Raw genomic sequence first — 72,089 nt, 5'->3', positions numbered from 1 at the left:
TACAGGTCACAGGACATTGTCACAGGTGTCTATCAAGTATCTACCAAGATTACCCATCATTCACCTGCACAGCAAGTGACAATAACTGGATTTCCCATCAGCCATCTTTGCAGGAAGTGACATCACTGGATTCCCCGTCAACCCACTGCACAGGAAGTAACATCACTGGATTTCCCATAATCCACCTGCACATGAAGTGATACCACTGGATTTACCATCATCTATATGCACAGGAAAGTGACATCGCTGGATTTCCGATCATCGAGCTGCACAGGTAGTGACATCACTGGTTTACTTCCACAACCATCTTTAAAAGAAATAGCCAAGCAAGAGGACTAATTTCCATTACCCATCTGCACAGGAAGTGACATAACTAGATTGCCACATCATCCATCTGCACAGGAAGTAATATCACTGGTTTCCTGTCAAAACTGTGTTTAAAAGAAGAAGCCACTCAAGAGGACTCACATCCCATCATTCATTTGTGAAGGAGGTGACATCACCAAATTTCCCATCATCCATTTGCAAAGGAAGTGACGTCACTGGTTTCCCCCCAAAACTGTCTTGGCTTAATGGAGGCTGAAAGCCTGTCCACACCCATCCCTTCCTGGACCCATGGTACTCCTTCCACCTACCTCCCCCGTCACTACAACAACATGACTCACGACACCATGAGTCGCTGTCTCATCTTCTAGCGCTCCTGCCACACGTTGATGCCTGAAAGTGTGTTCTCCTGTGCCACCATCCATTTTGAGTGCCACCAGCCATTACACATGTACCTTCTCATTCTCTCCTCACTGCCCCATGCACATCCCACACTGACGCACACGACCACACACACAGACTGCCTCTACACCACACCCCTCCCTGTCCTTTATATTCCTTAACACTTACTTCCTCGCTTAACACACCACTGAAATGAGGGATCCGCTCTTCTTAATCAAAAACTGCCTGACTCCCTTGACAGACATCATCATCGCCACAGCAATTCCCCACGGTTACAAGATTGCATTACAGGACAAAAGACCTGTGGACAGAATCACAATCATCTTCAAAGAATATATCCAATGCTCCACCACCTCGGAAGGTTCCACCAGCAACATGAAACACTTGACCTTCAAACTCCTCATCACCACCAGCCCCACCCTGACCATCACCATCATCTGCCGCCCTTCCAGACAATGCACCAGCTTCATCAGCATCATCTTGAACTTCTTCACCCTCCCTTATCCTCTACTCTAGCACTTTCATCCTCTTCGGTGACCTCACATAACATCTGGAGGACCTCACTAATCCTAACACAACCAACTTCCTTCACCAGTTTCAGCAACATCACAGTAGACAGTCCCACAATGATTACCTGGCCCGACAATACCCTCATCATCTTCAGAATACCCAAACCACACCACCACAGAAACACCATTACCAAATCTTCACAACATGACTGTAAGAAGATCACAGAAGAATCCTGGTCTATGAATCCTAAACCACCAGCCTTGACACAACAGCAACCTCCTCAAATCCATCTCCAACCCTGTATCACCTCCTGCTCAGACACCCTTTCTCCTCTCAATGCCAACAATGCCATGAGGACCAGACTGCAAGCAAGCTGTTACATGGAAGAGCTCAGGACCACCGAACGCCAGTGCAACCAACATGAAAGCAGAAGGAGACAAAGTCCGAAAAAACTTGCAAGAGCACATACAAATCTACCCTCAGACCAGTAGCGGCTGCTACTAAACGGGGGTGGGAGGGTACAGGGGTAGCAGAAGGAAAAAAAAAACACTTATCTGGATATGCCACCTCTCCTCCGTCCTCTTCTCCTCTCACAGGCAGCAGGAACCAGGAAGCACACAGCCTCTCAGACTCCCCTGATCAATCACAACGCTGCCTTACAGCAACTTGTGATTGGTCTGAGCGCTGTGGTTCAGTGCTCAGACAGGGGCAGGGAGGCTGTGTATGTTCTCCACCCAGGCTGTAATGCAGCATGGGTAGAGGACATGCAAAGTGGGCATGACTGTTTGGCCGGCCACAATGTCATGCACACTTAGGAAGTGCCTACCACTCCTCCTTTAGCTCTAAACAGGCAAGCTCCACCAGCATAACCCCCACTCAGGACCTATGTACACAGCTGTCCCTATTCTTCAGCCACAAGATCACTAGCATCTATGAAAACTTCATGCCTCAAATGGACCCTTCCATTCTCGCAGCCCTCCTACCTATCTCTACCAACATTCATTGGACCAACCTGACCACCTGACTCACCATCACCACTCAAGAAACTGCAACAACCATGCATTCTATACATTCTGGAATACCCTTGGACCCTTGCCCTCACCACATCTTCATCAAAGGAGTGGACTCCATCAGTGCAGCCCTCACCCTGATAATGAATGACTCAATGATCACTGATACCTACTCAGACACCAGGACAAATGTCACAGTAGCCCACCTCCTTAAGAAACCCTGAGCAGAATTGGAGACATAACCCAACTACCAGCCAATATCCCTGCTACCGTACCTGGTATAAGTCATTCAAAAGAATATAAATGCCTAGCCACCCACCTCACTGACAACTACCTCCTCAACACCGCTCAGTTCAGATTCAGGCCCAACCACAGTACAAAGACAGCCATCATGACTGCCATAGACGACATCCATATGAACTTGAAAAGAGGTGACACCACATCCCTCATCCTACTGGATTTTTCCTACAGCCATCAATACTATCTCCCACCCCATCCTTATACAATGACTCCACAAAGTCAACATCCATTGACCGGCACTTAGCTGGAATTACTACTTCCTGACAGGCCGCACACAGTCGTCAGCCTGGCCCCCTTCACCTCAGACACCATTAACCTCATCTGCAGAGATCCACATGGATCCTCTCTCAGCCCCACTTTGCTCAGTGCCTATGTGACTCTACTTGCCAGCCTTATCTGCGCCCATCAAAACAATATCATCTCCAATCCTGACCACGTTCCTCAGATCATATTCTCCCGCTCTGGCAAGACGGCAAACACCCAGACCACTTCCTCCGCCTGCATTACCAAAGCTGAAAGATTGATGAAAAACAACTGCCTCAACACAGACAAGACGGAAATTAGGAAAATCGTCAGCAAAGACACCTCGCTCTGGGATTCCACCTGGTGGCCTGCTGAACTTGGATCCACACCACTCCCTTCAAACCATGCAAAGAACCTGAGAATAGTAAGCGACAACCAACTCACCAGGACAGGCCAAGTGAATGCAGTCTCAGCCCCTGCTTACACACACTTATGATTAGTGGAGTGCAACTAAGCGGAGGTCCACATATTTAACGAAAAAATCTGTGGAACTCCTCTCCGCCACCGGCCTCCACCCCCCCCTAATAAAATAATACTTACAAAGTAATTTAAAATCAATAAAGTCGCATACCTGTATTGCGGGTCCCCGGGCTGCCCTCCTCCTCCTCGCCGTACATCTTGCAAGAACTGCGCAAGAACTGCGCATGCGCATTTCTCACAAGACATCTTGTGAGAAATGCACGCACGCGCATGTGTAGTTCTCGCAAGATGTACGGCGAGGAGGAGGGCAGCTCCGGGATGCCGCAATACAGGTAAGTGACTTTATTTCTTTTAAATTATCTTATACATATTTTTTATTAGGGTGGTGGAGGCGGGGAGCCAATTATGCGGGGGAGGGGCTGGCTAACTCTGCTCTGCTCCGCTCCACTGCGGAGTCAGAGTTTTGCCCTTTACTCTGCGTTCTCAGCAGAGTGCGGAGTGAGGAAATCTCTGCACACTCCGCAGGCAGAGCAGAGTTCTCCGCCGGCCTTTAATTACGATGCTCACAAAGATCTTCAAATGGCTCCACATCAACACTTGTAGATCCATCTCCCAAGCCCTCTTCACCAACAAGCTGGACTACAGCAACGCACTCTATGCAAAAATTCCTGACCATACAAAACTCAGCGGCCAGTCTCACCCTCAACCTCCCACCCCTCCCTCACATCTCCCCGCAAATGAGCACTCTCCAAACTCCTCACACACACAAAACCTTACACAACCTGGTCCCCACATACCTCAACAACCACAAATTTCCATAAACCTACCAGATGCCTCGGCTCAGCTGGACTCCTACTCGCACACACTTACCACATACGCAAACCAAATCCGGCAATCATGTCTTCTCCTAGCGCACTACTAAAGCCTGGAATGACTTGCCCCTGCACATCAGAGCCTTCTCCTCAGTTCTTGAATTCCACATACAACTGAAGATCTGCCTCTTCACCTAGCACTGACCCTGGCTTGGTCCATATAGCTCCAGCTTCAATACTAGAATAACCTATGGATGAGTTGTGCTCTATACAAATAGACATGTTTCTGTATCAAGAAAAGGTATTTCCATCAATAGGGAATATAGGTGGTGTAGATACAGAGGTCATTTACACACATAAGCAAGGGAAATAATAGTGGCGCAGTCGCAGCTGTGGTAAGCAATGCACCCATTGAAAATGTCAGTGACGGTTTATTGATTGTGGGACAAAAGGCAAACTAAAGGCAGAGATTAGTATAGCTGGTAGTGAGATATGGTGTTCACTGGTTATAACTCCAAATTTGTAGAGAGGTTTGCAGATAAAACAGAGTACCTAAAGCTCACCCTGAAGCAAGAATCTAGTTTCAAGTGGGAGGACGAACAACAGAGATGCTTCAATATGATTAAATATAAAATTTGTAATGCAAGAATCCTTTTTGTTAATTTGATGCAGGGCTGAAGACTATCCTCACAGTTGCCACTGTTGCCACAGGAATAGGTGCTATCCTTTCCCAATTACACATAGTAGAACTAAAACAATGGTGGCCTTTCTTTTAGGTCCTTGACACGTTTAGAACAGAACTATTCTGTTATTAAACGTGTAGCTCTGGCAGCAGGCTGGGGTACAGAGGAGTATTATACCTCCTTATGGAAGATGCACTTCATACTCTATATGGACCATCAGCCTCTGGTCAAAGTGTTGTTGTCTGGTGGTGATGGGAAAGGTTCAGCAAGGCTTGCTAGATACGCTGCTAGGCTATAGGAGTACCGTGAAGTGGTAGAATATATCTAGGACTAACAAAGTTCTCAGGTCCATTGTCTTTTTTGCCTTTTTGTGGATTGGAATTTGGTGGATGGTGCAGCATTCATTACCAAGGAATGTGGGGGTGCTGTAGCTAGTGTGCAAGATGTTGTAGCATGGCGTGATGGTGTGTGAAAGCCAGAGGAGTGAGTATATGAAATGGATGAAGAAGTTGTATGTCTCATTTGACAAGGAGGGACAGTGCTGTTTCTCCTTCGGTGAGACTGTACATCAAATGAGATGACAGTGCGTGAAGACTAGTGGTGAGGGGAGCTCGATTTGTACCTCCTGGTGGTGTACACACCAAATTATTGAGCCTAGCACACAAGTAGTACTTGGGTTAGACTCTGACTAAAAGGCGAGTAAAATCGGAGTTTTGCTGGACTGGCTTATTTGATCAAGTAACCACTTGGGCTGAGCGGAGTATGGCATGTAAAGAGGGGGAGAAGAGGTGTGTGCATAGAACCTGGTGCTGGTCATATTGTTTTCATGGATTTTATTGGATCATTGGTTAGGTTTACAAATTGTGTAGGAAATCACCCTTGCTTTGCTGTGCATTTACTCAAAGTCACTTGTAATGATGCAATTAAGAAAACAACAGCTGACCAAGGTCAAGCACCTCAATTCCAATAATAGTGTATATCAAAAGTCAAGTGCAACAACTCCCCGCATCCGGTGTTGGGAGATGCCAATCAATGAATCAGTCCAAACAAAAAATGGAAGGTGCCCTCTAATGGAAGTCAAATAGGAAATATACTTGAAGTCCAAAACGATTCTTCTTTTATTTGCAGTTGTTTTACTAAAAACGGCACACAGCCAACGCGTTTCGTTCCCTAGTGCCACGGGAACTTCGTCAGGGCTTACTAAGAATATCAAAAACACGATTCGCGCCGTCCACAGTTATCAGGCTGTCTGATTTCCTTTACTGCTGACGAGAAAGCTGATAGTGGGATCTAATGGTTCTCTATCATTATTACCTGTGTGAAATTACTGCTCCTGCATTGGTGACTCATTTTGAACCGTATTCCCCCTTCATTAAGGAATACTTGGATTGGTTGAATCGAATTTTCCGTAGTAGTGTTTGCATACACTATAAGCACTGAACCTGAATCTTGATGCTCACTCTGAAAGTGTTTTTGATATTCTTAGTAAGCCCTGACGAAGTTCCCGTGGCACTAGGGAACGAAACGCATTGGCTTCTGTGCCGTTTTTAGTAAAACAACTGCGAATAAAAGAAGAATCGTTTTGGACTTCAAGTGTATTTCCTGTTTGACTTCCATTAGAGTGCACCTTCCATTTTTTGTTTGGACTGATTCACTTGTTATGATGTTCATGAAAGGGATTACCACTAGGTCAACCATTAGGAGTTTGGAACAGATATTTTGTATTTAATTATTACTGGTAAGGGTACGCAAAAGCAGTCAGGCTTAACTTAGAGGCACTGTGTTAAGTATGTTTGCCGTATAAAGTGAAAACACACCACAAGAAAAATCCCACACCAATTTTTAAAAATAGAGTAAATTTTAATCAATGAAATGATTCCAGAACATTAAAAATACAATTGGTAGAACCAAAGATTTTAAAGTTACTGGTAAGTGTAGCACCTTTAAGCACAAAGGGCCACTCATGGACACCTTGTTGTCCCAAATCAGGGGTAGTCACAAGTTCAGGCCGACAACGATGGAGTGTTAATTTTCTCCCAAACATTATGGCATTCAGCAATGTGTTGAAAATGTCCTTGTTCATCTAGTCGAGTGTAACTACTAACGTTCTGAATTCTATCGATTTCTAGGCCTAGATGTACAAAGCATTTTTGTGAATGCAAACGTTCTGATTCAGAGGTTGTGAACTCAAAATGTTTTTTTCACAGTACTAAACCCATCTTATGATTCTGTAACTTTTTACCGACTCCTAAAATAGGTTTAGAAAGTATAAGGAATTGCTTTTTGAAAAGGGCGTGTTTTAGACACTCCCTCCAAGTAGTGATTACTATCCAGATGCATCAATGGTTTAAGCCTACAATAGAGGATATAACCAATTCAAAATTTACTGACACCCATTCGCAAGAGGGTATCCCTTTTCCTCTGTAAATGTCCAAAGAAAAGTTTGCCTGGCAGTAGGCAGTGGTCCACAGAAAAACTGGCAGCCCTCAAACCTTTTAAAAATATATACTTTTCTTTTTAAATGTGGTCCTGTTTCCATTAGGAAAAATGGGCTGCATTTGAACATGTTACTTTATTAAAAGACAATCACAGCCATAGTGGTTTGCTGACCCAGTGATGGTCTCCAATCAGAGTGCCTCATACTTTTCAACCTACCTCAGAAAAAATCATGAGGTAGGTCGGATTGTGACCCATTCAGAATCCGAAATCTTCAAAAGGACCTATTTGTACCGAAAATAATTTACTGATTGCAAAAATACTGGTCACAAATTGAGAGCAGTATTTTGCGAGCAGTCAATAGTACTCTTAGCCCCTACTTCTGCTTGAGGTAACTGGGTTCCTTTGTACATTTTAAAAAACACTTCTTATTAGTGTCCTGGTTGGCAAGTTCTTATTCTGTGACATTTACTTTGCACAACGTATGCAACTACCTAATCAGAGAGGGTTTTTCGTGCAGGTAATGCATTGAAAAACTAGCTCTAGTTAAATTAAATCTGAAACCAATCCACCAATGCTTGTGTGTGCATCTTGTTGCATATGCACACATGTAATTAGAAAAAAGCATTGGCAAGGCTTATTGCTCAGCATTTAAGGTTTGGGACAAAATATTGGATTTGCTAATGCTTGTTTTTGCTTATCGATGGTTTGCTGAGTTATATTAAGTCTGGACCAAAGTTGGTCATCTTTGCTTTCTTATTTTTTTCTTAAACTTTTTATTGAGCAGAATTATACCTGAAGCCGTAAATAAGCCAAAAGAATCACAATAAATATAGCTGTTTATAACTTATAAAATTAAATATTTCTTCTTGGTTTATGCCAGAAATTAAACATTCCCCACAGCTTCATCCTATACAGTCACAAACCTACCGCCTATCTAAAATGCAGATAATAATGTGTAGTGCAGAGCAGCTTTGTCATGATCAGGCTATTAGATTCATCTTTCTACATAAAGACCAGTTTCTCTTATAAGAGCACAAACCTCACACCAATCCAAAATACGGATAATAAAGTGCAGTGTATAGCATCTTTTACATGATTAAACCATTTGTTTCATCATTATACATAAAGTCCAGAAAAGAACATTTTGATTCTTCTCTTCCTTAATAATCCATATATATTTTCCTCCTTTCCAAAGGCAGTGGACTATAGGAACAGAAGTTGACCATCCCGCCTCAGTCTAAGCTGCTATACATTTTACTTTCTGCTTTATTCATATATTTCCAAACTGCTGAGAATTTTTTAATAGCCCCTACCCTTTTTGCATAAGCCTCCTCAAATGTTTTGGTACGTAGCATTTTTTTATGCCAGTTTAAATAGTCTGGAACTTTAGTTGTCCTCCAAACCTGAAGGATCAAGGATCAAGGACCGTTCCATTAGAGAGGATATCGCTTTAAATGCTTATCTCATGGAGATTGGAATGTTTGGGCTCTGCCTTACAACCCCAAACAATGCTATCTAAGGCTCCGGTTTTAATTTTCTCTAAAAGCCCTCGTTGAGGGCAGAAAACACTTCCTACCAGAACTGGGTTGAAAGCGGACAAGTAAAAAAAAAATGGAGCCATCCCCCCTGACCCATTTGCTGGCAACGAAAGCACCTGTCTTCTACTTCTGGATGCATCTTATGTAAAACTCTTGGTGTATAGTAAGACATACAGCGGGATAGAAATGTCATTCTTTTAAAAATCTGCTGCTCTTAGTGCTTTATTGCAATGCAACGAAATCTCCTGCCACTCTAGTTCTGAAAAAGTACTGTGTGTTTCTTGGGAGATTTTTTTCTAGAAAGCCTATTACTATAGAGCTTTTCCTTTGGCTCTGCAAAAGTCTATACCAGTTTCCAACCCCCCTTAGCTTAGCTCTATAAAGGGCTGTTAATAGGGGCACCGGGGCAGAGCTTGATGGAGAGCAACATTTTTTCAAGAATTGGACAAACTGAGAGAACCCTAAAAAGAATGGCTTACAGCTTGTTCCACACCTAGCCTGGATCTCATGACATTTTAGACATCTCCCCCACTATAAAGTGACTGAGTGCCCCAAGATCATTACTTTTCCAAAATCTTATCTAGCTATTCTGCAAATACAGGCCTAAACTGTTTCATTCTGTAAGGTTTAAGAACTCATACCCTGCTGTCTTTGCCTTCAGAGAGTAGAATAACTGTATTCTAACCCCGAATTCCTGTAATGTCCTGTATCGAGTCTTCTTAGGGAGTTTAGTGGTTTTCATTAAAACTGGAATTTGAGATTCTGCTTCCTGCACCATTTTATCCAATAAAGAACTATCCAGTGATTCCTTGCCATCTAGCATACAAGCCATTATATCCAAAAAAGAAGATATATAATCTGAGGAGAAAAAGAGGTTAGCCATCTAATCAACCCACCATATGTTTTCTCATTGGACACTCAATTAACATTCATCAATATTATCCTTACTTTAAGATCCATTTCACTTCAAAAGTAAGCCCAATAACCATAACTAAGAAATCTTGTACACTCTAGTAGCATTCCTTCGAGTTATTCCTCTCATGATTACTCTTTCTTCTATAATTCTGCTCTTTCATCAAATTTGCTCCCTCAGCCCCACCTTCCCTATCCCTCCCTCCACCTTCCCTGCCTCCCACCAACACCCTCACCAACTCCCCATGCCTCTTCCCACCCCTGGCAGTTGGGGAATAGCCCACCATACCCCCTATCTCCCCACCCTCAATTGTCCCTAAGCCGGGTGCCATGGTATTGCACCCTGATGTGACCTATCGCCCCACCTGCCTAAAAGAATGACCCCCAATCATTTTGATGACAAAAAGAGAAAATGAAAGATATGCATCAGTCGTTTCTGACTCTCTACTTTTCCGTAGTAAGCTTCTGTAGTAGTTCCTGTGCTTTGTCAAGATTTGAGAACATGTGGAATTTCCCTTTCACCAAAACGCGCAGCTTCGATGGCTGAGCTATTGCCACCTGAGCCCCCTGTGCCTTGAACAGGTAAAGGAGCTTAACAAATTATTTCCGGCGATGAGCCGCTGCCGCTGATATATCGGAAAAAAAATGGCAGCTGGGAACTTCACGAGTTGATAATTGCTTTTTTTGAATAGCTCTAGTCAGTGTCCGTTCTTTGACCCAGAAATCCACGAAGTTGACTAGGATTGTTCGTGGTAGCTCGGATTTCAGAAATGGCTAAGCTGGGACTCTATGTGCTCTCGTGATTGTCAGACCTCTAGAGAATTTGGGCAGTATGTTATCCTTGATGAATGACTCGACCCATTGATGCATTTGTGACCCCTCACACCATTCTGGGACCCGACCAGCCGCAGGTTAGAGCGTCGAGAATGGTTTTTCAGCTCTTCCAGCTTAGTTTCCAATAGATTTTTCTGTTTTTATCCAAAGTAGCCTGATGCTGCATCGAGGTCATCTGATCTTCAAGATGGGATATCCTGGATTCAGCTTCTTGTAATCTTGCTGGATAAGTACCGACTGCTTCTTCGATTTTGGATAGGTGCGAATGTAATCCTGCAATCTCATTTGCTTGCGTTGCTTTCAGCTTACGTATCTCATCAAGAATGAGATTTAGCATGGTTTTGATGTCATATTGGATGCTGGTCCCGACCTCTAATAGCTGGTTTCCTAGGGGTTCTTCCGGCGCTAGCCGAGCCAGATCTTGCTGTGCTGCGTTTTTTATCAACCACGGAGGTTGAGGGCTGGCTATCCAGTGGCCTAAGAGGCGAAGTGAGAGTTTGGAGATCTAACGGTACGCCCACTTGTATTTCATCAAAAAGCTCTTGCTCTGGAGCTGGATTTTGTAGAGGCAATGGGGGCAATTTGGGTTTCAAAAATAGTGGATATTCCTTAGTCTTCCTTTGAGATGTACTGGAGAAGTCTTCCTTTGCGATCTCTTGGTTCGTCGTCTCTTCTAAATTCCCTGACGTCCGTCTAACTACACCAAGACTGACCCTTTAGTGACTGAGACAAGTTGGGCCAAGGTCAACCCTTCAGCGCCTAGTTCCACAGTCAACTTTTCCTGGTGGGGAGTTTCGGACATATCCTGATTTTGATCACCTTTAACCCCCATCCCAAGATCCAGGACATCATCTCCCGAGCTCAACGGGCTTGATGTTGGGGCTGACCCTCGACGAGCTTTCTGCAAGGGTACAGCTCTTGCATTTGCAGAGGCAATCTTCAACTGGGTTGTTCGAGTGTTTAACTTCATACCCACATTTGAGTCAACATGGGCCATTACTTTGGCAATCTTTAAATGTTTCCCCATCCTAACAGAGGGTCTAGGAAGCCAAAACCACAATTATTTTCTGACCTTTTGTATAGAAAAAAGCTATCCACTAACGACCAGATATACGTAATTGTATGTCGAGTACTCTGCCCAGTTTTTTAAGCCCTCTTCATATGCATGTAGATTGGGAATTTCATTAGTGCCTGCAGAGTGGCATTCTGTGCTGTGCTTTCAAGCTAATAATGGCTATCAGTGCTTAATTAATGCTTTTAGAGATTTTTTTGTAAGTTTCCTGCAATTTTCCCCTGTGCTAGGTCCAAGCAAATGCCAACCGGGGTTTGTAGGAATGTTTGAGCGGCAAATAGAGACCCCCCTCCAAGAAACAAACTGTGTCTGGATCTCTCACCTCGCTTGCAAACCCTTACAAATGAGAAGCTCCTTTGACCACTTGCCCCAGCGCCCTCAGTAGGCTTCTCCCAAATTCTTCTCTAACATGCCCCTCTGTAATCACCGAGGCCAGCATAAGTCCAGGCAATGCCCAAAATATGAAAATCCTCTCGCGAAGTATAGAGAAAAGAGCCTCCATGTTATCGGCTCCAAGCTCCGGGGGTCTCGGCGTCTCCTCGCCCGGCCGCCATCATCCGTTATTCCACTCTGTAACAGGGGGAGTGGTGATGTGGTCACTCGCGGCTACACTAGGCGGGATTCGCCGTAGCCATCATTTAAAAAACAAGGAACGTCGATCATCTTTGCTTTCGATATATCCAAAGTTGCTTATGGTTTCGATGCCCTCATTAAGATCTGTCAAGATCTAATGCAGTGCACTAAAGTGTTTCTTTTTAACGTAACCTAAAATATGTGTATAGAGGATAGATAAATTAGAGTTGTTCATTATACCACTTTGTAATGATGTGTGCCTCTCTTTGGGTACAGTTTTATTTAATTCATAATAACACAGAAACCTACTGAAGAACACATGTAGGTTCGGTTATTGTTGCTTCATTGTTTGAAACGTAGTGATATAGCCTTCACTTGATCCCCCCACTCGGTTTGATTAGATATGCCACAGCTTTCTCAAGGCTGTTGATGACAATACTAAAAATAACAATACTATTGTAGAGTCCGCAAAGAAAAAGACAAACAAAAATGTGCAGGTAATTTGGTGGTTCCTGAATGATAAATCAAAATGTGATACAATCCATGTATGAGGTGAAAAATTAAATGTGACAAAAAAGTGCGATAGTTGAATGAATTTTTTAAATGTAAAAGAGCATCTCATGCATTGCAAAGCAAGCACTCCATGGCAGGCAGCACGATAAAACAGTAAAAAGCATGACACAGAGGGAGAATTACTCCTTTTGGGCTGTTCTAAAACGCTAATGACAATGTCTCATGCCCATATCATAAGAAGGCTGATCCAAATAAGCCAACTGTTGACGCACACTAACACAAAGCCCACTTTATGTGTATTATAAACAATAAATATGCAGTCTGCAGTGTGGCTACCTCACCCCTAAACAAGTGTCTATAGGAGTGTGTGAACAAAATTAGCAACTATCCACTAAATCCAGGGGCACAACATTTCTATCAATCCCACACAGGGAACCAAAACTTCTTTCATTTTTTAGAGACTTAAGAGTAAAATCGCACCTAAAGGTGGTGACCTTCAAAGAAAAATACATAAAAAAGAAGTAAAGGTAATTATTAGCTAGGAAACAAAATGTCCCAGTGGCTACAAATGGCGAGAGAATACCATCGATTCAATGAGTTGTGATCGATATGGCATTAGTCTGAAATATTTTGTGATGAAGCTATGAACTAATTGGGAAGAAAATAATGATGAGGTGAATATCTATTACAGTTTGTTTTAATTGACTCTGTAGTTGCTTTTTTGGCATTTTCTACCTTTATGTTTACTGTTTGAAATCTCTTTATTTAATACTAGTGCCAAAAGGGCATCCCAGGCAACGCACTGGAGCTTCAGTAGTAAATCAGTCAGGGTTGTCCAATTGTGATGAGCTGAAAATCCAAGTCTGAGGCCCACCTTGTGAAGTCTTCAGCGGTATTCAAAACCATCAATGGATTAATATATGCTAGGACATACGAGTAAATCTGTCCAGACCTTATTGAACACGTAGTCGGGCGCCACCCGCCTCGAGAATAGCCTTCTGCCAAGTTCAGCTTTGAACTATGCTATCTTGGATAGCAAGGTATGTTGTTGTGTTCATTGTGGTATTCATTACCAGTGTTTGACTTATGAAGCTACACTGATAAGAAAAATTGTAAATTCATTTTTGCTTCTAAGCAGTCACGGACCACTCTTTTTCATTACCGTATTGTGCCCAGGTCCAATGGTGATTATTGGGCTACCCCATTATTTTGTAATGTTCCATAGGTGTGTGAGTATTTCCGCGAGTACTAGAACACCAACTAGTGTGCAAATATGCATCAGGAACAATAACGAATAAGGGGCCGATTACGATGTCGGTCGGAAAGGCTCCGAACGGCATCTGGTTTGTCCAAATCTGTTTCGGAACCAGCGTTTCTGACCGACTAGGAAATATTTTTGACCGACCGATTACGATGTTAGGTAACTGTACGGCCCTTCCGACTCAGTTCCGATCGACATTCAGAGGAAGTCGTTTGGAGCCAACTCGTACGGCTCCATGGACCGTGTTTCCACCGATAGATTACGATGTCGGATTCGGTCAGCCGTTCCGAGTCGGTTTTTCTGACACGGATTGGCTGTCAGAAAGTGACTTTGGGGGCACGTAGCAGGCTCCCCCCTTCACCCGAAGGCCTCCGGTTGGGGCCTTGGGGGTACCCATGGGTCCCATCTTTCCAATCATGCATGGTGTGGCAGGCCCCATACATGCTCAACAAAATGTTACATGCAAATAGACCATCAGACATGCACCTTTTAGGATACATATGCATGCCATGTACCCTTGCACAACAGCCTTAGAGTGGCATTTTAGTTATGATGAGTGTGCCCCCTAAATATTCATTTTGAATTACCCTGAATGTGTCCAACACACCCACAATTGTAGACACCCCGCCACATGACAGCCACATATCTAGAATTCATCTCTTTGGGTTGCCATAGCAATCCAGGAAGCCAGGCATTAGGAGGGTCCTCCGGAAGTCAGGCGTGAGTCAGGTGACAGGGACCTGCACGCCCCGGAGACCCTGCAAAACCTTTGCAACCTTTTTAGCCTTGCGGAGTAGTATAGGCACTCCGCCACCACACGTGTGACTGGTTTTAACAGAAAGTGTGTTTTGGCAAGGTTGAAATGTGATACACACGCATCCAGGAAGTCAGGCGTAGGCCAGGCAAACCAGCGGCATGCACACCCCCTCGTAACGTCATCACGCCACGACCGGCAACATTTTAAATCTAATGCCTAGTCCAGCCCGATAAAGAGGAGTCCTGGTGGCACGCGATTTATGGCGTACTTCAAAAGAGCAGTTCCCTGACAGTATTAAAGAGAAGTAGCCCCCTACACCCAGCCCCAGTCTCCCTGCTTAGATATACAGCGGCAGCATTCTCAAACAAGCATTTGCAATGCAATAGGTCTCGCATTATTAAAGTTTGAGCTATTGGCATTGCTAATAATAATGCAACACCAATAGCTCAAATATTCAGTAATGCGAGACCTATTGCATTGCAAATACTTGTAATAAACTAGTCCTTAGCAAGTTGTGCATAGTGAATAGACCGAACCCTCCTTTTAAAAAATTGACCGAACCCTCCTTTTAAAAAATTGATACCATAAGCAGTAGCCAAACTTGCTTATCAATAAACATGTGCAAATGGCCACGCAAGTCCGTTTCTTTAAACTAGGATAAAGGTTCCTCGTTCACATTAATTTTTATTTTAGAGCAGGTACCTTGCAAGGAAGGACTCTCTGATGTCATTTGCAAATACGTTTAAAAACCGCCCTCATTACTGTATTAAGAAGCACTGGCAAAGCCAGTAGGTTACGCCGTTACAAAATCTATTGGCTGTCAATTGTTTTAGATATTACACAGCACTAGAACTGCTGCGCAACATAGCTTATGGTAAAAAAAAAAAAGAGCTATGACGCAGTCAATGGTGCGGGCATCATAGCACTTTTTTTTTAATATTAAGCCATGTTTCACAGAAGCTCAACTGCTATGCCATATGTAAAAAAAAAAGAATTGCCAAACCCAATAGATTTCATATAGGCCAAACTATTGCCTTTTACCGATGCAGGTTGTTCAATTTGGCAGGTATGATGGCCTGAGTGAACTTGTTCTCCCTGTTCAGCAGGAAGTCACTATACCTGCGGAAGGGCTATAAGTGGAATGAAAAAACGTGTGGGGGCTCCCAGAGGGGCATGGTCGATGTAATGAAGGGCATGGCTTAAAAACCCAAACTGAAAATCCATGCCCGGCATAGTGTGTCGCCTCACTGGTATTTTGCTGCTTTGTCATTCCATCCATATACAAGTAACATTACATCTACTACAATTAGACTATTGTCTTTGTCAATGGTTGTTCATTGCATAAGATAAATATGCATCAGCGATGGCTTAGAAGCTTGAGAGGGGTGCTGCTAAGAGTGAGAGGGTGCTGCGAGGGGTGAGAAAACTGTAGCTGGTGTGAGAGCGGCGCTGCGTGGGTGTGATGGGCGCTGCGAGGGTCTGATGGGCGCTGCAAGGGTGTATTGGGTGCTGTGAGGGTGTATGGGGCGCTGCGGGGGTGAGAGGATGCTGTGAGGGGTGCTGCTTGGGATGAGAGTGGCACTACTAAGGGTGACAGGAGTGGTGAGAAAGAGCTCCAGGTGGTGTGAAAGCTGCACTGCTCGAGCGAGAGAGGGCCTGGTGGGGGTAACAGATGTGCTGAAGAGGGAGCGAAAGGACACTGTAGTAGACAAGCGGTACTTCGGGGTGAGGAGGGTACTAAGGGGTTTGGGGACGGAGGCTGCAGGGGGCAAGGGATGCCCTGCAAGGGGGAGAGAGGACATTGCTGGTGTGAGAAGGGCACTGACGTGTGCCTGGGAGCTCTGCACGAGAGGGGATCGCTGCAGACTTCATCGTGGGCTTTGAAGAGGGTGAGGCTGGAGGCACTACCAGAGTGAGGAGTGCCATGGCAGCGGCTAACAACAAAAGGATGGGGCTGATAGTATGATAAGTGTGTAAACGGGCGCTCCTCGGGTGTGAGATTGGATGCCCCATGGAGGGAGGCCAGGCATCGCGCGACTGGTTGAAGGTGTAACTCGGGGAGTGATCAGAGGTGCGCGTCTAGTAGTGAGCCGTCACAGTGAGATCTTGAAAGGAGTGAGTGTGTATGGGGGAAATCCCGGTCTACCAGGACTGTGTGTGCACGCGTGTGGCTGAGTTGTGAATAGGACTCACACTGCAAGAAGTCACTGTGGGGAGAGTGGATGTGTGCACGGGTGATAGTGAGTGTATGGAATCACCGTGTGAAGGTTGCATCCGTGCAGGTGGTGGGGCAGCAAGGAGAGGGTGAACCAGTGTTGTAATGACTGTGTGCTGGCGGGCTGTGTGCAGCGATGGGGGGCTGCTCGGTGAAGGTGGGTGCAGCGTGATTGTGAGGAGACAGTGAGTGCAGGTAGTGTCTGAGAACAACTGTCTGCCAGCAGTGCGTGATACGTCACCGGTGCCCTGAAAACACACTGGTGCAGTAACATAAGGAGCCATTGCACGTCACTGATATGCATGTGAAACACGACTGGGGAAAAAACAAAAGTTGCAAGTGCACCTTTGATGCTATCTACCTTACAATGAAGTAAGGGCTGACCAAGTTCACGCATAACTACTGAAAAAGGAAAGCATGGTATCATTCTAAGGGAACAATTCAAGCTCACCACAGTGAATATGCAACATTTGCAAAATACAGTCAGTATATACAAGAGCGCGCGCGAGCACCGAATTACTCCAGATTCACGATCCGTAAAATCATTGTGTCAGTTTGACAAAGTGCTGCAATAAATGCCAGACGGGGAAAGCAAAACCACACAAACGAGCATGTGGGTAGCTTTCTAAACCCTGTACAAGAGGTCTCACACTGCGCGAGCAGTCTACGCACTGCAACGCTAGGCGCGAGACCTAAAAACAAGTTAGGGCCACACGACAGGGCCGTGTTCATTTTTTTCATCTAGTTCCACTGCACGGGCTGAGCATGAGGGTCACACTAAGGACTGCATGATACAAATGCACTTAAATTGAGCACAAGAACCAGTCACCATTCGTTTTGACCAAGGCAGATATGGTCAGGTGACAGGGATCTGTACGCCCCGGACACCCTGCAAAACCTTTGCAACCTTTTTAGCCTTGCGGAGGAGTATAGGCACTCCGCCACCACACGTGTGACTAGTTTTAACAGAAAGTATGTTTTGTCTAGGTTGAAATGAGATACACACGCATCCAGGAAGTCAGGCGTAGGCCAGGCAAACCAGCGGCATGCACACCCCCTCGTGACATCATCACGCCACGACTGTCAACATTTTAAATCTACCACCTAGTCCAGCCCGATAAAGAGGAATCCTGGTGGAACACGATTTATGGCGTACTTCAAGAAAGCAGTTCCATGACGGCAGTAAGGCGAAGTAGCCCCCTACTCCGTCCCAGCCACAGCCTCCCTGCTCAGATATACGGCGGCAGCATTCTCAAAAAACAAGTTATGGCCACATGAGAGGGCCGTGATCATTTTTTTCATCTAGCTCTACTGCACGGGCTGAGCATGGGGTCACACTAAGGACTGCATGATACAAATGCACTTAAATTGAGCACAAGAGCCAGTCACCATCCGTTTTGACTAAGGCAGATATGTGATATATTCACACTAGGACTGCATGGTGCTAGTGCACTTCAACCAATCACAAGTACCTGTCACTATTCTCTTTGACCCACTCCCACAGGTTGGGGTAACACAAATTAGCACGTAGCCACACCATGCATGATACTAAATCAAAGACAATCATGATATGCATGACATTAAAAGTATGGCCTCAGCAGCCACTACATTCGTCCAGCATGTCACAAAGGAAAAATTAGAGAGTCATACCACTGCAGAAGCCACTTGTAACCTCCCTCCCCCCATTTCCCTTACAACTTCCAGATTTGAGGACCCTAGGGCATCATCAATTTGCCCCATAAGAAAGACACTCTTAATAAACAGGGTACCAACCAGGTCCATTGGAAAATGGCGAATCCATAATATTTGACCACCGGTATGTTGAATTCTTTTTCCCCTTTCTAGAACGTATAAATAGGTGAAAGTTTCCCCGCTTTAATATGGGTTTTTAATACATCCACAGTGTCCTTCCATGAACGCATACTGCCCTGAGGAAGACCTTCCTTTAACTCTACCTACAGGTCCAGAAGGTCGAAACGTGTTGGCACAACAAAAAAGGGGTCAAGCGCTGGCGCCCATAAGGAATCGGACCTTATAAAGGCACCATAAACCAATGTATAGACAGTGATACTTGGTTCACAAAATAAGTTAGCAATGTTCTGCCCTCAGTAGGTCCTTATCTCCAACATTGAGAACACATGAGGATACAAGGAAAATAGGTCCCAGAATGTAAACTAAGTTGGAAACTTGCACGCACCACACACACAATGTATAGTCAATGTTTGTAAATTATAATGTAAGGTTTTGTCATTGTACTTTATTCATTTCCGTCATTTTTGATCTTGTGATATTTGTAAAAGTTTTCAGTTTGCTTGTAAATATTCTTGTCATTTTTTGATATATTTGTATATATGTCACCACTTTCACTGAAAAAAACTGAAAATAAGTTTTGAATGAAAAAATGTATTTGAAACTTATAAAAATGAATTAAGTAAACGTCTTTAGTTGAATACCTGGCTCGTGTGTAGTAGATCGACGAACAGGTGGGTGGTTGGTAAAAAAGAATAGGAAATCTTGGGAAACCTCAGTCTCATTGTGAATGAATTTTTAATCATGTCTGCACATTAATTGTACTTTTGGACAAAATCACTGTGAATCCATGGTCTAGGAGGTACTCTTTTCCAGAAATGCCACAGGGTGCAGGGATTTCCGCAACCACCCCATTTTTCAATTGGAGCCTGTGCTGTCGGTCGGAACACATGCTCCCATTGGGAGTCTGACCGAACGGTGTTCGGAAACATCGTAATCGGTCGGTCGGACTCCCCGAATCCGATTTGGTCGGAAAAGCATTCGGACACAGAGTCACTCCGAATGCTTTCCGACCGACATCGTAATAAGGCCGTTAGTCATTTGAGGAACCCGTGTTTTAAAAAAGTCAACGCTGAGTGGATGCAGAGGCAATGGCAGTTCAGATGCAGTTCTGTGACATGCTGAGTCAACAGAGCAGATTTAGAAGTTGTTCAATAGACTTTCTTTGCAACAGGGCAACATGGGTAGTGCTGCAATTGTTCCATGATGATGAGCTGGAAGGGATTAGGAGACTGTCCACACATTAACTGCAATGCCACATAACCATTAAAGTCCATATTCATATGTGTAATCAGACTGCCAGTGAATACCGGGAAAGAACGAGCGCTGAAACTTTTGAGACACTCTCCCCCAGTCACAGATCTGGGTTGAATCCATCATTGTTCTTTAGCTCATTTCACCACCCCTGGCTTGGACCCAGCCATATGCAAATCAGTCTTGACCCTGTGACCGGTTTCAGGGTAACACCCCTCATCAGCCAGGCTGGCTTGAATCCAGTGGTAAAGTGAGCAAGGGACCCACGTCTGGGCATACCCTGCCAACTTAGGGCAAACAAAGCAAACACAAGGAGATGATGGACGGAAAGCTGAAACGTTTCAGACACTCACCCCCAGTCACAGATCTGGGTTGAATCCATCATCGTACTTTAGCTCACTTTGCCACCCTAGTTTTAACCCAGCCATATGCAAATCAGTCTTGACCCTGTGCTCATGGGAATAGTCCAACCGTTTCAGGGTGACACCTCATATCAGCCAGGCTAGCTTGAATCCAGTGGCAAACTGACCAAGGGACCCACGTCTGGGCATACCCAGCCAACTTAGGGCTAACAAAGCAAACACATCGAGACTAGGGGGGGGGGGGGTCATATTTTGCTACTCCACTGATTGGCTCTCCCTGGAGTGAAGGGTGGAAGTCCAACTCAGACATTCACTTTCAGAACTGAACTTTATCTTCCACTTGCGGAGTTTTCCGTGGCACCTACTGAAACATTTTTATGGAGAGAAAAAAAATACAAAAAGCATCCAACATGTTCACTCAAAGAAGGAAGCGCGGCCTGCTCTCATTCTTCTCTCTGTAGGCTCGCGATAACACACAGTGACGCCAGAGGTAACTCCTTTCTAGGGGTTTGTGCAGTTCAGATAATTTGTTTGCCTCCTGTGGGATAGATTTGGGACCCCGGGCAATCGCTTTAGTCTTTTCCCGGGCACGTCCGGGTGCGGGCGCAAGACACAAGCGATCTCCTCATCTCCGTTCCCCCGCCATCAGCAGTGGAAGTGACAGGCGGCCTCATTAGGCCCCACAAAGCGGCAGCGAGGAAGGCGGCACCGCAGCGATCTGAAGGAAGCAGCGCTGACCCCCGAGATGCGGGTGCCGCCCGCGGGCAGGACTGGTACTGCTTCATCTTCAGCGCATTACCGCCACTCAGCCGCATATTCATAACGCGCGGCCCCCGAACTACCCAGCGCGCGCACCGAGAACAAAACACAAAAATTCTGTCTCTTCTAATCAAAGAAGGCACTGGCAATTTTTCAGAGTCGCATTAAAAGCAAAGAGTAATTGAAAGAGTGCACTGCGTTTGCTGTTTTATAATATTACTCGGAGCTATGTCTTTGAACCGCCGCCATTTCTCTGTCAAGAAGGCGCACTCAAGAATTCCTCACAAGTTTTTTCTGCGCTCTCTGGCTTCCCTTCACGCGGCGAGCCCGCGTCTGCACGCGGCAAACAACATTTGCAGAACTTGCGGGTCCTTAAGCAATTATTAGCGATGAGAGTTTGACACAATTGAGGGCTGTCAACAAACTAGTTCAAACAAAGTGAGAGGAGAGCAGAGATAAACAGCGCTCTCAGCAAACGGAAGGGCCTGCAAATTAAAGAACCAAAGCAAATGTTTTCAAACACTACAACAAAACCTTGACTGGCAGAGAGACAGTTTTAACTAAACATATTCTTGCAATAAAATTATAGGAGATTTGCAAATCCATACGAAAGGAAGCCATTGGCTCTTTTCGTTGTTTATCCAAGTTCACTTAAACACTAAGCAAAGACAGTGGGGTATATTCACAAGGACTTATCTCCGATTTGTCTCCACCTTAATGCATCAAAAGTGGAGATAGATTTACCACCCCATTCACAAGCCGGTGCAAACTGCAGACATCACCAGTATTCCCGCGATAACTGCCCCAAAATTTATCTCCATGGTGGACACCACCAACTAACCCTTATGAGATCCAGAGTAGGCGTTCCCCTGCAAAAACACACCAAAAAACCACAACACCACTTTCACATCGACCTGCCAGACCTGCGATGCGAACCAAAAACAGGCGATGAGCCACGGTAGCAGCAGGGAATTGACACCTGCCTTTTGCTGGTGTTAAGCAGGACGACTACCTGCAGCATAAAAGGGAGCCCAGCCAAGAGCCACACCGGACGACCCACAGATGCCATGGAGACAATGATCATGCAACGCGGATACCCATGTGGGCCACAACACCCACCGCAACCACCCCCAGCCCCCTTCCGCCCCCACCCCCCGGATATATACATATCGTGCACGACACAAGAGCCACAAAAAGCGCATGATGACGCACATTGTCACACAGCACTGAAGTAAAAACCAAAAACTTTATTGAAATATAACACAAAACACCAATGCGGAAGACTCCTGTCAGGTCCGTCAGGGACAACTCGACGTCACAGCCTGGAAAATAAAGCACAAAATCAGGATGTGTGTCATGCGCACATCAAAGGAGCGAGATACAGAGAAACAGAGAAGGAAAGAAAGCCAGAGAGAGAAAGAAAGGGAAGGAAAGGAAGGGAGAGAGAGAAGGAAGGGAGAGAGAGAGAGACACCGCTGCCCCCGGGCACCCAGGCCCCACTGCTCACCTGCTGCCACCGGTGTGTCCATCAGTGGGCACACCACGTGCCCGTGCAAGCTCCAGGCCCCGGTCCCGCCACCATGGCCTGGTCCACATCATGCGGACCCGCCCCACGGCCCAGCAGGTCCCACATATGACGCTGAGTCCTGAGTCATCAATGGCGGAGACCACATCAAAAATGCACAGCCTGGAAGGGAGCTCTTTGCTACAAAGAGTCGCTGCTTCATTATAGCACTGAACTGAAGGTTTGCTGAGTGGGTGCCCTGCTTGTGAGACTTTTTTGTATTTAGAAAATAAACTCCCAACGTGTGTTTGTTTCTTCAATCAAAAAATAAGCAGGTTTAACAAGCAGAGAGTTTCTCTCTGTAAGTGGAACCCGTTATACATTTTCCCTCCCTGCATAGCGGAGAGGAAAAAACAAATGATGGTCATCCCGTCCTAAAAAGGGCGTGGCAGCTGTCATTAAAATCATATTGTACCAACGTTTCTGGGGAGAGTTGCGTACTAATATTATGAATATGACAATTGGAATTTGAATGTGGAATTGCTTTAAAGCATAATTGCTTAAAGACTCCCCGAAAACTGTCAGCACTATCTTTGCTAAATATTCACCTATCCCCAAACCATTGTTCTATTGTAAATAAAAGTATACATTTTTCTTTATTAGGCACCCTTGGTATTTTTTTTCTGAGAGGTAGATTTTCTGTAACATCTTGAAAAGCCTATTCCTGTTTTTATTTTGTGTATCATTTTGGATATAGTGCTGATGGGGTGCCACAAGATTTATTCAATGTATCTATTTTTATTGTAAAGATCTGTGTAGTTGAGCTATCATATATGTATTATAAATATATATGATAGATATGATATGCACAATATTTAGTTTTATATACACACACACACACACAAACACACAGAGCACAACCCCTAAAAACAAGCATTGGCATAGCCAGTAGGTCTCGCCTTTTCGACCTTAAAAGTAGGCCTGGGCGGTAAATTTCGTTCCGCTCGCGGAATTTGCGAAATTTGGGTAATTTCGCGTTCCGCGGAGAACGCGAAATTGCCCAAAAATCTGCTTTCCGCAACTTCGCGAAATTTTTTGCTTGTTCGCGTTCTCAAAATGCGTGTTTGCGAGATATTTCTCCCCGAGCACGCACTCAGCGATTGTGAACAGGAAAAAAGCATCGCGAACAAGCAATTCCGCGTGTTCGCGGAATTTCTGTGTGTTCGCGGAGATTTTTTACCGTTTCGCGGAGATTTGCGTAACGCGATTACGCAAATTCCGTCCACCCCTACTTAAAAGTGTTTAACCATGCAGCACATTGTACTGGGTGCTGTGCCGCCTTGCATTGAAGAGCTATACAATTACTATACACTGAGTCATGCAGTCTGATTTGGGAATACATGCTTGCCTACGCCCGTGCCTCTTTCTGGATGGCATTAACAAACACTGGGAAGGCTTGTGACGTCAGATGCAATGGGCACCAGAAGCCAGTCTATACAGCAACGTTTGAGGGAGTCTAAAGCATTACCTTTACAAAGAAAGTAATATAATGGAAGCATTACCAAACTAGTGTTACCCGCTGGCTGCCTTTTCCCTGGGAAGAGACCTTATCTCGTGACAGTCCGCTGAAGTCTGGGTAGTGAATGGGTCTTAATCAGAGTAATTTACCCCAAATCACCATATGTTAGGGCGACACTAGGTCTGCAATGCGATTTTATCCTTTGAAATACCCCAGCTGTAACCTTAAGTGCCCATTGTGTAAAAGTGTATTCAATATGAGCTATGCAGTTAACACGATTATAACAGCTGCTGCTAGCAATGATATTATGGTTTGAGGTGTGCGGTTGTGTTTTAAAGTGAGGACAAGGAGAGAAAAAAAATACAGGAGAAGAAGATAGCAAACAGGGAAACACACACAGCAACAGTGAAATAAAGCAGGACTGAAGAAGGCAGTTAAACTAAGAAAGGATAGGAGCGTGGGGTTCTAGAAAGGAAGAAAACATAGAGGAAGGTTAGAGAAAGCCAATAAGGATAAGAGAAAAAGCTAAGTTTGTGGAAGGAATATGGGGCAATGCTTAGCAGCTGCCAACAATTTTATCACGGTGTGAGGTGTGCGGGTCGGTTTTAAAGTAAGAACAAAAATAAAGACAGGAGCAGAAGGTACCCTAGCAAGGACATGCACGCAACAACGTATTTATGCATTAATTCTATCAATTAACCTTCCCTGCCCCTCCATTCGCGGTCAGTACTGCAAGAAACACAGTAAAGGATTTTTGCGCCTTTAGAACTTCACAATAGATCGTAAATTAGCAATGCATCTAAAGGCTGTTGAAAGCGTTCCAGGGACGCTTTCTTAGAGAATCGAGTGGAGTTGGAGTGCACATTCCCTGTAATAAAGTGCAATCTCCCAATGGATTTGGGTCACCTACTGGCAAGTGAAGCCAGCATCCTGAGAGTGGTGTAACCCCACTTTTGGCAATTCTGGGTATCTCTTTATGTATAGAGAGCAGGTTAAAGGCAGCGTTACTCATATTAAAGTGGTACGGTGTGGAGATGAATATACACCAAAAATATTATATATATGCATTGCGGTGTGCTTATTTCTCAAAACTTACTGCCATCGTTTTTTTTCTCACAAAGTGAAGTACATGGTACCTAAAAAGGTCGACATGGAAGTATGCCATTAAAGCGTAGTTGCCACATCGCATCGTCCTGTACTCTGGCGGACTCAGACAGGTTTAAACAGGCGTGGAGGATGGGGCGTGATGTCCACGAGTAGCCTCGCACACGGAAAGAGGTGCTGTGTGTGAATAAATGAAAATAAAAAAGAGGAAGCCACTTGCAGAGGAAGCTTTGTGCCCAAAATAAGCAGGGAACAGGGAGGGGGAGGGTGACGGCACTGCCGGGTCAAGTTGCAAATCGGGAAGCGGGTGGGCGACAGCACGCAACACCTGAAAGAACAAAAATATTATTATGAAAGAGAATCAAGTGGAGTTGAAGTGCACATTCCCTGTAATAAAATCCAATCCCCAATGGATTTGGGGCGGCTACTGGCAAGTAAAGCCAGTATCCTGGGAGGGGAGTAACCCCACTCTTGGCAACTCTGGGTAGCTCCTTATGTATAAAGAGCATGTTAAAGGCAGCGTTACTCGTATTAAAGTGGTACGGTGCAGAGACGAATATAAACCAAAAATATTATGTATATGCATTGCAGATTATTTCTGAAAATTTATCGTATTTTTTTTTCTCACAAAGTGAAGCACATGGTGCCTATAAAGGTCGACATGAAAGTACACCATAAAAGCATAGTTGCCACAGCACATCATCCTCAGGCAGGTTCATACAGGTGTGGAGGATGGGGTATTTTGACCACGAGTAGCCTCACGCACGGAAATAGGTGCTGTGTGTGAATAAATAAATAAAAAAGAGGAAGCTGCTTGCAGAGGAAGCCTCATGCACAAAGTAAGTAGCGAAGAGGGTGGGTGACGGCACTGCCGGGTCAAGCTGCGAATCGGGAGGGGGTTGGGCGATAGCACGCAACACCAGAATGCACAGAAATGTTATTATGAAACAATATTAGACACACTGAATTCTGCAGAGCGGTGCGGGGGTCAGATGATGCACTGCACTCGCTGGAGAAAAGGGAGGCTCACTTTGGCAGAGCGCTGATTATAACAAGCAAAGGCAAAAGCACAGTAATTGCATGTAACCTGACACACCAGGAATGCAGCTGCCACTCTGCGTGCCGCTGCTCGCTCCCGAGAAAAAAACACTGTGGGAGTGACACTTTGGAAAGGAGGTGGGACATGCACCCGCCTTTGGCCATTTACGTGCTTTCATTATTGAAAGCCACACGCCATGGCCAATCCAATGTGTCGGAGGAGTCAGACCCACAGGGAGAAGCTTTGGGGAAGTTTGGAGTGCTCACAAGAAGCCTCCCATAGAGCAGCACATATGCGCTGCGCTAGGCTCGACCTAAAGAAGTGGGGGCTAACCAAGTTAGGCTGTGTGCAAGTGATATCATGGTGCGTGACATCACAGTGCGTGACACCACTGTTCGTGACATCACATGTGGCATCACAAGAAGTTATATCACAACCAATGTCCTCATAGGAAGTGACATCACAAGAAGTGACATCAGATCTTAAGACCTCACACATATGTTTAGCAAATCTATCATGAATACTTTTGAGCGCATTACAAAATTTCACAAATTAGATTTTGCGTCGGAGCTGTGCCAAAAAAGTGGCACAACTCCGATTTAAAATCTGGGCCTCAGCTTATTTAAAAGACGCTTGCGCTGCCGGTGCCTCACTTTTAACATTGGAAAAAGTGACGTACTGGCGGCACAAAGGGCTTGTAAATAAGCCCCCTATTATTTAAAAACATGACACAAAGAAATTGGCAACAAGGCTAAACGTGGCACTAAATCTGTTCTGCTTAATTAGTTGCAAAGTCTGCATTTTAAAATTTCATATGGGGTTAAGGCACCTCCGCAGAGATCTTTGTGTGCCAACCAAATCACATGGATTGATAACAATGGTAAGATAACTCTAGAGGTTAACAATTTTGCTGGAGAGATCTGTTTTTTGTCTAGTCTCAGTTTACAATCAGAGTAGCATAGAGAGTTAATATGTCTCCTGCAAAGCACATGATGTTACACGCAGATGACAGATTTTTATTTTATGTAAGTGGGTTACTGCTTTTAACACAGAGATCCTTCTGTTGCTTGCAACTCATAAATCGTAATCCTTTTACTATAACACAGTGAGCCATGAAGGACATGTGGCTCCTGCACCATGTAACCCTCACTGTCTTAAGTAACACATCCTACACATTGATTTTCACTCATATAATTTATTATCAATGTATAACGTGTATTTGTGATGTGAAGCGCTCTGATACTCTGCTTTGGGATGAGTAGCATTATATAAAACTAAATAGTGGTATTTCAATTGTTATTTGTGTAAATAATGGAACAGACCAACACATCTGACATTCTTTTTTTTTTTATGAAACATTTTATTGACAATTCAATACACAGCGGGTAGAACAACTCATAGACATGACCGTATACAGTTAATAACCTATATGCTGGAACACACAGTAAATTCGTACACACCAAAGAACATGTAGGTGCATATGCGTTCACCCGTTGCCACTTAGTTACCGTGGTATTGTTAGCCACATTTAATATTTCCCTCATATCATCTCCATAGTGTGAGAATCAGTCACTCATGCCAATGTCTGAGTTGTCGGGAGGGGGGGAACATATGTTTCCCCGAAAGTTGTTCCGGTTCCCCCACACTTGTGCCCACTTTCGGGGGCATCCCCTGTTGATAAAGACTGCTTTCTCTGCCACCATGGCGCTGTCTAGATCTCGTGACCACTGCTGATGGGTCGGTGCAACTCGGGCACCCCAGTGTCTTGCAATGTTCCTTTTAGCTAGGGTGACGCTGAGTGTAGCCCAGCTCTGCGCCGCATGATTAAGATCGGTGGGTTCCCACACATTAAGTAAACACATTCGGGGCTCGAGAGGGACCTCAAACCCACATACCTGGGTGATCGTTGTCATAACAGCTCTCCAGTAGTGTGAGATGTGAGGGCAGTCCCATATTGTGTGATAGAAGGACCCAATAAGCCCGCAGCCCCTCAAGCAAAGTGGCATGTCAGCCCTCCCTATTTTATGCATTACCGATCTCGTATAGTAAGTTCTGTGTAATATTTTGAGCTGCACGAGTTTTGACCTGGAAGGGGTTGCCACCTCCCGTGGGGACGCCAGCGCCTCCTGCCACTCCTGTTCGTCCAGTTCCCCCACCTCTGCTTGCCACCTCTCCTTTAATGTCTGTGTGGGATCTTTCTGATTATTTATCAGCTTTCGATAGGTGAGAGAGATTGCCTTTTTGGATAACGCGTCTGTGAGTAGACGGTCCTCGAGCGGGGAGGACTCAGGAAGATTTGTTCCAGGGGGTATGTTCTTAGTAAGGGCATGTCTTATTTGAGTGTATCAGTACTGTTCCTTGCCCGTCATTTGATACGTTTCTTGTAGTTGTGCAAAGGAAACCACCGTACCTTTTTTCCATAAGTCGCCAACTTTGGAGATGCCTATAAGATCCCACCCAGTAAAACCTTTGCATGTGCGCAATTTGCCGAGTCTCGGGGAGTCCCACACTGGGGTATGCTGTGTAATCACCCCCTCCCACCCCAGTACACGCTGCGCTGTGTACCAGTTTTGCACGGTGTGGGCCGTGGGTCCAACTAGCGTGTTTTTCTTGTGTTTATCGTACAGTGCCTCAATGGGACCATTCACACCCAACATGAGCCTATCCAGGCGCAGAGCTGGCTCATCCTGTGGGACGTGCAGCCACTTATTGATCACTCTGAGCTGGGATGCCCAGTAATATAACTGTTTGTTGGGCAGGGCGATGCCGCCGTCGTACCAACTGCGCGTTAGTTTACTCAAAGCTATTCGATGAGGTTTTCCCTCCCATAGGAGAAGGCCCACCTCTGCCTCAATGGCTTTAAAATATGAGTCGGGAACAGGTGCGGGGGCATTTTGTAACACGTATAGGAACCTAGGGAGGGCCATCATCTTGAACAATGCCGCTCTCCCCAGTAATGTCAATGGGAGTTATCGCCAGTTTTTAACATCGTTCCTCAGTCTGGGCAGCGGCGGGAGCAGATTACGTTCCACGAACCGTTCGTGATGGGGCGTGATATTTATACCTAGGTATTTGAAAGCGGTCTGTGTTATCTGTATCTCCGCTCCCCGGGGTAGGATTGGGGGGGGGGGGGCCTGCAGTGTATATAGCATAGATTTGGCCCAGTTGATGGTATAGCCGGAGACCCTCCCATAGGACGTGCAAATGTCGCGTAAACAGTTAATGGACCGTCTGGGATGTGTCAGGTATAATAAAATGTCGTCGGCGTAAAGGGAGATACGGTCCTCCCATCCCTCCTCCCACCTTAATCCCGAAATCACTGGGTCTCTCCTTATCCACGCAGCGAGCGGCTCCAATACTAGGGCGAACAGGAGCGGGGAGAGGGGACAGCCCTGCCTGGTTCCCCGCCCCAACGGAAAATCCTCCGAAAGGTGCCCATTGACCGTCACCTGCCCCAGTGGCTGTGTATAGAGCAGCTGACATCTGACATTCTTACAGTGCATGCATATATTTTTTTATATACAGGGACTGAACAAAGTCAAAAGTATGCCTCTCTTAAGTACCTGTGAAGTGATAATCTTTGTGCCTTTGGTTCCCCTCCATTGCATTTAGGTGTGAGGCTCCTGAGAGCACCTAGCCAGGATTCTCCAACAAAAGGAAACCTGATGGCCCCTTAACTTTGGCCTGTGTTATGGGCCCAGGTGGAACATGACAAGCCCCTTCCCCATTTCCATGTTGTTATTCAAAACTAAAGAAGACAACATGCAGGTGCTGGTGAATGTGTCCCGGTGCCTGAAAATTACACCCTGACAAGTAAAGTGTTTTTCTGTGGGGCCCAACTTCTTTGCAGGGTAGCCGGTGTCCACTCTCTGAAAAGAAATTTAGTACGGTTTGACTAACTGCATCCACCTCAGCTCCTTCCGGAAAGTTTCAGGGTGATCCATCAAGTGGAAAATGAGAAAAAGGGGCGGTCCGAATAGTAAAATCCAATCCAATTTACTTAGTGAATTTTAGACAGCTATACAGTCAAAACGGCTGAACGGAATTGCACCAAATTTGGCAGAAAGCTAGATCTGTACCGAGAAAGCACATTTTTATGATTGGGTGTATATGTGTTCAGTAGTTTGAAAAAAATAAGCTTCAACATTTCTAGATTTATTGACAGTTGATCCTGTGGGTGTCCCACAGGACTGGGAATTAATAAATGAACTGTTCCGAGTGGTTTTCCTCTTCGCCCTGCACAGAGGTCTTTGTGGACAGGCCAGTTCCTCACCAAATCCTACTACGCACAGCCTTTGCCCTGCACAGAGGCCTTTGTGGACATGCCAATACCTCACTAGACCCTACTATGCACATCCTTCTCCCTGTACAAAGGTCTTTACAGACAGGCCAGTCCCACCCTCAAACCTACTACACTCACTCTTCGGGGAGATGCCAGTCCTTCAGCAAAGCATACCACCCACAGCTTTCACCTAAAGTTATTTTTTTGGAGGTGGGCAGGTTCAAATGTTAAATTGATCTCGCTGGGCTCTCTTGGGACTAAAGGAAATATGGGTAAAAGGCTGGATTTTCCCCGATGTACTCCGACAGGAGTAATACAATTATTTAAAAAAATTTGGTTAAATAAAATCTTTCTATCATTCAGAGGTGCGGTGGCTCTTAGAAGAGCCTTTGTGCTGCTAGTGTGTTGAGCACACTAAGAGGTAAAACTAACTTAATGTTATGGAAAACCCTGCTTCCATCTTTTGTAAATTAGAGTTCATCTTGACGATAAACTCCAGACATGTCAAAGCGTATGTCACTGTCATATATATAGAACCCATCACATGATACAGTGCAATGCCGAATTGCTTCATTGCCATGTTTCCAGGATTTCTTAATCTTTGGACAAAATTGGCTTGACCACTGCCACTTCTGCTCTTGGCACGCTTGAATAGGCAAAGGCATGTGAGGGAAGAGAGTCATCAAGTGTGCTAAGTTTTTCTTCTTTTGAATTTTGAGTCCAACTCCTGAAATTGCATTCAAATCGCTGCCACCACATTGTACAATCATCTGGTCTGGGTGCTCACAATTCAAAATGCATTCACCATAGCTAACAAATGGTGCCATTTCATACCTCTGTGGCCAATCAAAGTACTGTTCACTGAAGGAAATTGTAGATTCTTGCCAATATCACAATTTTGGCATACTATCTATCCCAGAAGACAAAGCTGTGACCCACAATACACATTCAAAGATATATGCTACTATGCTGGAGCTGGTCACGAGAGGAGTGTTGCCGAATAGACCCACCTGTGTGAGCTAGTAGACCCAATCCACAGGAGCGACGAGAATATCCCCACACTCCCAAGGCCTGTCCATGGAAGCGTGAGCACAATTACACTCCACCAGCAGACAGCCCCTGAGAGATGTGGGGACCCAAAGCTTGGCAGAATAAACTTTAGATCCCCCAGCAGATTTCCTCAGAATGGTCAAGGAAAAGGACAACCTATAGAAGAGATAATAAGGGAAATATTAGAAAAAGGTCTCTTCTCCCTAGAATCAAAAAAATATCATACTCGTTAGTGCTTCTGTTAGCTATGACACCCACTCCCTTCTTACCCGCTGGACATCTCTGGAGTCAATAAGGAGTGTAGAATTGACTCAGCAAGGCAGGCATGTTGGATTGGTGTCTCAGCAGGGCAAGAAGTAGTCAGGAACAGATTGGGTAGCGCAATGGGGGCTGGCGCCTAATAGGTGACAGGCAAGGAAGGAGTTTCACAGGGGCTCTGCTAATTGTGCTCAATGGGGATTCTCAAAGCGACATACTAACAGACCTCTCAAGGCAGCTGTGCTGTAAAGTAAACGGGGCCCACACACTGATAGAGAACACCTGTCTCCAACAGCAACTAGAAGCCCAGTTCGTTGCTACTGCAACTATCTAAATGATGAGTTTCCCAAAATGTGGCATTAAACACGCACCTCAAGTGCAAAAGAAATTCAGGTGAGGATCCTCAAATAATTTCAAACGTACATCGCGTGTACAACATAAAATTCTACACAAGCACACACCTAGCTTCGGTGAAATGCTTACGCGGAAACAAGATACAATTTATCCGCATTCACGCCAGCATCTGCTGACTGCGTATATCAAAGAGATGGCACCACCATGTCAGGGGTAAAAAGAAAATCGGATACTAAGTAACTTTTCCAACGCGGCCGCGTCTCTTTTTGACTTTAAACCGCGGCTGCGAATTAACACTCGTTATGGAGTGGGGAGTGGGGGAATTTTCTCTGTGACTCTGATTCGCTCATGCGGGGACGGGTCCTGGGGTGGGCAGCGAGCGGGAGCCTGGTAACTATGGGCGTCAAGGTGTAGGAGACTCACGAAACAGGAACTCGTCAGGAGGGGCGTGGCATCTGGATTCAGGAAACCGAAAGCCAAGCACCGGCTTCTCGGCTAGAATGGCTATTTAAGGAGGGAACGGGAGTAAACTCCACCTACCGGCACTCGGTAAGGGAGCGTCTAAAAAGTCTATGCCCCATAACACCCGTACTCATTTCTCCCCTGAGCCCGTGTGACTACGCAGGAGGCCCGACGTGTAACAAGGAGGCAGGAGCAGAATGAGCAATTTTCTGGAAGAACGTGTAGTTCGAGGAGATATAAAAACCTTTTTGAATCTTAGTTTTCTGATGTGTTGCTGTTACTGAGCTAAACAGCAGATTAACTAGTCAGTAACTGCTACTTGTAGTGTGATTTGTGATTGGAAAATAAGGAGTCCTAAGAGTAGTTAATATGGCTATTGATTGACAGTCTCTAACTGTAGAAGTGGACAGCCAGTAGAAATGTTTAACAGTCTTGTATAGCAGACCATGCTATGCGAACCTTTGAACTGGAGCCATGATTGGTGCACTGCACTAGAGTATTGGCAGAGGGGGAAGAATTCAAGGCCTGTTACAAGTGAAGCTTTGTGTGCTGATTGAAATGTACATTTTGTGAATTTTAGCTGGAGAAATCTCCTTAGCAGACAGTACTCTGTGTGCAAGGAACCACTTATAGACTCACACTAAACGCTACTATGCACAGACTTTGCCCTGTACAGAAATCTTTGCGGACAGTCCAGTCCCTCACCAAACCCTATTACGCACAGCCTTCGCCACGTAGAGAGGTGTTCTCAAACAGGCCCGTTACTCACCCAATCCTACTACAAACAGCAATTAGTGATTCCTACTAGTGGGTAGTGAGGTCTCCGCTGCGCAAAGTCTGATGGTTTAAGTGTCTAAGACCAAATTTACAAAAGCTGCTTCAAAGGGAAACTCAAACAGCCACCACCCCACACTGTTAATTTACAATTACAAGCAATTGCTAAAAGTTAAATCAAAAAATGGTTCCCTGAGCAATAACAAGATGTATATGTCTCTATGTTAAACAATAAAATTTCCAAACGTATGTCCATGAAAAATTTATTGCATCCAGTATACGTCCACAATCTTTATTTTCAGATTCTGTAGTTTCTCTGGAAGACTTGTTTACACACAAATTCCGTTCTCAGATAGTACAGCCAACATGTGTTTCGTCTATGGTAAAAATTTCCAAAAGACTTCCTCAGGGCTGTAATAGATAGATATACAATCTAATTACCATCTACCACATCTCTCTGTAAAGATTAAACTTAACCTCCACCGAATGGGGATAAAGTGAGAAACGGAAACCGAGAGATAAGAAATGTCCCCGAAATGTGCATATAGCATACCAACCACCAATTAGAAGATTATAGATATTACATGATTTTACATAAAGAAAATCATATCATAAACCAACAAGCTATTTTTCAATCGACAAGTATTTTCCAAAATGTAAACTTATTTTTAATTTAAAATTTTTTTAAACACAAATACACTCTAACGTGATTCTGACAGACACCGAAAAAAAAACATGCTTTAGAGCTACAGAATGAAAGCTACTCACCTTGAGCAGCATATACAATATAGATAATCCTTTATTCATTAATATCACCATAAAATCTAAATAAAAACGTGAGAACAAAACTCCTATCAATTAAAGTCCTAATGTTGTCATAGATTCTATATTATTGGATCATTCCATCCACTCACCATAATCCAAGTATGGTGCTTCCTATTTCCATAATACAAGTTCGATATTAACAATCTTTCCAACGACCAGCACGTGACCGACTTCTCCTTGTTTGCTATCTCCTAACACAAAGAAGACATACATATTTATTAAGAGACTAAGGGCGTCTCCTCCCATAACCAATTACTTAAAATTTTTGCGTAGTTCCATTTAACAATACACTTTTAACCTCATTGTTTATATTTAATTTAACAATAATATTCATTACCAAATACAACATAGAACACTATTTTAGAGCACTGATCTTTGTTCTCCAACCTCCATTACCTAAATTTCATACCTCGTTTTGCCGCTATTAAGTTTAAATGGTTATCCTTTTGAATCAAACTTCTAAAGCAATAATTCTATGCCTAACTATAATTCTTCAAAGCCTCAACTCCAGTATCGAAGCGTGTTGCATCAGCGCCATGTTTACAACTTTATTTATTTTAACAGGACCAGGTTAACAACAAAAACGGACTTACTCGCTACCTGTTACGCTTTCACTCCTCACTAATAGACGCCATATTGAGACAGTTTAAAAGTTTTTTGCAAATACTATTTACTCCTTTGGTTATCAGCCTCTCAGAAAATCAATCGTAAAGCAGAACATCGGGAGGTGAGACTTAAAATAATACGGTTAAGTTTTGAATTATTGTTTTAGAAGATCATTTTAAAAAGAATTGCATTTAAATATAATATTGGTAAAACGATGTATGACATTTTTGGTATTATGGTTTGGAGAGCAAGATTAGCGTACTAGAACTGTGTTCTGTTTGGACATGTTTGAATGAGGTCAATTCATGCCCATAAAGTGGATGTTCTGCTTTACGATTGATATTCTGAGAGGCTGATAACCAAAGGAGTACATAGTATTTGCGAAAAACCTTTAAACCGTTTCAATATGGCGTCTATTAGTGAGGAGTGAAAGCGTAACAGGTAGCGAGTAAGTACATTTTTGTTGTTTACCTGGTCCTGTTAAAATAAATAAAGTTGTAAACATGGCGCTGATGTAACACGCCATACATACCTCTCGGCAATACGAGCTGGAAGGCCTCGCTTCGATACTGGAGGTGAGGCTTTGAAGAATTACAGTTAGGTATAGAATTATTGCTTTAGAAGTTTGTTTCAAAAGGATAACCATTTAAACTTAATAGCGGCATAACGAGGTATGAAATTTAGGTAATGGAGGTTGGAGAACAAAGATCAGTGCTCTAAAATAGTGTTCTATGTTGTATTTGGTAATGAATATTATTTTTAAATTAAATATAAACAAACGAGGTTAGAAGTGTATTGTTAGATGGAACTACGCAAAAATTTTAAGTAATTGGTTACGGGAGGAGACGCCCTTAGTCTTTTAATAAACATGTATGTCTTCTTTGTGTTAGGAGATAGCAAACAAGGAGAAGTCTGTCACGTGCTGGTCGTTGGAAAGATTGTTAATATCGAACTTGTATTATGGAAATAGGAAGCACCATACTTGGATTATGGTGAGTGGATGGAATGATCCAATAATATAGAATCTATGACAACATTAGGACTTTAATTGATAGGAGTTTTGTTCTCACGTTTTTATTTAGATTTTATGGTGATATTAATGAATAAAGGATTATCTATATTGTATATGCTGCTCAAGGTGAGTAGCTTTCATTCTGTAGCTCTAAAGCATGGGATTTTTTCGGTGTCTGTCAGAATCACGTTAGAGTGTATTTGAGTTTAAAAATTTAAAAATTAAAAATAAGTTTACATTTTGGAAAATACTTGTCGATTGAAAAATAGCTTGTTGGTTTATGATATGATTTTCTTTATGTAAAATCATGTAATATCTATAATCTTCTAATTGGTGGTTGGTATGCTATATGCACATTTTGGGGACATTTCTTATCTCTCGGTTTCCGTTTCTCACTTTATCCCCCTTCGGTGGAGGTTAAGTTTAATCTTTACAGAGAGATGTGGTAGATGGTAATTAGATTGTATATCTATCTATTACAGCCCTGAGGAAGTCTTTTGGAAAAGTTTACCATAGGCGAAACACGTGTTTAGCTGTACTATCTGAGAACGGAATTTGTGTGTAAACAAGTCTTCGAGAGAAACTACTGAATCTGAAAATAAAGATTGTGGACGTATACTGGATGCTATACATTTTTCATGGACATACGTTTGGAAATTTTATTGTTTAACATAGAGACATATACATCTTGGTATTGCTCAGGGAACCATTTTTTGATTTTACATACAGCAATTAACCTGTACAGAGACCTTTGAGGGCAGGCCAGTCCCTCATAGAATCCTACTATATTTAGGGCCTCATGTAGGAAGCCAAATACCGGTCGGTAACGGCCGAAATTCGGTAAATATCCTGTTACCGACCGGTATTTAGGCATTTGCGATGTAGGGGTCTGATTTTCTGGATTCGGTATTTACCGAATCGGAAATGAAGAAATCGGTAAAATACCGATTCGGTAAATACCGAATCCTGAAATCATATGTAGGGAGCACTCTAAAGAGTGAAAATTAGTATTAAGAATTGGTTATTTACCACCAAATACAGGTTGGTGATAAATAACGAATACCTTGCAAAAAGTAATATTTTGCAGAGTGCCATGTGGCAGACATACATGCCCTTAGGGCATGTATGTGCGCCACATGTGCACACATGCATGAATCAGGGGTGCAACAGGGTGTCAATGTGACACCCTGCCACCAATGATAATGCCTCCCCTATTACAGATTCGGTATTTACCGAATCGGTAATAGTAACTGGCTTCCCATTCATTCCTATGGGCCTCAAGGACCATAGGAATCAATGGGAAGGGATGCATTATTACCGATTCGGTAAATACCGATTCATAAATACCGATATTTACCGAATCGGTAATGATTACCGATTAATTACCTACATACTATTTACAGATTCATAAATACCGAATCGGTAAAATTCGGTATTTATGAATCGGTAAATGTTATGCTACCTACATATGGCCCTTAGTCTTTGCCCTGTACAGAGGTTTTTGCGGCATGGCCAGTTCCTCATGCAACCCTACTATGCACAGTCTTAGCCCTGCACAGAGCGCTTTGCGGAAAGACCAGTCCCTCAATAATCCGTAATACGCATAGCCTTCAGCCGGTACAGAGGTGTTCATGGACAGGCCAGTCCCTCACCAAACCATTTAACACACAGCCTTCACACTGTACTGAGGTGCTTGCGGACAAGTCAGTCCCTCACCAAACCCTATTATGTACAGCCTTCGCCCTGTACAGAAGTGTTTTCAGAGAGGCCTGTCCCTCATTAAACCCTACATGGCACAGACTTCACCAAATACCGAGGTTTTTGAAGAGAGACCAGTCCCTCATGCAACCCTACTACACAGTCTTTGCCCTGCAGAGACGGCTTTGCAGGCAGACCAGTACCTCATAAAACCATACCATACTCAGCCTTCGCTCTGTACAGAGGTGTTGGTGGACAGGCCAGTTCGTCACCAAACCCTACTATGCACAGCGTTTATCCTGTACAGAGGTTTTTGCAGACAGGCCAGTGCTTCATCAAACCCTACTACATACAGCCTTCACCTCGTACCAGCCCCTTTGTGGTTAGGTGATCTCTCTAGAGGGAACAATAACATGCGAGCAGCCAAATACCTACAACACACAGGTTACACTTGTACAGAACTCTTCATGGCGAGCCTACTCCCTCCAGACGCCCAAGCAATCTTAGGTAGCCAAGCTTCTGCTACACACACCCGACTTCTTGTTCAGATATCCTTACGGAGAGCCCACTGTCTCCACACATTCACAAGCCTCTACTGTGTATACACCATTTCTTGCTCAAACGTTTCTACAGAGAGCTCAGTACCTCCACAGACCCATGTCCCATTAGGTGGGCAAATCTCTGTTATTCACACCCTTTGCCTTGTATAGAAGTCTTGACAGAGAGCCCAAATCCCTCCAGACACCCACGCCTCATTAGGTGGCCAAGGTCTTACAATACACACTCTACCTTTCTACAGAAGTCTCCACAGAGCTTCTCCTACACATCTATAGACCATTACTGAGAAATAACCTACTACTCACACACTATGTCTACTAGAGAAGAGATATACTCTCCATTACGTGTGCTGCCTCTAATACACACACCCTATGTCCAGTACAGAATTTTTCTCAGAGATCCCACTCCCTAAAGATAGCCACACACCTTTAGGTGGCCAAAGTTCTACAACTCACAGACTACAAATTGTAGAGGAGAGTTCACAGAGAGCTCACTTCTTCCAGATACCCATGCCTAATTAGATGGTCAAGGTGCTACTACTACTTACACTTTTTGCATTGTACAGAAGTGTTCACAGCGAGGTTACTCCCTGTCACACCTATGTCCCATTAGGCGAGAAAGCCCCAACTACACACACTCTTCACTCTCTGCCAAATCATTTGCGGGTTAGCAATACTTTAGGCGCAGTCAATGATATGTGAAAAGCTATGTCTTTACAATGCACAGCTTACACCCTGTAAATAAAGGTTCACAGAGTGTCCTTTCCCTGACATACATACATCCTATTAGGTGGATAAGCACCTACTATTCACACTCTTTGCCCTGTACAGAAGTGTTCATGGAGAGACACTTCCTCCAGACACCCAAGTCTCATTAGACAGCCAAGCCAATACACCATACAGCTGGGGACACATTGAACCTTCCTCCCTCTCTCCTTCCATTGCTTACAGTTTCGCTGAAGCTTACGAGCGAGGGAGGGGAGAATTCTGCTCAGCTTTCATTGTCATCAGCTCTGTCAAATGATGACAGTTTGGAAGAACCAAGGAGAAAAGGCCTGACTGTTGCACAGTTTCAAAGCTTCTGCTAGTTGTGCGCATGATAGTAAAGTCATGCACACAGAGGGAAAGCTGTGAAAGGCTGAAAGCTTTTGAAGATGTGAGGGATTGTAAACTACCTGCATCTCCCAGGAGGCTGCTTTTTTTTTTTAGAACATTCTGCCCTCACGGAATGGAACTATCTAACAGGCATTAAATCTTCTGTAGGTGGCTATATCAACCATTAAAGGCCCGCTCCTGTGTTGTAGGCCCTCATCTTTGGCGTGGGCTTATAGCACTGGCGGAGGTCTTTAAAGGGCAGTATAGCTTGCCACAGTGGGCTATAAGGCTATATATACATTTTCTATTGCATCTGCATTAAAACAAAAAGCAATTTCGACTGTCACATGGACCGGGGATCCCACCATGAGTTCCCCTATCTATGGAATCGAGTATTTGGACCATCCATGTCATGAGGCAGGGCGCCTTAGGAGTTGAACTCTGTCCCTTTAAAAAAAGGCTTCTACTTTGGGGCAGGAAGAGTGGTCATCAGGCAGAGCCGACAGCAAAGCGTAAGTGAAAACCCTGTGGCAGGAAGAGGATGATGCGGCCAATAGCGAGGACCCTTCTGCTTCTGAGGGAAAACACAGTGACCCCCATTGAGGAGAAATCCTGTGTTGCAGAACATGGCACCGAGACCATCCATATCATCCCATGAGAGGCAGAGGAGAAGAGGACCAAATCACATGAACAAAGGCGCCGCCGCTTGGATGGAGCTTCCAGCCACGCTCCAAGAGGAGCATGGCTTTCGCTGGTGCATAGACGTTTGCCGGCCTGGGGTGTGGGAGAGAAAACAGGAGAAAAGCCACCATAGAGCAGTCAGGAGGCGAACGGCGAGAACATTGTCTCTTTTTTAAAACCACCAAAATTAAATGACCTGAATGGGATTTAAGGCACCTTTATGCATGTTTTCCTGAACATGCCAGACATCATGGAAGCGCTTGAGCATGTTGCACTAAAATGGAGGAACAGGGGGTAGCCACGAACAGTACCTCTGAGCATGGAATGGGGTGTTAACTCTCCAAGGTCACTCAGTTTATGTTCACAGTAAACCACGTGATGGCTATAAGGGCCTGACAAGTCTAAAAGGAGAGCCAAGGAGTTACTTACCTGCCATTTATATAATTTATACTGAGGGGATGCCAACGGACACAAGACCACAATCTGGCTGAAGATGACCAACCCCAAAGAAAAGCTGGGACATCAAGTCACTCCCTTCTTGTCTCTGGTTACAATAAAAGCAAATTAACACAGAACAGAAAAAGCTCTGGTCTATGTTCTTCATGGGCTTGACCCCCTATAATCCAGAAACATCACATATGGTGGAGAATGCGGGCATAGGTCCGCAAACTGGTTCAGCAAATGATGGAAGGACAGAAGAAGCTGTAGTGGGATTTGGAACGCCATGTCAGCTGCTAGCACCAATCGTACCGTCTTCACGAATGCCATTAAAGTCCAAGGGGAACACATGTCCAAGATGATGGAGGGCCAATTTCAATAAACGTCAGGACTAGTTAAAGGAAAAGGTCCCACTCCCACTGGGCCAACTGTATCCTTACAGAAGTATGTATCAAGTGAGGATCCTGTATCCTTCCTTCATAACTTTGAAAAAGCAGCTAGGTCCAGTCTTTGGCTGCTCAGAAGGTGGTCCTTCTATCTCACACCTCTCTTGACTGGCAAAGCCCAAGTGACTTTCCAGACAGCTAATGTCAATGGCACCATACCTTATGTGAATGTGAAGAAGGCCATCCTAGATCACCTGGGGTTTGATGATGAAACCCTGTGTGTACAGTTTCGGAAGGAGAGGAGAGCCCCTGGGGACACACCATAAACACTTTTCTTCAAAATGAAGGACGCATCCGATTGGTGGATAAAGTCTTTGAAATCTGGTAAGTAGGAAATTATGGGGGAGATCTACCTCGAACAGTATCTGGATGCTTTACCTTATCATGCCCAAAAGTGGTTGTATCAGCACGCTGGCCTAACCCTGGAACATGCAGTGGAAATGGCTACAACCTTTTTCCGGGCTCAAGGTCAGGCTCCTTCTGTAGAGTATGACAAGGGGAATAAGTCCAGTCACTCTGTACATAGTAATAAGACTGAGAAGAAACATTGGCGAGTACCTGTAGAACTCACTGAAACCCACACACAACGAGCTGAACAAATACTATACCCCAGTGTTATGACTGTGGAGTTTTGGGTCATATAGCCAGGCTCTGCAAGAACAAAAAGACTGAGGAGGGACCAATGGACATCAGCTATGTTCCCTACTCCATATACTATGCACAGGAAATGGGGCCTATATTTTATGTAAGTCTGTTGGTTAATGGTAGGGGGGTAAAAGCCCTTTTGGACTCAAGTTGAAGGCAGTCTGTAATCAAGGATGACTTTGTTTACCTTTCCCAGATCATTCCCAACAAACAAGTAGAAATCTGATGTTTTCACAGGGATACAAAAGTATATCCATTGGTCAACCTTGTGGTGAGAAACCAGGCAGGCCTAGAAAGCATGGCAGAGGTTGTGGTACTTCGGACACTCCTGGAAGAAAGCATTCTAGGGACAGACAATTCCTATTTTTTAGATCTTCTACGGAAGAAATTCCAAAAGGGTGGGACTGTAGAAACGTCAACCTTTCCCCTTTCTGGATGAGTAGTTTCTCCCCCTCCCCTATAGAACATATAGAGAATGCCCTTCTCACCCCAAAACCATAGGTCATCGGCCGTAACTTTAAAGTGGCTCAGTTGGATGATACCTTCCTCCAGAATGCACAGCAAGAGCCCAAAACAAGTGAAACCAAAACCCAGCCCTCATATCCCAGGTTTTCCATCATCAAGGGTCTTTTATACAAGATAGCTAAGGAAGGTGAGGAACTACAACTACTGGTTCACTTTTGACTTTAGGGAACATGTTTTGTTCTACACACGCTCCCACTCCTTGCCGGGCATGCCGGTGATCCAGCGCAAACCCAATAAATTGATCAGGGATAAATATTCAACATCTCATTACTTTGGCCCATACACATTCACTCAAATCTCTGATGCGCCGGGGTCGAGTTTATGAAAAATAACTTAGTTCACTATTATTTTCTAATGTATATTTAAGATATCCTATACTGCTACACATTGATATATAAATCAACTTTCCATCCACCTGGTCGATGAACCAACTAGTTGAAGAGTTGATGGCAATGGTAATATACACCCTTATGCATCAAGCCAAAATCCAGTCGGTAAAATACCGATTCGTTAATAGCTCCCGGTATTGCGTGAAAAATACCCAATCCCAATGCATCAACCCAAAACCCGAGCAAATAACGAATCGCAAAATATACATCCTCGAACATACCGAATCGCTAATACCCAAAATGCTAATTTACCGATTCGCTATATACCGAATTAGCAATTACCGAAATCACTATTAGCTCCCGGAAACTGCCAATAGCAAATAACGAATCGCACCCCAATGCAACAAAACTCGCTAATAACGAAAATCCCAAAAATCGCTATTTTGCAAGAGCTAAATAAGGGGAATCAAAACCTGGAGGTAAAGTTACAAAAAAAAAAAAATTGAGGCTAAATTCTTCCTACATGTGCAAATGATTGAGGCAATCACTAAACCCTTAAATGTGGCCCAGGAGACCCTGTTGGCTCCCACAAAATGGCTGCCCTCTACGTGCTTGCAAGGAGGATGCGGATCAATGCAGCAGGACAGCGCAGGAGAAGGGTCCAGGAGCGAGTGTTCAGACTGCGCATAACCTTGCTCGGCCAGAATGAGGACGAGGTGTACCAGAAGTATCGCCTCAATCGCGCTATGATCATGCGCCTGATTGCAGACCTGGAACCATTACTGCAGCACCAGACACACAGGACAAATGCTATCCCTGCGTACGTTCAGGTCCTATGCAGCCTGCACCTACTGGCCTCAGGGAGTTTCCAGGGGGTAATTGCGGTGGCCGGAGGTGTTTCGCAAAGCGCACTGTCACGCTTCTTCAAGAAATTCCTAGATGCCATGCTGACAATGCTCCACACACACATCAGCTTCCCCACAACCCCACAGCAGTTGGACCGCACCAAACAGGCTTTCTACCAGGTGGCACAATTTCCACATGTGATTGGATGCATTGACTGCACGCATATCCCCATATGTCCTCCGTCAGCAAATGAGTACCTATTCCGGAACCGCAAGTCATACCACTCGATCAACGTGCAGGTTGTGTGCGATGCCAACAACATCATAACGGACCTAGTGGCACAATTCCCAGGGAGCACACACGACTCATACATCTTCCGCAACAGTGGAATGCACAGGCGACTAATCAATGGAGAATTTGGAGAGGGACTCCTGTTAGGTACGTAGAAATACGCTTCCCCACACCAACACCACACATATATGTACATCACCAATGCTAAGTCTATGCTTCTATCTTCTAGGTGACAGTGCTTACGCCCTGCGGGAATACATACTCACCCCATACCTAAATCCAGCAACCCCGCAGGAACATCGATACAACGCTGCACACATCAGCACGAGGAATGTGATAGAGCGGACTTTTGGGATTCTCAAGAGCCGCTTCCGTATCCTCCACAAGACTGGCGGCGCCATGCTATACCAACCAGAAACATGCTGTCGAATAATTGCTGTATGTGCAATGCTGCACAACATTGCCACCAGAAGGGGGATACCCATGGAGGTGGACAGGGATGACGACCACCAGGCTGACCAACCACCCGCCCAACGACGACAGGCACACATCCCAAACACAGCAGAGGGCCATAGGAGGCGGACATACATAATGCAAAATCATTTTTGACCCAGGGTAAAATGAGACATTACAAGTTGGTTTTGGGTGCAACTGTTTAATGCACAGTAGCACTGAGGATTGTGCAACAGAACTAGCATTGTGAATCATGCTCCGATTGCATACATGTAAATAAAAGGTGCCTTAAAGTCAGGCCTGTGCAAACACAATAATTGGATGGCCATGGTTGCCCCACCATGGACCTGCAGCATGTCCAAATGTCTAGTGGCGCTTGCCACGTACACCAAGCCACCGCTCAGGTGCATCCAAAGCCTCACCACGGCCTGTCCCCGTGGAGGCACGCGAACTGCGGCGCCTGGTGCTGGCCTCTGCCAGTGACACGCTGCTGACACTGGAGGCAGCCTCACTGGTGTCATCCCCTCCCAATGCTGCAGCACTGCATGTGCTGCTCTGAAGTTGTTCCACAGCAGTGGTGATGTGTTCCAGTGACTTGGCCACATCACCGCAGAAGTGCCCAAGGTCCACCTGCAGGGAGACTGTGCGGCGTGCCAACACAGCGGTGCAGTTGCTGTGCCGTTGTATGGCCTTGGTAGCGGCGGCGGAACGCAACATTAGCTGCCGGTTACTCCTCCTCTGGGACTCATGGCCCTCCCTGATGGCACGGGTGAGCTCACGTACCTCCTCCCTGAGCTGAGCATTGCCATCAGCAACCGCAGTGGTCTGGTCCCTGACCGCCGTGCCCATGTCCCTGACCGCGGAGCCCATGTCGGTGACTGCTGCAGTCATGGCGCGCATCTCCCTCGCAAGGCGCACGATATTGCAGCTAATGCTAGCCACATGTCTTCCCTGCAGGCTCTGTGTACGCAGCATCCTCTCCTCGATTGCAGAGGTTGTTGGGACATCCTGGTCTGCTGAGGAGACGGAACTGCGACGGGCCCTGTGACGCCGTGCGTGTGTTGGGCCTCCAGGTGGTGCAGCAGGTGGTGTGGATGTGCGCTGCCTGGGTGCCAATTGCGGGGGGGGTGTTACCATCTCCTGCAAGGGCGCAACTTGGTGCCTGTGCCTCTGCGGTATTGTGGCTGTACTAGCTGCGGGCTGTTTTGCTGGTGCCGTAGCTTGTGGCGCTGTTGCTGGTGCCTTGGCTAGTGGCGCAGGTGCTGGTGCCTTAGCTTGTGGCACTGGTGCTGGTGCCGTTGATTGTGGCGCTGGTGGAGGTGGTGCTGGTGGGGTGGCAGGTGTTGGCGATGCGTGCGCATCCTGCGGTGTCTCCTGGTCTGACTCCACGGGTGTCTCCGAAATGATCAGCTGGTCGCTGTCGTCAGAGTCCCCAGGTGATGCATCTGTGTGTGAAACAGTGCATGATTAGTGGGATGATTACACCTACATAGTGTTGTACCCATTAATGTCCCTCTGTGGTCCAACAAATGAACAGTCTCCAGCCATGTACAAAATATGTGGTGTATGCTCATAGGATTTACGCCTGTACATGCACTCTGGGCTGACTAGACTACAACTCCCAAGATGCAGTAGTGTCATGTGTGGAGCTGTCTGTGCCAGAGCTGCAGACACAGTGAGATTGGGCTGGGGGCATGGGTATGGATTTACGCTATGCTGGGTGTGGCACAGGCATGCATCTTACCTTGGGCACTTGTGGCTGCGCCGGACGTGTCCATCTGGGTCACCCCCATGACGGCTTCCCGCTCTATCGTCCCTTCCACAAGGTCCTCCAGGGCTGTGTTGGATGGTGCAGTAGATGTTCCGCCTCCAGTCCTTCTTGCCTCCCGGAGCCTCTCAGCAATCCTCTCTTTGGCGCGCTTCCGCAGGTCATACCAGCGTTTTTTCAGGTCGTCGATGCTGCGGGTAGTGACGCCAACCGCATTGACCCTCTCACGGATGCGCTGCCAGATGCGCCGCTTCTCTGTCTCAGGCACCTTGAGGGACAGCTTGCCAAAGAGGCGGTCGTGTTTGCTGGACACTCCCTCGATGAGGTACTCCAGCTCCCTGTCCGAAAACTTCTTCTTGCGCTTGCGTGCAGATTCTGCGCTGGATGGCACTTCCTGCGACATGATGTATGTCTGATGTGAATAGCAGAATCGGTGTGGCCTCACTCTGCACAGCCTGTCCTTCTTTCCAGCTCCTGTCTGCTCCTCTGTCGAGGCTATGTGGGTGGGGCAGCAGTATTTCCTGGTTGGTGATGTCATAAGCCGGTTCCCGGAGCGACGCGGCAATTTGCGATTTCGCTATTACCGATTCGGTAATAGCTAACTCGGTATTACCGAACTCGCTATTAGCCAAATCGGTATTACCGAACTCGCTATTTGCTAGTGAGGCCGTTTGCGTGCCCCGCTATTAAGGAATCGGTAAATTTAGCGATTTTTAAGGAATCGCTAAATTTCACCGAATCTGTTGATGCATGCCAATTACCGATTCCTTAATGGCGATTCCTTATTTTTCGCTATTAAGGAATCGGTATTCCTTTGGTTGATGCATATGCCCCATAGATTTTAATCATAAACTTAGCTAAATAACCACAGACTCTCTGTGAGGTTTAAAATTGTTTTTTATAATAATATTGAATGCTCAATGCAAATACATTCATAATTTCAAATACTAAAAACCTCATGAGGGAGAACTTTGATCTATAACAGAGCAAAACGGAATCATTCATCAACATTATGTTGCAAAGAGTGGATAGATGAAGAGACATTAGGTACAGGCAAAATATATCGATTTAGATCAACATCTCGGAGGGGATAGATGGAGAGATAAAAGATTCAAAGACAGATACAATCTGCAAATTAATTATGCAATGCTTAGTTCGGTGCAAATACAAACCCATGGGATCTGTAGGGAAAAACCACCACCCAGGCACAGGCGACAGTCGGGGACCCCTGAAAGAGAGTCAGGGATCAAATATTCAAGAGTCTTGAAATGGGACTGGACAGGAAACAGCTAGGCCTCTGTGGAAATCGATGAACAGCGATGCAGCTCCCTCTCGGACACTTTCAGCCTAAGCGTTTTCCACACCCCTAGAGCACCTATTCTTATACCCTAAAAGTACATGTCCGTCCCACAATAGTTGCTAAATTCACATTTTCTAGCTAAGGGATTGGTTGAGTTCTAGGGGTGGGATGTCACTCCACTATGAAATCATCTACTTTTGACTACACCATTGTTCTAAACATTTTTTTTAATATAGTCATGAATACAGCTCTCTCTCATAAGTACACATGTATCAAACGTAACATAATTTTATTAACAATTCATTACATCCGTTGACTTCATGTGCCGTTCCCACAATGACACTGGCTTTGGCAGGCTTTCAATGTTCTGTCCTTTACCAGGTCAGGCTTTTTCAGCTTTGCACAGCAGTTCAGTCACGTGGTCACTTGGTTCCTGTTCACTCCTAAGTCCACCTGCCCTCGGTTAAGCCAACTTTAAAAGATAGAGGACTCGTCCATTACTAAAGAAATGGAAAGCGAACATTTATTAATTATGTAACAATGGAATTTTCACTGTTTACCACCCACTTTAGCTCTACTTTATATTAACAGTTAGCCTAGCATAGCATAAGCAGAAAAGCCACATTATTTATTAGTTTTAAATCAACACACACCATGCTTTTTACTAAATACACATGCGGCTTTGCCATGCAAACCTTCTGTTGGGTGTTCTGATCGGGTTCCTTGCACGGAACCTGGAATGTAGGTTCCGTGCAGGGAACACGGAACGGACTGGGATGACAGTTGCTGCCGGGAGGTCTGCGCTACTGGACGCAAATAAAGGAGTCTTACCAGATCGAAGTTGTCGTCCTCCTTTTCACTGGCGACGGGCTGGTCCAGTGTTCAGCCTCCCTTCCTGTGTGTTCCGTGGCTTCGCTGATTTCCTGCTTCCAGCGATGTCCATGACTTCGGTGATTCTTCGCTTCAAGCGCTCCCCTTGGTGATGTGGGCGGAGTGAGCCTCGCCGTATTTGAGAGTCGAGGGATTCGGAGCTCCTCCTCTTGCCCGCTCTCTCCAGCGATCCTCGTATGGTGAGATTTTTGTTTCCCTTCTGGGACTTAGTTTGTTTTCTTCGGCGCGTGCATCGACGCGCGGCGTCAACGCGAGCGCGGCGTCAGCGCGAGCTTCTCTGCGAGGACATCTCCGTTCCAATTGTTTACCGTTGCCCTAGCAACCATTGCCTGTTTCAACGCGTATGTCTCAATTAAAGATCACACGAAGACAGTGCTTGAGATGCAACAACAGTGATATTTAGAATGGTTTTTCTGCATTTTTAAGCGCAGCTATAAGATATAATTTAGTGAATTGGGGTATTGTGAAGTGACACCTGTTAAATAGTGGTTATTTTAAAGTGGCAGCAACTCACCCACGCAAAGTAACCAATGGATAACGTTGTAGCTCCACCTCCATTTTTACAGTTACCTGGCCCTCCTCCTATGCTATGGCAACCATGGAAAGACACATTTGAAGCATATTTAGAGGCAATTGATGCTGATACTTTTTCTTCTAAAAAGAAAAAAGCTTTATTGATGTACAATATAGGTGCTGAGGCCAGGACGATCTTGAAAACTTTACCTCTGGAATCAGTTTGGATGTGTACCAGTGCAGGTGATGATGGCGATTCACTAGTCGTTGATGACTATGCTTCATTAATAAAAACTCTTGAAAAAAGATTTAATCCCAAGCGCAATGTAGTTCTTGAGCGGCATACATTTTTGCAGCGTGCACAGATGCCTGGTGAATCCATTGATGACTTTGTTGCTGCTCTCAGAATTTTGGCCGTCAAGTGCAACTATAGGGAATTTCGCGATGAAATAATTTGTGATCAGTTGATTGAACGTACATGTGATAAGAAAATTCAACAGAAATTGCTATCCTCTGATGATCCTGATTTAGAGACTGCTCTCATTTTAGCGAAGAGTGTTGAACATTCTCAACTCTGTATGAAGGAGTTAAACACATCTACTGTCACTTCCAATACCACATCTCTGTCTGAAGTCAAACTAGTCACTACGAAAGCTTCTACCAAACCAACGAAGGGCATCAACACCAACGTTTCCCACGCACCATCGGTATCTAATTGCCCGAAAATGAAAGCTGAAGGTCAACATCCTCTATGTTATCGTTGCGGCAGTGCCTCTCATCTGGGAAATTTCAAGTTTTGTTATGCCATAAATCAGACTTGTTTCAAATGTGGAAAGAAGGGACATTTGGCACGCATGTGCAAAGCAACTCTATCTCACAAGGTACCTCCTCATACTGTAAGGGCCATAGAAGAGGACTGTGAAGATGATGGAAACTATGAATTACTAATGCTATCTTCGTCATCTATAGAAGAGGGGGTGGTGGAAATAGCTTCTATTGGAGAGGGTCAAAGAAGGAAAAACCCTGTGTGCATCATAAGTGTGAATGGGAAGGGCATTGAATTTCTTGCCGATTCTGGTTCCCCTTTTACCCTTATTAATGTCAAGGATTTTAAAAGTTTGGGTGACATCCCTGTAGCTCACTCCTGCATAAAGATTTTTGCATATGGTGGCAAACGAGTGGAAGTGTTGGGCAAATTTAAGGGGAACTTAAATTTCAAGGGGGATGGCATTTTAGGTACAATATTCATTGTGGAAGAAGGTGCCAATTTACTAGGATGGCATGAACAAGGTGAGTTAGGAATCATCCTCGATCCCAATCACGCTGACATGGTTTTATCCAAACGGGAAGCTAAACAATACTATGCCAGTCTCCCTGATTTTGACGTCACTCCTGTGCGCACGATTACGACTGATGTGCATGTTGAGAATGATTGGATCAAAAACTACCCTGAAGTTTTTAATGGGAAGTTAGGCAAACTTAAAGGATTTCAGCACCGTATTATTCTTATAGAAGGTGCCAAGGCAGTAACACACAAAGTGCGCAAGGTACCGCTTAGTATGCGTGGTGAGTTGAAACAAGAGTTGGAACGGTTATGTGCTACAGGGGTGATTGAACCCATAGAAGGGTCTGAGTGGTTGTCACCTATTGTTTTAGCACGCAAAGCTGATAAGTCTCTTAGGATGTGTGTGGACTTGCGCGATTTGAATGCTTGCATATGGGTGGATCGTCAACCTCTACCGAACATAAATGAGATGTTGTCAACTTTAGAAGGTGCCAAGTATTTTTCTTCTCTAGACATATCTTCTGCATACCATCAAATTGAACTGTGCAAAGACTCGAGACATCTCACGTCTTTCGTAACTCCTGATGCTGCATTTCGCTATTTGCGTATGCCGTTTGGTCTGGCATCAGCTTCCGCAGTGTTCCAACGCCTCATGGGTAACCTGTTCAAGAACACTGCGGGAGTTGTGTTCTTTCAAGATGACATTCTTGTTCACGGAAAGACTATACAGGAGCACAATGCTAAAGTCAAGCACGTTCTAGAAATTATTAGGTCTAGTGGGTTAACATTAAGGAAAGACAAATGCAAATTTCTTCAAGAAGGGGTAGATTATCTTGGTCACCACATTTCGGTTAGAGGAGTTGAACCTAAGATGAAACTACTAGATGCCATTCAGAATGCACCCGAACCCAAAAACAGGGATCAACTACGTTCCTTTCTGGGGCTAGTCGAATATTACGCAAAATTTGTTGCTAACTTTTCCGACAGAACTGTATGTCTGCGTAATCTTCTTAAGAAAAACGTGAAGTATGTATGGTCTGACCAATGTGCATCTGACTTCAATTTGTTGAAAGAAGCAATTGTACAAGCACAGCCACTTAAACTTTTCAACATCAACGATCAATGCATTGTCGCCACCGATGCCAGTAATGTGGGACTTGGGGCTGTTTTGATGCAGAAAAGATTAGACAATAGAGAAGAAATTATTGCCTTTGCTTCTAGAACACTCCGTGGTGCCGAAGAGACCTATTCCACCATTGAGAAGGAAGCTTTGGCGCTAGGGTGGGGTGTGCATTATTTTCGAAATTTCTTGTGGGGCAATGATTTTGTTCTCAGGACTGACCACAAACCTTTGGTGGATCTTTTTACCACCAAAGGCGGGGGTAGAGCAACGCCTCGTATTGCTAAATGGCAGTACAGACTCAACAAATTCAATTATCATCTAGAATATGTTGCTGGTGTAAAGAATTGCGTGGCTGATTGTTTGTCCAGATTGCCTCTTTCTGAAAATGTGGTTGAACCTATAAACGATCATCTAGAAATGGTGTGTGCGGTCAGCACCATAGCTAACACGAGTGCAGCTTTATCTGAGGTCGATTGGAAATTGGCCATGTCTGAGGACGCAGAGCTCAGTATGGTGATAAATTTCGTAACGCTGGGTTGGCCCAACAGTACTGCTATTCCTTCGGAATTAATTCCTTATTTGAGAGTTAGTGATGAGTTGTCTCTGATTGATGGAATTTTGCGCAGGGGTGGGTTACTAGTTGTTCCTCTATCATTACGGAACAAAGTTCTAGACTTAGCTCATGAAGGTCATTTAGGTATTCGGGCAATGAAGCGGAGAGTGAGGGAGGATTTTTGGTGGCCGGGTGTTGACAAGTCCATCGAACATTGTGTTAGAGATTGTGGTGCATGCGTATTGAGTGATAAAACTCAGGTGACCTGTCCGTCCCCTGTCAGTCCTATTCCTGTCAAAGAATCACCTTGGTAAAAATTAGCCTTTGATGTGGCTGGTCCATTTGGTGGCTTAGGTAGTTCTCCAAAGTATGTGCTAGTTCTAATTGATTACATGTCCAAATGGCCAGAGATAAGGTTTGTGGACGGTATCAATTCTAGCATTATTATCAAATTTCTTACAGAGATTTTCCTTCGTGAGGGGTTTCCGGAGGAATTGGTAACTGACAACGGTACCCAGTTGGTGTCTGCTGAAATGCAAGATTTTCTGAAAAAACACGGCATTAAACATGTACTCACCTCTCTTTACCACCCACGTAGTAATGGGTTGGTTGAGCGTTTTAATCGGGTTTAATCGGGTTATCAAAGAGCAGTTACAGTTGTCCTTCATAAATGGTCTTGATTGGAAGTTAGTGATTTCGGACATGCTATGGGCAATTAGATACAATAATTCAATCAACTAATGATTGACGCTGCGCACTGTGCTATTTGTAACAAAGAAACTGTAGCACGATACCTGATTAAATACAATAAACTCTACTTACTTCAAAGACGCGACGAGATACGACCAGTTCTCACGTGTGATGTCCTGACATCGCTACGAAAGTTTTTTAACTAACGACAACCGCGCCGATTTTGTCTTATCTCGTTAGCTGTCTCTCTCTAGAGCCACTGGTCATTTTCATCTTTATTTTCACTGTTGGGTGACGGTATTTCTTTTGTATATATTCGTGATTTTTTTAAATGGAGAGTTTATCTACCGCATGAGTGTTCTACGGCTGTATTTCATGTACTATGTGAATTATGTAATCTGCCACCATGTATCCTTCTTGTGTAAATATTGTAAGAACGTGTTGCATTGATTATAACAATATACATTCTTTTCACAGAACGCCCCTGACGAAGGGACAGCCAAGTCCCGAAATGCATTGGGCTCATCACTAACATCTTGTTGTGATTTCATGAAATATTATGTGGCATATTTAAACATTGCACTGTATATGGTAGTTGTCTACCGTTTCCTGTAAAAGTGTTGATACATTTATAATGTTATGATTTGAAGCTGATGTTTACATATATGTTGAAAATATATGTTTAAACGAGTAATTGTGTTGGATGTTTCTTGAATAATTTTTTGTGAATTAGACTAACTGTTAGTAACTTTGTTACAAATAGCACAGTGCGCAGCGTCAATCATTAGTTGATTGAATTATTGTATCTTGTTTTTCCATGCCTGATAGACAGTGGGCATTACACTGCAGCACCTATATCATTCAGATTATAACTGTGGGTGAATTAGAAGATCAGGAGTGCTCTGCTCATTTCGCTTTGGGCAATTAGAACCACTCCACACTACAGTACTGGAATGTCTCCCTTTTCCTTGCTGAGAGGTAGAGTCGCGGGTTCCAAACTTAATAAAGATTGGATGTCAAGGAAGGTGGTGGATCCACAAAGGTTAGGGAGGGTAGTTGATGTCAGAGCTGCTACCCAAGCCAGATACGGGTCTGTTTGTCTCAAACGGTCTTCAGTGTGTCAAGGAGACTGGGTAAGAATTAAGAAACCAGTGTTTGTGCGTAAGGGTTTTTCCCGGTTTTCTGCTCCTGTCAAGGTTAGTAAGGTGATGGATCATGTAGTGGCTTTGGAAAATGGTAAGGTGTGGAATAAGTCTGCTGTATCGATTGTGCCTAAGCCAAAGGTAGAGTTTGTGAAAGACAAATTGGGGGTCAACACTGATGGTACAATTCTAGCTCCTAGGATCAATATGTCTAGGGATTGTGCATCTGGGAGCAATCTTGCTTCTCAACAAGGTCTCTTGAAGACTAAATTTCTCCCTGCCAGAGTCAGGTCATCCCCCGTCAAATTACAAGACTATGTCAGATTTTGATTTTCTGTATTTTGTGTTTAATGCAGTTTCATGAGGTTGTGATTGTTTTCATGTAATGAGGAGTATTGTTTTTTGTGAAGGGAGGGGGGTGTGTTGGGTGTTCTGATCGGGTTCCTTGCACGGAACCTGGAATGTAGGTTCCGTGCAGGGAACGCGGAACGGACTGGGATGACAGTTGCTGCCGGGAGGTCTGCGCTACTGGACGCAAATAAAGGAGTCTTACCAGATCGGAGTTGTCGTCTTCCTTTTCACCTTCTTAACTCGTTCTAAACACAAGATTATTACATTTCCGGTTATTTACATATTATTCAGGGTTAGTTCATGCATATTGCAAAGCAAGCTTCCCGCGTGTAGTGTAAATGTGCACATTAGTTGTTCCAACACTATGTAAGTATTATAGGGGTGTTCGATTGAGCAGGTTTCTTTCGCAAAATCCTGCTCCATCACTGGCGTTGAAAAAACGAGTCAAGCCACCCTAAAGAACTTTCACTGGCCTGGCATATATGCCCAGATAAAAAGTACTGTCAAGAATGTGAAGTCTGTCAATGGAAGAATCCCTTTTAATACCACACATAAGGTCTCTAAAAGAGCATCTACCCTACCAACAACTTACTGCTCCCAAATGATCAGTCTCACACACTATTGTACATTTGGTAATACGAGGGAAGAGCACTTTGCTGTTAGGACGAGAACCCTCACTCACCCAAAGGTGACATGCTTCATCATTTCATTGGGTTTCCTCCTAACACTGCAAGTGACCTTGGGTAGGATACAACTCCCGAGTGTGAGACCAGGAGGAGTGGAGGTGTTTTGATGAGCGAGATGGTAATAATGATGAGTGAGGGGCAGAGTGCAAAAAGGAACCTACAGTGTCAATAAAACTATCTCCTGGTGAGCGAAAAAACATTTATTCTGGTGCCGACATCGGTTAGGGTTAAAAAGTGCGAGGATAGGGGGTAAGAACTACCCTATCTCAATGGGTCAACATGTTTCAGCCCTTTAATGACTTTCTCAAGTTCTTGGGCATTCATCAGGACCAGAGAAAAACTGTTACTTTGCTTTCAGAAAATTTTAATTGAATATCAGTCGTACATTTGACTTGGTGGATTACTGGGTGGGTTACCATTATGCTCAGTGTCGACCTATGGCACTGAAAAAAGAAGAAGGCAGCAATTACTATTATTTTCATTAAACTATAACCCCGTTAAACAAACTTTGGGGTGAACAGGTGCAAGGCAATCCGCCCATTACCATCAACCACACTTGTGCTTGGGTAGTGTAAAAAGAGGGAGAAAAAGACATAAGAGTAATCTTACCTGGAGTGCATGTACATATTCCACTCTCAAGCAACAGTCCCCATCAATGTTACAGAGCTAAGTGGGTTTAAACAGAAAAGTAAAACCAAAACATAAAGAAAAAAAATCAAAGACAAAAACCAACATTGGATTCTTAATTATCACTTTTACAGATAGTAATCAATCTGCATTGAAGGCACACTATATTTAGTGACCCTCTCTTTGTGATAATGTTTATTCATATTCTGTAATATCAAGGTCGACTTGGTCAGCCTTAATGATCTAACATACATTCCAATCTTCAAAATATTGTCTTATGCGTTTCCGACACTTCAAACATTTCAAAACGGAATCTGCAGACACACGGGAGGGGCTTAGACTCTCACTCTGTACCGTATATAAGGCTACCCTGCAACAAGATCCCATCTCTAAACGCGGGCTGTTGACAGCCTCGGTACCGGTTATTCCTAACGTGATGTACTGATCAGTCACACACTCAACTGAAAAGCCTTTCACCTAAATTCGTATTCAGCCCTAAGCAGTGAGCGATCTCCCTTAATATCGCACATACCTGTTGCGATCTGGGAGGGGGGATCGTCTGTCCTTGGATACTTTTTCTGACTGGCTCTATAATATAAACACAAATCTGAGATTCACTTGTGAACTCAGCAAAACCAAACTTCTATTCTTGGATCTACTTTTGTATCCCAAAGAAGGGAGTATTTACACTGAACTCTATCAGAAACCGATGGGTTGCAATTCATTACTCTGTTATAAAAGCTTCCATCCAAGAGCCCCACCGGACATTCTCCATATAGAACAGTTTTTGAAATTCAGAAGAAACTGTACTGAGATAGAAAAATATAATTACATGCTGAAACTTGAGCAAAAATCTTACAGTGAAACAATGCCCCAGAGATCTGATTCGCTAAGCATCTAAAAGAGCCCGCAATAATAACAGAGAGGCCCTCCTAGAACCGTATCCAAGACAGAGAAACTGGTATGTGTTAACACATGCAGTCATCTTACTGATACAGTCAAGAAAGCAATCAACAAGAACTGGCATATCCTGAATATCGGAGATAAATCAAGGGAGAAGCCCACTTTTGCTCTGAAACGCAGTAGCAACATCAGAGATATGTTGGTCCATACAAGACCACATATTAGTAAGCAGAATGAAACTCAACATGGACTGTGGACAATTACACAAATAGAAGGACACTTCCCATGTGGAATGTGCTCTGTCTGTGTTTTAACTCAACCTACGACACAGATTGATATAGCACTCAAGACACCATAGGTGATACATAATTATACGAACTGTAACTCATTTGGCGTGATCTACCTTATTATATGTCCGTGCGGACTATTATATGTAGGGATGACTACCTGAAAAGTAAGAACCAGAATAGTGAAACACAAGAGCCTATCAGGTGCAAAAAAAAAGTAACACTAAACTGACCATAGATTTTCTGCAAAAATGCTATATGGAGAACGACAATAAATAAATCGGGCTAGATAAACCCAACTATACTACACAAATGGGGGAGTTAGACACTTTACTCTTTTGCAGAGAACAACATTGGAGTTTTAGACTTAGGAGCCATCTGAAAGGTTTAAATGATGATATTGCTTGGTCTTCCCTCTGATGTACACCAAACCTGTAACTTATGATAACCTTAGAATTTTGCTAACAGAAAAGTCACACAAGATAATACATCATGAATATACAGCATTTCACAAATTGATCATTAACAACTTGGGAATACAGGAGGTCAATGAAAATTTAAAAAAGATATATATATATATATGTGGAACTAACTACGGATGTTGTATAGACTGTTTACTCCTCTATATTTTACATTATCTTGCATGATGAAAAGACAGTTACTATGATACCCAATGAGACTGAACAATTTTATTTTGCCTCATAGTTTTCAATAATTTTATTTGATCCGTTCTTCTGCTTTTTCAGAACTGAGAGTAATTAGACATGCTGCCTACTTTAATAATTGGAAAATGTCAAGTGCATTGCTATAGAGAATCAATGCTTACCACATGGAGACATAGTGGGCGATATGTCTCTTTTATCCTTTCAATTTCGACACTGTCTGAATGAATGCCTCACAATAAAGTGAATAGTGCACTGAAGGTTTTTCTCCTTTTTCTTTATCCCCTCATGTTTTTCTGTATTTAATATGTAAATAAAATATTGCTTCTGAATTTTGACGAGGACTACAAGTCCCATGACACTGAGTAATTCGCCTCATACAGCATTTACGGGTCAATACAAACCAGCTGTATTCAAATCAATGCTGGTTACGGCACTTCGTCCTCTTGCCAGCTCCATTTATCCACCCATTTTTCAAGAGCATAACAGGTATGTGTGATATTTAGGGAGATCGCTCACTGTTTAGAGCTGAATACAAATTTGGGTGAAAGACTTTTCAGTTGAGTGTGTGACTGATCAGTACATCACATTGGGAATAACTGGTACCTAGGCTGTCAAAGTCTGCGTTTAGTGATGGGATCTTGTGGCAGGGTAGCCTTATAAACGATATGGTGTGGGAGTCTGAGTCCCTCTCGTGTGTCTGCCGATTCCGTTTTGAAATGTTTGAAATGTCGGAAACGCATAAGACAATATTTTGAAGATTGCAATGTATATTAAATCATTGAGGCTGACCAAGTCGATCTTGATATTACAGAATATGAATATACATGATCACAAAGAGTGGGTCACACAGTATAGTGTGCCTTCCATACAGACTGATTATCATCTGTAAAAGTGATGATTAAGAATCCAATGTTGGTTTTCTTTGCTTTTATTTTTTAATGTTTTGGTTTTACTTTTCTGTTTAAACCCACTTAGCTTTGTAACATTGATGGGGACTGATGCTTGAGAGTGGAATATGTACATACACTCTCGGTAAGATTACCCTCATGTCTTTTACACCACCCTAACACGAGTGTGGTTGATGGTGACAGACAAATTGCCTTGTACCTGTTCATCACCAAGTTTGTTTAATGGGTTATATTTTAATGAAAGTAAGAGTAATTGCTGCCTTATTCTCTTTTCAGCACCCTAGGTGGCAGTAGCGGCTCATGGAGGGAGTGCCGTGGGGCTGGGGTGGGCCGGGTGGTTTGTAGTAAGCTCTGGCTCACAGCCGACTGGAGTAATGTAACTAAATAAATGAATAAAGCAAATTTCAATGCACGCGCTGAAACGCCAAATACGTTTCAGTGCGCGCAATGAAATTAATTTTATTTATTTATTTAGTTACATTACTCCGGTCGGCCGTGAGCCGGAGTTTACTACCTCCTACCCTGCCCCTCCCTAGCCCCGCCCAGCCGCTACTACTAGGTGGACACTGAGGATAATGGTAATGCACCCAGTAATCCACCAAGTCGAATGTACAACTGGTATTCAATTTGAAATTTCCGAAAGCAGAGTGTCCGTTTTTCTCTGGTCCTGACGAATGCCTGTGATCTTGAGAAAGTCATTAAAGGGCTGAAACATGTTGACCCACTGAAATAGTGTAGTTCTTACCCCCATCCTCTCACTTTTAATCCCTCTCAGATGGGGGCACCAGAATACAGGTTTTTTCAACCACCAGGCGATAGTTTTATTGACACAGTAGGTACCTTTTTGCAATCTGCCCCTCACTCATCATCATTATTACCATCTCACTCATCAAAACACCTCGGTTCCTCCCGGTCTCACGCTCGGGAGTTGTAGCCCACCGAAGGTACCTTGCAGTCCTTGTGGGAGGAGGGAACCCAATGATGAAGCATGTCACCTTCGGGTGAGTGAGGGTTCTCGTCCTAACAGCAAAGTGCTCTTTCCTTGTATTACCAATCGTACAATAGTGTGTGAGAATGGAAGAATGCCTACCAGCCCCCTAAAGTTTCCCAACAGCTTATGCCCATTATTGGGAAACCCTTTGACAGAATAGGAATGGATTTTATAGGTCCACTTCCCCTCTCAGCTAGGGGTCATCACTATGTTTTAGTACTAGTGGGCTACTCTACCCAGTACCCATAGGTCATACCCTTATGGACAACCACCACTAAGGTTATTGTATAACATTTGATTGAGGTTTTCTTCCTCATGGAATTCTCAAGAGAAATCCTAACAGACCAAGCTTACAGACAAAGCTTACTACCCTCAAACAGACAGACTGGTAGAGAGGTACAATGGTACCCTAAAGTTAACCCTCAAGAAAATGTTGTCCAGAGACGGGAATAATTGGGACCAATTATTGCCTTTGGTACTATTTGTTCTCAGGGCATAAAACCAAAGTAGTTTTGGAGTGTCCCCCTTCAAACTCCATTTCAGTAGGAAGCCCAGAACCCTCTTGGAAATCAAAAAAGAAGCTTGAGAAAAGGACACTGAGAAGAGAAAGGTAACCTTTTGGAGTATACCGCCCAGTTAAAATCTTGCATAGGTAAACTTAGAGAGCTGGCCCTCCTGCATCTGGAGAAAGCTTAGTAAAGACAAAAATATTTCTATGATAGAAGGAAGAAGTGGCGGGAGTACAACATAGGTGACTGGATGCTAGTGCTCGCCATCCTACTCCCCGTCTAAAATTAAAGCAGGGTGGCAGGACCCCTATTGAATAGTAAAGAAAATAGGGAGGGTCTCCTACAAAGTTCAGCTGTCAAGATATCAACGATTTTACCACATACATTTATTAAAGAATTGGTTAGGACCTCCTCTTCGAACAATTCATATGGCTCTCTCTCCTAAATCTGCTGATTCCTCTCTCGAAAAGTACCTATAGCAACAAGTCACTCTCTAGGAAAGAGAGAGGCCAGTTACTCCAAGCCTTAAACGTCTTTTCTTCTATATTTTCAGACACCCCATCAATTCTAACCTGGCCATGCATTACATATCCCCAGAGGAGTCGGTTGTTGTGAAACAACAGCCCTATCAAGCCCTTAGGCTAGGAGACAGGTCCTACAAAAGGAGGTGAAACAAATGCTAGCCATGGGGGTCATTGTCCCGTCCAGTAGTAAATGGTGATCCCCAGTACTCTTGGTACCAAAACCGGATGGAAGCATAAGGTTTTGCATATACTTCAGGGCCTTGAACAAGGTCTCCAAGCTCGATAGCTATTCCCTCCCTAGTGTAGATGAGTTAGTTGAGAAACTGAGCAAATCCTGCTTTATCTCTACAATAGACTTAACAAAGGGCTATTGGCAGGTATCCCAAACCTAAAGGACCAGGAAAAGACCTCTTTTACCACCTGATGGGTTATATCTTTTCATTGTACTTTCCTTTTGTCTACAGGGGGCTCCTACCACATTCCAACGACTAATGAACACAGTACTGAAACACCATCAAGAGAATTTCTCCGCCTATTTGGATGATATAGTAATTTCTAGCAGGACATGGGAGGACAACTTAAAACACCTACATGCCTTGCTGTCTGAATTACAAAAAGCTTGCTTGAACATTAATGCCAAAAAGTCAAAATGTGCATGTGGGAAGGTAAAATACTTGGACTATTTGCTGGGAAAGGGGGTAAAAAAACCTCGAATTGAGAAAGTCAGTGCCATCGTAGAAACACCCTTCCCTAAGTACAAATGGGATGTTCGTGCCTTCCTAGGGTTACTGGGCTAGTGCAGAGACTTAATATCGAGTTTTTAATATCGACCTACATTAATATCGAGTTTTTAATATTGTATGGACAGAATATTGACATCAAGAATATCGACAACCAGATTATCGACCTGAAGGTAAGAAATATCGTTTTTGTTAATATCGAAGTTAGTAATATCGATAGCAAAAATATTGATGTTAATAATATCGATGTTTACATTAGTGTTATGTATTTTAGTATGTATATTATATGTATGTGTTCTATATTTTTTGTTAAGTATTGTACTGTTTTTTTAAATATATGTATAAAATTTTTAAAAGTTAGTAATTTTTTTTAAAGTAAATTATACGTTTTAGTACCATAGCGGGTTGTGGGTTTATAGGGGAATAGGGTGGAAAGTAACTTAATTATAGTAAATTAAATAATAATATTTAGGAATTAATAATTATTTTTAATTAAATGTTGAGTTTTAGTTCTGTAGCGGTTTGTGGATTGATAGGGGTATAGGGTGGGAAGTAATTTATGTATAGTAAATTAAATAATAATTTTGAGGAATTATTAATTATTTTTATTTACATTTTGTGTTTTAGTTCTGTAGCGGGTTGTCGGTTTATAGGGGTATAGGGTGGGAAGTAATTTAATTGTAATTAAGTAATTTTTTTATTTATTTATTGTTATTGATAATTTATTGTTAATTAATTAATAATTGGTAATTCGTTTTTATTAATGGATTAATTGATAATTATAGTAATTGTATTAATTTATTAATGGAGCGGGTTGTGGGTTTATAGGGGGATAGGGTGGGAAGTAATTTAATTGTAATTAAGTAATTATTAGTTTTTAATTTTGGGTATTGATAATTAATGTATTGGTAATTAATTATAAATTGGTAATTAATAATGTGTATTAATTATTATTTATTGGTATTGGTAATTAAGTATTAATTAATTATTAATTGGTAATACATTTTTATTAATTAATTAATTAATAATTAAATTAATTGGGTGAAATTTTATGTAGAGTGGGTTGTGTGTTTATTGGGGAATAGGGTGGGAAATAATGTAATGTTATTAAAGTAATTATTAATTTTAATTTATTGGCATTTTTAATAAATGTATTGTTAATTTATTAATAAATCATTATTTAATTACAAAAATTATTTAATTTATAAGTATGTTATTTTTAACCCCTATGCCACTGGTTCCCAAACTGTTGTCCGTGGACCCCCAGGGGTCCGTGACACATTCTAAGGGGGTCCACATGCAACAGTTTTAAAAGCACTGCAAAGTTCCTTGTATAATCAGCAGTTTTGGGCAGCAATAAAAGTGTCAAGATAACTCCGGTGATTAATGTACCTGCTGAAGAGAGATGGGGGTTTTGTCCAGTGGAAGCTTTGACTCATCTAAGGAAGCGCAGATGGTTAACATGTCTGCTGCAAAGAATGTCTGCAATGCATTTTAAAAAAAGCTGTTTTTTGTTTTGTGCGTAGCTCGGAGGGTTCCTGCTTTTGCCATAGAGATTCTTTTGTTATTGTGCAGTTCACAAGTTCCAATCATCATCTAGCACAGTGAGCTATAAATTGCCATCAAAGAGCTGGATGCAAACTGCATGATACAAGTTAGTAAGTTATGCTTTTTCCCGGTCTTTCATTATCCCAATGCTGCTAAAAATGTTTGTTTGGGTAGAAATAAATCCTTATTATTAGAGTCAACGCTAACCCCTGTGTTATGTTCTGAATCCTGATTTTGTGCTTCTCCAGACCAAGCACTCTTAAAAAATGCCAACCCGTATGGATAACATGTGAATCCTACACCTTGTAGTCCCCTTTGACTTTTGTAACATTTTCTATTCACTGATTTACACATGTATGATTCATTGTCTCTGTATATGTGTGATGTAAAGTGCTCTGACACCCTACAGTGGTATGAGAGGTGCTATAAAATAAATTAAATACATTTGACAGTGGGGCTATGGAGAGATGAGATGCACTGTTGGAGGGTAGTAGTGAGGGAATCATTGAAGATTGCCAAAAGATTGCTGTATCCTGATGCATAGTCAGGTCATTATTTACTATGCTTTAAAAGCTAATACAATTCAATATATAATGACAAATGTGTTGTAAAATACACCATTTTACCCAAATTGTTTTTGGGGAGAGCCCCTCAAAGCCCCCTTTGTAGTGGTCCGGCTCACTCACTGCACTTGGTGTGCACTCGACAGGGACTGGTGTGACAATATTTGCCAGGGCGGCATTGTGTTTCCAGTCCAGCCATTGGCAGGAGCCTTGGGCAGTGAAATAAAACCAAGCAATGATAAGTTAGTCGCAAGATGCAGCACCAACCTTCACATTAAGATTTTTCGATTTTTGCAAATATTTTTAATATAAAAATACTAAAATCGTTCGTAATTCAAGTCTAGTCTTTGTTTGATGTGCACATGTGTGTGTTTATTTTTTCGAATTACCATTTTGATGTTTGACATTTAAATCACACAAATTGCTTGGGGGTCCCCGACTTCCAGTAGTGAGTCAAAGGGGTCCTCTGGAGTGAAAGGTTTGGGAACCACTGCCCTACGCCATTTAACACTTTCCCTACTGTTGCACTCTTTGAAGTGGGAATAGTAATTTTTACCCCTACGCTATCCAACACTTTCCCTATTGTTGCACTCTTTGGAGTGGGAATAGTAATTTTTACCCCTACGCCATCCAACACTTTCCCTACTGTTGCACTCTCTGGAGTGGGAATAGTAATTTGTATCCCTACGCTATCCAAAACTTTCCCTACTGTTGCACTCACTGGAGAGGGAATAGCAATTTTTACCCCTACGCTATCCAACACTTTCCCTACTGTTGCACTCACTGAAGTGGGAATAGTAATATTTACCCCTATGCTATCCAACACTTTCCCTGCTGTTGCACTCTCTGGAGTGGGAATAGTAATTGTTACCCATACACTATCCAACACTTTCCCTATTGTTGCACTTTTTCGAGTGGGAATAGTAATTTTTACCCCTACGCTATCCAACATTTTCCCTACTGTTGCACTCTCTGGAGTTGCAATAGTAATTTTTACCCCTACGCAATCCAACACTTTCCCTACTGTTACACTCTGTGGAGTAAGTATATATATTATTTTATACATGTATATGTTTAAATTATTTTAACATTATGGGGCCGATTCCGATCTTGTATTTTTTTTCCCCGTACAACTCGTATCCGTAAATATTTCCATACGAATCGTACAACTCCCGTCCGACCCATGAAGTACGATTCGTATGTGAAAAATACATACGGATCTGCCCTATCCGTACGAATCAGATCGGGAAAAGTTGTACGAGACGGACCCGGACACTTTTACGTAGGAAGCCTAAAAGATTCCGACCGTACAAGTACGATCCGGACTGGCTTTCCGATTTACAAATTGTACGGAAAACGTCCCGTACACGGGAATGACTTGTACATATGCAATGTCGGTGTACGCACCGTACATAGCAATGTCGGTGTACGCACCGTACATAAGCAATGTTGGGGTACGCACCGAACATAAACATTGTCGGGGTACGCACCGTACATAAGCAATGTCGGGGTACGCACCGTACATAGCAATGTTGGTGTACGCACCGTACATACGCAATGGTGGTGTACGCACCGTACATAGCAATGGCGGGGTACGCACCGTACATAGCAATGTCAGTGTACGCACCGTACATAAGCAATGTCGGGGTACGCACCGTACATAGCAATGTCGGGGTATGCACCGTACATAAGCAATGTCGGGGTACGCACCGTACATAGCAATGGCGTTGTACGCACCGTACATAAGCAATGGCGGTGTACACACCGTACATAGCAAAGGCGGTGTACGCACCATACATAAGCAATGTCGGGGTACGCACCGGACATAGCAATGGCGTTGTATGCACCGTACATACGCAATCGTGGTGTACGCACTGTACATAGCAATGGCGGTGTACGCACCGTACATAAGCAATGTCGGTGTACGCACCGTACATACGCAATGACGGTGTTCGCACCGTACATAGCAATGTCCGTGTACGCACCGTACATACACAACGCATGGGGGTGTGTGACTGTACGACTCGTACCCCTGTACCGTACTGAAGCACGGACACTGTAAAACAGCACAAGGAGGGTCTATTCGACTCGCACAACACCACAAAACACGTCTACACTGCACAAAATATGGAAATGACTGACCTGGACACATCCAAACAGGCAAACAGAGGGGCAAACTCACAACCACCACTTATAACACACCCACCAAAAATTCAAACTGAGGTCCACCCACATATGGACCAATAAAAAGGGCCCACACACACAAACCATGAGCCTTTACAACAGACTCACTGCAGCTAGAGAGCACACAACAACAACTGCACCCATCCACCTTAACATATACACCTTCACACAACCTCCTTCACACATACCCCCTCTTCACATTCAGACCCACACCGTCACATTCAGACCCACACACCCACAACCATCCACACCCTCACCCCACACCATGCCCACAGACAAGAATCCAAAGTTCACAAGGGAGGAGCTGGAGATCCTTGTCAATGAAGTCATCAGATTCGAGCCACAGCTGTTTGGAACATTGGTCAGACAGACCAGCATAGCCGAAAAATCAAGCCTGTGGCAGAGGATCGTCGATAGGGTGAATGCTGTTGGACCAGGACTGAATGCCAAGCCAGGTGGTACGATCTACGGAGGGCGGTAAAGCCCAAAATGAATGATGACTACGCCCAGAGCAACATCACTGGAGGTGGTGGGCCCCGCAGACCAGTACATTTCCATCCCTGGGAGGAGAAGGTGATGGCCCTGCTTCCGCCGGTGGGAGTACATGGACTGCAAGGAGTTCCAGAGCCTGGTGAGTACACAAACAACTTAGGTAACATGGGGGTAATGGCATCCACACCCCAACTACACCAAATGCACGCAACTACCCCCAAGCCCTCACCGGCCAGAATCACAGTCAAAAATAACGCTAATGCCACTAACATGTGTATGCCCCATTGAGAAAGCAAGGCCATGCTATGTCACATGCTACACGACGCACCAACCCAAGAATGGATGTCCGGTATGCTGGGAGGGTGGGTGGCACAAAACGCATTGTTGAACTCCTAATCAGACACAATTGCCCTCATCCCATATGGCCCAGGTACATACCCATGCACCATGTGCAATGCACAGGGATTGGGAAAGTACTGACAAGATACCTCACACTCAGCCCGGTTGTAGGCAGCACAAGGCCCTCCTGTGTCCAGTGCAAACACAAACACCAAGACAACAAGGTCAGATATCTAGGACAGGAACTCACACTCACTGTCATGGCAGCATGCTCCATGGGGGGACAGCTACATCACCTGGGAGTCCCAGGGCCAAATCACACTACACACACCAGCAGGCCCTGCCACACACACCCCTTACACAAGCAGACACCCCCGGGACAGGCAATGGATTTACCCACTGTCACAATGGACATGTAACACAACAAGACCAATACATAGCCGAAGAAGCATCCAAGCCAAAAATCTACATGTCAAAGACTCAGGAGAACATATCAATCTGTCCCCCGCAACATACCCATCCACAAGTGAACAGTGAGGAGAATGCTAGGCACATACAACTACCTGGAGGAACAGTGCCAATTTGAATGTGTATGAAACATGGATGTTGCATGAAACAGCATTAACATTGTCTGTCTCTCACACACAGGGCAACGTGATGGGGGGAAGAATCACAGTCCCAGGCTCAGGAGGAACCTGATCCCACCGGCAGCGATGCCTCTCAACACTCCGCGGATGACCCCGACCGACCTGGACCCTCTGGTGTCCAAGCCCCTGCAGCACCTGGTTCAGGAACATCTGTGCCAACCACCACCCCCATTCCTGCCACATCCCAGGAGACACAGAGGAGCCCTGCCCGCAGTGAACAACTGAGCCAGTCTGACCAGGAGGGACAAGGTGCGACAGGCACCCAGGAGGAGGCAGACAACACCGCCACTGCCATCCCTCAGGGGTCCCGTAGACCCGATGTGCCCACAACGGCAGGCCCGGCTCGTGTGGGCAGGGCTGGTGGGAGTGGAGGCAGGCGGAGGCAAGAACCTGACCAGCAGAGCTGAAGGGACCGGTATGTCACACATACACCACATCATGGATGCATACCGGCGTGACACCAGGGAGTTCAGCCAGGTAGTGGTGACCCTCACAGAGATAAAGAACCAGCAGGCCCAGCAACATGCCTTTCAAGAAGAACACCAAGGACGGATGGAGGCAAGACTGGTTGAGCTCCTGGCGGTGCAAAGGGACATAAGCCATTCACTCCGTCAGATCGCCGACATCATGAGCAACCCTCCCTGTGCCACCAGGCGAAGACCATCACCAGCCACAGGGAGGGAGGAGGAGGAGGATTCGTCCGACGGAGCGTCCCAAGCATCGTCAAGGCCTGCATCTGAGGATCCCCGAGGAAGGTGGGTTATCCACGGAAAAGACCGTGAGAGGCAGCGGCACATCCACATCTCCCAGGTCACCTGGCCTGGCACCTGGCCTTCATGTGCGACAGCATCACCTCATTGACTGACATCATCTGCCACATGGACTAGCTGGTCACAGTCTGACCAATAATGCAAAACACTGTGGTCTGGACTCTGATGACTTCAAATGCCAAGGATCCCATCTCCCCCTGTGAACTTTGGATTCTATGGACCCTGCATTGCACCTTTTTCTGTGCACAAATCACGCCCCAGAGCTATAAATTAAAAATTAATACATGAAATTTTATGTTGCAGTCATTTAGCATGAGTCCACAACATACGTGTGGGGATATGTCAAAGTATGCCTGAGTGTGGAACTAACTCCAGCCATTCATACACTTGGATCTGAGTCCGGTCGAGGACACACATGGGTCACAATGTATCACAAAATACAGACATGGAGCCCAATACTCACCCGTGATGGGCTCAAGCTGCTGAGGGGGGGCTTGCAATACTGCTCAGACAGGCCAATTTGGAAGAGTATCATGAAGGTGTAGAGGTCATGGGTCATGTAGAGGTGCCCGGGGAGGGAGTCCCAGGTCTGTTTGGCGAGGTGGGAGAACTATCTCCTGCATGCAGTTTTTATGTGGATGTGATGAATGGTGGCCAGGGCAAGGTGGGTTGCATGGATTTGGGCCAACGGGGTGTTGGATGCCAGACGTCCAAGGTAGGTTTTGGGTCTGGGGTTGTGGACTGCCTCCTGAGTGTGGTTGAGGAGTCTGAAGGTGATCCTGCAGCAGACAGTGAGCCATTGTAGCTGTCTCAGGTGGACGGTGATGTGGCTGGGGCGGGGGATGTTGAAGATGAGGTGTGCGGATGCACCCTTGTTAGAAAAGGTAGACGGACCGGGAGGGTCGGCCGGGGTCAGGGGGAGAGGTCTCCGGGGAGAGCCGTCTCCAGCGATCGTACAGACAAGTAACTTCCCCCCCCCACAGACAGATATCACACACGGATAAGGTTCAGTGTTCTTTATAGGTACTTAGTTATGTTACGGTAGAATGGTACAAGGAGGTCTGGACGCAGGGGTCCCCTCGATTAAAGTCTCGTAGGGTAGGGAAGGGGGTAGCGGGTCAGTCTATTTACCAATCAGGTAGTTCGGATGAGATGAGGATGAGCTCACAATCCTCGAGCTTGGTGGTTAGGTGGTACGGTCCGCGGCAGCGCCAGCAGGTCCCGGTAAGGATGGTTGATACAACGGGCCGCGGCAGCGCCAGCAGGTCCCCGGAAGATGTACGGTCCGCGGCAGCGCCAGCAGGTCCCGGTGAGGATGGTCGTTACAACGGGCCGCGGCAGCGCCAGCAGGTCCCAGGAAGATGACGGTCCGCGGCAGCGCCAGCAGGTCCCGGTGAGGATGGTCGTTACAACGGGCCGTGGCGGCGCCAGCAGGTCCCAGGAAGATGAAGGTTGCAGAAGGCCGCGGCAGCGCCAGCAGGCAGGACGATGGTTCACAAGAGCGGGCTACGGCAGCGCCAGTAGACCGTCAGGGTTGAGTTCACTCGGTGTCTCTCGACTCCAGGATACAACTGCCTTCCTGCTCCGGAGCTGCCTCAGTTATAGGGCTGGTGCCCTTTGATGTCCGGACCCTCGCACTTGGAGGTCGGGGGGTCCGGGATGAAGGTGTCCAGACACCCAGCAGGGGGTGGAGCCCGCGCCTGGGGGAGCTGGAGGCGATCGGCACCTGGCGGGGGAAGAGCTCTTGACACTTCGTCCTCCCATTGACCTGCCAAGTGGTCCGCTCACCTCCTGGGTGGATGGTGGTGCCGGGATGTCGGGGCCGGCCAGGCCCGGGGTTAGGGTCGAGGTGAGGCCACGCGGCCGCGTGGTGCAGGGCCCAAGATGGCGGCTTGACCCGGCCGGGGAAGCCGGTGGGCTGGACCCCGTGATGAGTAAGGGTCCGAGGGCAGAGGGTCCGTCGGGAGACGGAGTACATGGGCTTGTCACGGGGGTATGCCTGGTGGGCCGGAGCTCGGGCCCTGTCGTGCGGGGAGGGAGCAAGCCCTCTGTGTGGCCTGTCCAACATGCGTCCCCCCCAGCTGAAGGCGGGGAGAGTCACCCATCTCCTTGGGGACTCTCTTCGTCGAGGCGGAAAAAGCGGGACAGGCCATCCGCGTTGGCGTGGTCTTGGCCTGGCCGGTGCTCCACAGTGAAGTCCATTCCCTGCAGGGAAATGGACCAGCGCAAGAGTTTTGGGTTCTCCCCCCGCATCTGCATCAGCCATTGTAGGGGTCGATGGTCGGTTTGTACCCGGAAGTGGGTACCGAAGAGATAGGGTCGGAGCTTTTTGAGGGCCCACACTACTGCAAATGCCTCCCTCTCGATTGTGCTCCAACGCTGTTCTCGGGCCAGGAGACGTCGACTGATGAAGGCCACCGGCTGGTCATGACCTTCGGGGTTCAGCTGAGAGAGGACGGCCCCGATGCCGTGGTCGGAGGCGTCGGTCTGCACCACAAATTCCCGACTGTAATCGGGGGCCTGGAGCACCGGGGCGGTGCACAGGGCGGCCTTCAGCTCCTCGAAGGCCGCTTGACAATCAGGAGTCCAGTGGACCCGCTTCGGTTGATTCTTGGATGTGAGTCCCGTGAGGGGCCCCACGATGCTGCCGTAGTCCTTCACGAACCGCCGGTAGTAGCCGGTGAGCCCCAAGAAGGCTCGGACCTCGGTCTGGGTGACGGGGGGCTGCCAGGACTGGATGGCAGCAATCTTAAGTTGTAGTGGGGCCACCAGCCCGCTTCCCACTTGGTGCCCAAGGTAGGTCACAGACCCTTGGCCAATTTGGCACTTGCCGGCCTTAATGGTGAGGCCGGCCCGCTGGAGGGCTTGGAGGACCTCTTGGAGGTGACGGAGGTGGTCGGACCAGTGGCGGCTGTATACAGCGATATCGTCCAGGTAGGCAGCGCTGAATTCTTCGAGCCCTGCCAAGACCTGGTTCACAAGACGTTGGAATGTGGCGGGGGCATTCTTCATGCCAAAGGGCATGACCTTAAATTGATAGTGGCCATCGGGGGTGGAGAAGGCTGACCGTTCCTGAGCCCTGGGTGTGAGGCCGATCTGCCAGTAGCCCGCCGTTAGGTCGAAGATACTAAGGTAGCGGGCGGCCCCCAGCCGGTCGATCAGCTCGTCTGCTCGGGGGATGGGATGAGCGTCGGTCCGGGTGACAGCGTTCAAGCCCCGGTAGTCGACGCAGAATCTCAGTTCAGGGGCGGTGCCGGGGGCAGCGGCCTTGGGAACTAATACAACCGGACTGGCCCAGGGACTGTCCGAGGGCTCGATGACCCCGATCGTGAGCATCTTGGCCACTTCCTCCTGTATGCAGGCCCGTACCCGATCTGGTACACGGTAGGCCCGGTGCCGGACAGGGGGACTGTCCCCGGTGTCTACGTCGTGCAAACACCAAGGGGTGACCCCGGGGGTGAGGGAGAACAGGGCAGCGAACTGCAGCAGGAGGTCCCGGCAGTCCTGGCGTTGCTCCGAAGTGAGGGCGTCAGAGAGCCGGACCCCATCCACGGAGCCGTCCTTCTCCTGAGTCTTTAAGAGATCCGGGAGGGGCTCGGAGTCTTCTTCTGTACCGCTGTCTGTCGCCATCAGGAGGCTTAGTTCGGAGCGCACAAAGTGTGGTTTGAGCCGGTTGGTGTGGAGGACCCGCAGGGGGTTCCGGGTGGACCCCATGTCGATGAGGTAAGTGACGGGGCTTTTACGCTCGACCACTTTGAAGGGCCCCGTCCACTTGTCTTGCAGGGCACATGGTTCGGTGGGGGACATCACCCATACTTGCTGCCCAGGCTCGAATTCAACGGAGGAGGCATTGTGATCATACCACCTCTTCATGTCCTCCTGACTGGCCTCGAGGTTCGCCTTGGCCATCTCCCTGAAGCGCCGGGTCTGGTTTCGTAGGGCCAGGATGTATTTGAAGACGTCGGGAGGGGTCGTTAAGGGGGCCATCTCCCAACCTTCCTTGACTAGGCTGAGGGGCCCTCGCACAGGGTGCCCGTACAAGAGTTCGAAAGGGCTAAAGCCGAGGGACTTCTGGGGGACTTCTCGGTAGGCGAAGAGGAGGCACGGGAGCAGCACATCCCACTGGCGACGGAGAGGCTCTTCCAATCCCCCAATCATCCCCTTGAGAGTGCGGTTAAAACGCTCCACTAGTCCGTTCCCTTGGGGGTGATAGGGGGTCGTGAATCTGTAGGTGACCCCGCATTGTTGCCAGAGGGACTTCATGTATTTAGATATGAAATTCGTACCTCGGTCGCGGACGACTTCTCGGGGGAAGCCTACCCTGGAGAAGATCCCCATCAGGGCCCGGCCAACCACCGGAGCTGTCACTGTCCGTAGGGGCACCGCCTCGGGGTAGCGGGTGGCATGGTCCACTAGTACCAAGATGAACCTGTGTCCTTGTGCCGTGCGGGGGTCCAGAGGCCCCACAATGTCTATCCCCACCCTCTCGAACGGGGTGGTGACCACAGGGAAGGGTTGCAGAGGGGCCTTCAGCTTCCGACCACTCTTCCCGCTGGCTTGGCACGTGGGGCAAGATCGGCAGTGGTTCAGGACGTCATTCCTCATTTTTGGCCAGAAAAAGTGGGTCACCAGGCGACTGTATGTTTTGTCCTGGCCCAGGTGTCCCGCCAGGGGGACATCATGGGCTAGGTTGAGCAGAAAGTCTCGGAAGCGGAGCGGTACCACCAGAACTCGACCGGCCCCCAGCTCGGCGATTCTTTGCTCGCTGTAGAGCAGGTCGTTGTCCCAGTAGACCCAGTGGGTTCCGGTGGTGTCCCCTGCGTTTTGGGTATCGGCTTGTTGGCGGAGTCCCTCGAGGGAGGGACAGGTCTTTTGTTCCTGGCGGAACTGTTCTTGGGTGGGCCCCCCCTCTTGACGCCACTGAGCCAGATCCGGAAGGTCCTGGTGTTGCGCGTCTGCTTCGACAGTCGGGTCCGGGAGGTCGGACTCGCCGTTGTCCTCGACGGGGGCAACCGGGGGCGGAGGTGCTGGCCATTCGGTTTCTTCTGATCGGGGGGTGGCACGGGCGGCCATGGATCGGGTGGTTATGCAGGCCCAGTCCGGGAGGCCCAGCATCCCCAGGTGCTCTCTTTTCTCGACGGTGGCCCACGGGGAACTCTCGAGGTCATTCCCCAGGAGGCAGTCCACGGGGGCATCGTCCCGGACCGTCACCTTCAGTAGGCCGGAGACCCCTCC

Source organism: Triturus cristatus, chromosome 3_2, assembly GCF_964204655.1.
Source record: "Triturus cristatus chromosome 3_2, aTriCri1.1, whole genome shotgun sequence".
Taxonomy (NCBI): Eukaryota; Metazoa; Chordata; class Amphibia; order Caudata; family Salamandridae; genus Triturus; species Triturus cristatus.
Note: the sequence above shows the minus strand (reverse complement) of the source record.